The sequence below is a fragment of the Salminus brasiliensis genome, chromosome 1, assembly GCF_030463535.1.
Source record: "Salminus brasiliensis chromosome 1, fSalBra1.hap2, whole genome shotgun sequence".
In the NCBI taxonomy this organism is placed as follows: Eukaryota; Metazoa; Chordata; class Actinopteri; order Characiformes; family Bryconidae; genus Salminus; species Salminus brasiliensis.
Window position 1 is genome coordinate 53,376,344 of NC_132878.1, and position 72,089 is coordinate 53,448,432.

At 41.1% G+C, this 72,089-nt stretch overlaps 3 protein-coding genes across 3 annotated transcripts; all 3 read right to left on the reverse strand.

The window, feature by feature from the left end:
• Positions 1–8,036: 8,036 nt before the first annotated feature.
• On the reverse strand, positions 8,037–32,826 carry pdgfra (platelet-derived growth factor receptor, alpha polypeptide). Its single transcript, XM_072682660.1, has 29 exons — positions 32,574–32,826; positions 30,154–30,232; positions 29,193–29,468; positions 28,486–28,743; positions 28,248–28,375; positions 27,005–27,167; positions 26,699–26,885; positions 26,332–26,447; positions 25,902–26,192; positions 25,227–25,493; positions 24,916–25,046; positions 24,421–24,589; positions 24,065–24,254; positions 23,759–23,874; positions 23,285–23,411; positions 22,544–22,740; positions 21,096–21,190; positions 20,325–20,457; positions 19,684–19,788; positions 19,255–19,365; positions 18,360–18,513; positions 16,973–17,133; positions 16,306–16,418; positions 14,814–14,936; positions 13,767–13,878; positions 13,537–13,636; positions 13,329–13,434; positions 11,815–12,053; positions 8,037–11,391 (listed from the first exon to the last, which is right to left on the reverse strand). The coding sequence occupies exons 2-29, from the start codon at positions 30,209–30,211 to the stop codon at positions 11,244–11,246; spliced, it is 4,374 nt and encodes a 1,457-aa protein (XP_072538761.1). The 5' UTR covers positions 30,212–30,232; positions 32,574–32,826; the 3' UTR covers positions 8,037–11,243.
• Positions 32,827–38,686: 5,860 nt separating this feature from the next.
• Positions 38,687–42,656, reverse strand: LOC140576669 (pancreas/duodenum homeobox protein 1-like). The gene is made up of 2 exons (XM_072696201.1): positions 42,281–42,656; positions 38,687–38,964 (listed from the first exon to the last, which is right to left on the reverse strand). Exons 1-2 carry the CDS (start codon positions 42,654–42,656, stop codon positions 38,687–38,689), a joined length of 654 nt encoding a protein of 217 aa, XP_072552302.1.
• A 5,917-nt stretch (positions 42,657–48,573) lies between these two features.
• Positions 48,574–50,206, reverse strand: gsx2 (GS homeobox 2). The gene is made up of 2 exons (XM_072696213.1): positions 49,637–50,206; positions 48,574–49,357 (listed from the first exon to the last, which is right to left on the reverse strand). Exons 1-2 carry the CDS (start codon positions 50,055–50,057, stop codon positions 48,996–48,998), a joined length of 783 nt encoding a protein of 260 aa, XP_072552314.1. The 5' UTR covers positions 50,058–50,206; the 3' UTR covers positions 48,574–48,995.
• Positions 50,207–72,089: the final 21,883 nt, after the last annotated feature.

Here is a 72,089-nt window from a genome sequence, read left to right on the forward strand (position 1 = left end):
CTGGGGGCTATCAACTATGAATTACATTTAGGATATCAACTATTTTTTTTAGGAAAGCGCCGGGTGCCCAGCTCTACTGCACCAGGTAACAGATTACTATGCTGGCCACCATCACTTAGGCCAATAGTGCTCTCTTTGACTCCGGCTGCTAATAGCAAAGAAGCATGGCTCGGATGAAACCCGGCCGTCCCCCAGTCCATAGTTGTAGCACATTAGCCCAGTTCTATTTGTTTATTGTCACAGTTGAATACAGGCCTTTTACATTTGGTATGCATATTTCAACAAGTAATGGAAGTTCATCATTTTAACTTTTTATTATGAGTGTAAATTCAGAATGTATTCTGATCTATGTTTAAATGAATGCTCCAACTCTTAAGTTGGGAAAGTGTGTTATGACACATTCATAAACTATGATTTATTACTGTTGATATCAGCGTGGCTATCTATCACTTTTATCAATGTTTTTATTGTGTTGGATGCTTTTATCTTTAGTTTTGGGAAAGTTACTTCAGATGTTACGGTATTGTTTTTGAAGTTTTAGTTGAACTGGGAAGGTTGCGTAAGAAATATTCAAATAACTTTGTTATGCAAACCATCATTACGTCACACACATTTTCCTGTAACATTACGGACTAAACCTTCCAGGAACCTTTTAAAACATTGCTGAACATTCTTATAATGTTCTCTGCTAGCTGGGTTTAACCCTTGTGTATTCTTAACACCCTGTATACTCCTCCTGTCCTAAGGGTCAAAAATAACCTAAAGACTATCTGTGCACCCTGGTGGAGTACAGCTTTCATGAAAGTATGAACAAAGGCAGTGTGTTACTTTCTCTAATATTGGGCTGATCTTAGGAAAAGCTACAAAAAAGATTATTTAGGGGGTTTTCTCTGCCATTAAACATGGGGGCAGGTCCTTTTTTGACCCTTAAGGCAACACAAGAGTTAATCTTTTAGACAAACAGTGCATTTGTTCATGTGTTTGTGTTAGAAGCTATGCTTTCTCAAAAGCATTGCTTTCAATAAGAATGTTACATGTTCAAGGGGAAGCAGAGATATACAGTGTGTGTATGTGTGTTATTATTGTTAGTCAGTCAGCCAGTGGGACACCTGCATGGCCAGATGGCAGAGCTACAGTGTCTTTGAACATTTGTTTGTTTTTATTGTGAAGCAAGCAACAAATAGGACAAAATAACAGAAAACTTCAGTGTGCATAACAATTCACCCCCCTGAAGTCAGTACTTTGTAGAGCCACCTTTTGCGGCAATTACAGCTGCAAGTCACTTTGGATAAGTCTCTATGAGCTTGCATCATCTTGCCACTGGGATTTTTGCCCATTCCTCAAGGCAAAACTGCTCCAGCTTCTTCAAGTTAGATGGTTTTGGCTGGTGAACAGCAATCTTTAAGTCTGACCACAGTTTCTTAATTAGAATAAGGTCTGGGCTTTTATTAAACCATTCCAATACATTTACATGTTCCCCTAAAACCTCTCGAAACCTCGCTTTGGATTATTGTCCTGTTGGAAGGTGAACCTCTGCCTCAGTCTGAAATCACTGACACTCCTTCATAAAGCCCAGCTCTACTGAGTCTACAGCTACTCCAGTCTCTGCTTGGGAACTCTGCAGCTCCTTCAGTGTTACCTTTGGTCTCTGTGCTGCCTCTCTGATTTATGCCCTCCTTGCCCGGTCTGAGAGTTTTGGTGGGCGGCTCTCTCTTGGCAGGTTTGTTGTGGTACATGTTCCATTTGATGTTAATGGATTTGATGGTGCTCCGGGGGATCATTAGAGATTCTAATATTTTTTATAACCCAACCCTGACTTGTACTTCTCTACAACTTTAACCCTGACTTGTTTGGAGATATCCTTGGTCTTCTTGGTGTTGTTTGGTTAGTGGTGCCTCTTGCTCAATGGTGTTGCAGCCTCTGGGGCCTTTCAGAGAAGGTGTGTGTATACTGTGTATATACTAACAGATCATGTGACACAGTTTTTATTTCCACAATTTTTTCTAATTTCACCAACTTAGGCTATTTTGTGCAGATGCATCACACACACACATTTTATACAATTCAAACCATTTAAATAGTTGGTTGTAATGGAACAAAACTGGCATTAGCACCAACTTTCATATTTATGCTAGAGGCCAGCCACTGTTTACTACAGGCCTGCTGATTTGAAGGGGCCCTGATAACAATATCTGTTGGACTGAATTAATTTTCATTCAATCAACCATAACATATTTTTATAACAATACAGTACACACAATATACAACATGGCAGCACACGCGTTACGCATGGTGTAGGGATGTTGAGCTGAAAACACCCTGCAGAGGTGGGCCTTTGTACGTGTGGAGCTTTGGTGCTAGGTTGGTATAAAGGTTATGTGAGTAAAGGATTGGGTGAGCACAAATGATGATTTGAGATGATTCTGTTCTCCTATAGAAATAGGTTAATGGCACACTGCCATTCAAAAGTTTGATGCCACTTATATTATGTGTACAATAATAAAATTACCTGCTTTCCAATCAATATTTCATGAAAGTTTTGTTAATATATTATTAAATTTCTTAATTGATAGGATCTTGAACACGTCCTGTATTATTTCATTTCAAACAGCTAGATGTTACTTATCGAATCATAAATGGTCACAGCAAAATAGAAGAATCAGAGGGATGTTGTTAGGTTCAGGGTTTTATCATCTTCTTGTATTATTTCACTTTTGTTATTATTTTATTATTTTATAATATTTAATCTTTTATCTTTTACAGTTTCAAAATGACAAAAATGGAAAAGGGCTCTGTGGACATGTTTTCATATTCACAGTGCTAGGTGGCTGCTTAGTGAATCCCATGGCTGCTGATTGTTGGGAAATTTGCAATAACTTGCCTTTTCATAATTGTTGTCAACAAGCCATAGCCCTAACAAGATCTGTGAGTTATAGCTACTTAAAAAGCTCCAATCTTGAGGGGTGCCCATAATTTTTGCTTTTCGTTTTTCACTCTGAAATCATACAAAACAACAACAATGTCCTTGATTTACTTTTAAAAATAAAATCATGTTTCTACTCTGAACATTGTACTGAAAGACCCTTTCCTAGACGTGACCTGATCTGGTAGCCATGTGGATCCATAAGCTAGTCAGCTCTGCCAGTTTATTTACTGAGATCATGGGATAGAGATCAGGCAAAATCACAGAACGCAGAGCAGAAAGGAAGTTTCAGCAATCCATTCAAATATAGTCACAGATGCATGCAAACAGGTTTCTAGAGAAGATTAGTTCTGGTTTGGCTACATCTCTAGTTGACAGCTTTATAACATTGTCATTTGTTTGGCCTAAATGAAAGTAGCAGCAATAAAAGTCTAACCTCAGAAGATCATTTTTGATGGACAGAGTTATATCCCCTAAAATCTCTCTCTCTCTCTCTCTCTCTCTCTCTCTCTCTCTCTCTCTGTCTGTCTCTCTGTCTCTCTGTCCCTCTTTTTTTGGGCTAGATGACTGGTTAGTTGGACCTCAGGGCTCTGAATAATAGTTTCTTGGCTCTCTGCCAAATCATGTGACAGTTCTGACAGTATCGAGAAAAACTCCTGCAACAAAGTTCTTATTGACAACGTCAGATGCAGTGCCAACTGTAGAAAATATACACACATATACTCCCCTCGAAACACACACGACATGACATCAGCGTGCATTTAGTACATGTACATTTGCATGTAATGAGTCAGCAAACGCTGTTATAAAAAGCACATTATAAAACTCATGAACTCATTCAAATGACTTATTTAATATTTAAATGATTTAAATGGGTATAGAATTTCCACATGAAAGGAACGCCTGTGCTGTACTGATGTGACATGCCCTGTATATTTATTATGCTTAAAACTACCATTGTTAAAATGCAGTAGTATGTGAAACTAATTGAATGACCGCTGTCCCTTACTTATGTCCAGCTTATTTTCAGAAGTTGCTCTGGACAAGTACATTCTATGCTTTCTTTCTGTAACAGTAAAAGGCAAAGTGATATTCATAGCCCTTAAAGAGTCTCACCCTAGCCTTACAGATCAACAGATTACAGTTTTCCTCCAGAATCCCCCTGCAAAAAAGCCTGTAACACTGGCTGCACATGAATTCGTGCAATTCACACCTCTGTGTCGGCCTGCTCTGTCTGTCTTCGGCACTCACCTGTAAGCCACTCTTCAGGAGTTGCACTTTAACTGCTTCTCATTTGCATGGAGGTGGTGAAAGATTCCACGGGGCCTCTTGACTGCAGCTTGACACTTTGCATACACCAACACACACAAACACACTCACGCATTCTAACTCACACTCATATTACCGGCATATATCCAATATTATCGAGACTGCCTTCCAATTCCCTGGAAGGCAATGCCTAGAGCCTTCTTTTCATATTGGCCTAGATAAAGAGAAAACTGGTCTCTCTCCTAACGGAAAAGCTCATGCAGCATCAGTCTCTCAGCCCCACTGCACACCAAAGAAAACCAAGGGTTAAACTTGCTTAACAAGCCTGTCTGTGGAACCAAAACCATGGCTTTCCAGGCCTCACAAGATTCACATGGCTCAATAGTCTACACTGAAAAATGTGATGCGCCAGTTTTACTTTACTAATGTGTATATAATTTCCCACGTAAATGCAACACATTACTCATGTCTATAAGTTTTCAGACACCGTTTCCCATTGGTGAGTTCAGCTGCAATAAGGAGAACTCAGTGCTGATACAGGTGTTCAGTTTCACACGAGCTTGTGTAATCTCCGTAGTGAAGCATTGCACATGGAAAAGGACACTCTGGAGCAGCTGCACATGAACCTAAAGTCACCATGTGCAATGCTAAGCGTCAGGTAGAGAGGTGTAAAGCCCCCAGAATGATGGAGCTCCATTCGCTATCTCTGGGATGAGCTGGAGTGGCGTTTGTGGTCTAGACCTGATCATCTTACACCACTGACTGATTCCTGTCACATTTACTCCAATGGCAAGTACATGTCCATATGTTTTAATGTGTCGACATATAAGTGGAAATTTGGCGTGCATTCCTATTTTCTAAATATGTCACATGCAAATATTTAAAACATGACATATATTTTACATAGATTTTAATATGAGCACAGGCACTTCGTTAAAACCACCCTTTTCACTGTCCATCTTATTCCGCTGCACTTACCATATAAAAGCACTATTTTACACAAAGTTCTTCAATACTCATGACCTCACAGGACTGACCACCACAGAGCAGTGAGTATTTGGGTGGAGTTTCTAAAACTTACTCCACTCACTGTGCACTCTATTCGACCCTCCTACCTACTTGGTCCAACTTATAGATGTAAAGTCAGAGACAGAAGCTCATCTGCTGATCCACAGTTTGTGTTGATCATTCTCTAGTCCTTCATCAGTGGTAACAGGACACTGTTGGTGGATATTTCCGGTTGGTGGACTATTTTCAGTCCAGCAGTGACGCTGAGAGTGACCCACCACCCAAATAACACCTGCTCTTTGGTGGTCAGTCCTGTAGGGACCTGAGCATTGAAGAACAGGGTGATAGTAGGCTAACACAGTATGCAGGGAAACAGATGGACTCCAGTCGGTAATTATACACAGTGCTCCTATGTGGAGAGTGGAGTGGAGTGGAGTGGAGCTGACATGTGACGGTGAGAGTAGAAACAAGGGGCTGATTCGGTGGTCGGTGTATTTATCTACATATTTCTACACATTTAAATCCAGTCAATTCTACTTAGACATTTGCTACAACCCCTTATGCACACACTAGAGACACACAAACACACCCACACCCTCAGTCCTTGGCCAGCCTCTTACAGACACTAGCGTGTTTAATTTGAGTGATAAGGCTGCTTATAGAGTTTGTTTGACATCCTACAAACACCCAGAACGGTGTGTTAGGAATGAGTCACAGATGCTGTTGCTTCTGTATGTTTATTCTATGTATTTACACATATTCATTTTATTTCATTTTTTATTTATATTTTCCATGATTCACACATTCACACACAATGTTATCATGTTTATCTTACCATTTAATAAACCTTCTACTCATTAACAATTAAAAAATATTGATTTCATTCTCTCATAAACAATATGATCAAAATGGGTGGGATTAAGAAATATGCCGCTTAGGGCCCCAAATGTTCAGAAACAGCCCTGGTGATACAGTAGGTTGTAGGCTGCTGAACCTGCACACTAACAAAACCATTACAACCAACAAAACCCAAAGAAAACAAAGCTCTGAACAAACACACAGAGCACTGCAGAAACAAGAGGTAGTGAGCGCCAGCCACCAGAAGGGTCATCGCTGCAGATTTGCTGGTGTATTGCGCCCTCGTGTGGTAGAAGGTTTGTATTACAATCTCAACTGATAGGTGTCAAGTCAAGTCAGGTGAAGTGGCTTTTATTGTCAGTTCAGCTCTGTACAAGTACACAGTGGAATGCAATTGCATTTTATTCCAGAACAAAAGGTGCAACATGGAACAAAACGTGAACAAAAACTATACACTACAGGGGAGACTGCAGACAGTGCAACGTGCAGACGTAAGTGACTGCAATTAAACTAAAAAGACAATAATATAAATGCAACAAATACAGGTCATTACTGAGTAGAGATGGAATATATAAATAAGATAAATAGGATGCAGACAGGTTAAAATGCTATGGGCAGTGGGGGGCAGGGGGGTTAATTCAGTCTCTGTTAATTTTGTAAAAGTCTGACTGCTTGTGGGACAACGCTATTAGGCTTATATGCTCCTGTAGCAGTGAAAAAGTCCATGTGAGTGATGAGTGGGGTCCTTTACAATGCTGATGGCCCTGGGGTGGATGGGGTGTGCATGCAGCGTGTGGTGTGAATGTGGTCTCTTAGTTTTCCACCAACTGTACTGTGATTCAGCTGAACTTTATTATCATTATACAAATACAAGGTTGTACAATACAACCAAATACTGGTAGGCTAGATCTCCAGTGTAGAATAGGTAGGACATGATACAATAAATACTTACTTACTTACTTACTTACGTGTCCCACTGTAATGGCATGGTCTTAATAAAGATTTGACAGTATTTACTATACTATACTATAGCAATATACTAGGCTATGCTGTGCTATGCAATGTTATACTACGCTGTTATATTATACTATGCTATGCTATGCTACACTATACAATATTATATATGCTATGCTACATTTAAATGTAAATGCAAAAGCAAATGCTATGCTATGCTGTAATATAAGATGTTACTGTAAAGTGCAGCTATTTCTAAGACACTCTCAGAGATGCTGAACACGCTGGGTACACACTTTTAAGAAACATTTAGCTTTTATCTACCCTGCTGAAAAATCCAGCTCAAGACCAACTTCTGCCTATGGCCCAAGCTGGCCTTTAATGGTAAAGGTGGTTGAAAAGCTGGACATCCAGGTAAAATATAGCCTACGCTGGTAAGCAAGCTGATTAAGCTGTTGACCAGCATAGCGATTGTCATGATTCAAGCTTATTGGACTAGCTGTCCTACACCAAGCAGGTCATCAAGCTGAAAATACTGGTTGACAAGATCAGTCAAGCTGGTTGACCAATTTGGACAGGCTGGTCATACTGGTGGACCAGCTTGGTCATGATTGTCATGCTGGCAGACCAGCTTAATAATGCTGGTCAGGCTGGTCATGCTGGCTGACTTGCCTGGTCAGGTTGGTCATGTTGGTAAACCAGTTAAACCATCAAATTTAAACAAAAACTCGTTTGTTGGTGAAGAGCTAAACTTCTCAACCCAACTTAACCAGGGTGAGCAGCTTGGGCTGGCCAGCCTGGGGTATTTTTTCAGCAGAAATACTTTAATGTATACTAATGTTTTCTTTATATACTCTCATTTAATTCATTTTACTGCCGTACCTTTTAAAGTCACTTTACATGGTACATGCAGTAACAGTGTTCAATAGATAAAGCTGCAATTAAATTAAATACATACATTTTACACCCAAATACACAGACAAGTACGCACAGTGCTGCTGAAAAACAAAGTCCACAAATCACATTATTAAATCTCATTTATTGAAATATAAATCATCTGAATGTACATAATGCATAATAAAACAGGAGGATAACATCTGGTAATGGGAGTAACTACCTATTTTTACATAAACTTGCTGTACCATGGAGCATAACTTTGTCCTGTTTTCTCTCCTTCACTTCCTATAAAACATTTGGTCTACTGTCTTCAGAAACCGGACGCATTTTAAAGCCAAATATAAAACTCTTAAAACAATTCCTCTTGCGGCACAAGGCCTTGAAACAAACACATGATGACAGAGATAAATGCAACCAAAGAAATAACGTAAAAAAGAATTAAAAGTGCAACAGTTTTTTTTTTTTTTTTTTCTCATCGTGCCCACAGAGTACATCACAGTAGAGGATACAGACTCAGAGGGAGGCAGTGAAGTCGCTGGATGATAAGCTATACAATGATAACCCATTTACTATGCACAGTGATGTATAACATCAAACTAACTACATAGAGTCTCTCTACAATGCATCAAGACTACTGTATAGGACATTAGGTGAGATTTATATAGGCTTGGCTTTAGAACGTGTGTACCTATGACTTTTTATAGTGTTTGTATGTGGTATCCATATAAATTCATGCATTTAAAGCGTCTGAATCCAGGTTAAGGGGCAATTCCACCAGTTTTCCGCATAATGAAACCACTGAGATATAAACAAGAGTGAGTCAGAATTGTTCACTGCGGCGATGATAGGATCCAGACATCTGAAGTGTTTAGTGCCTCGGAAAGCAACATCACCAAGCATAATTACAGAAAATGCTCATGAACATGCTGTCGGAATGGTTTCGGAAGAAGATCTTGGACTAAACCATATTTTGAAAACAAATGCAGGGTGTTGAAAAGCTTATTTTCTGGATGAATCACCATTTCATCATCAACATTACCTGTGTAACGATTTAAATGTAAGTCTCTTCGGATAAGCGCATCAGCCAAATGCCATAAATGTAAAGAATGTAAACGAATTGAGTGCATGGAAGCATTTCGACAGACATAAAATTTGCCCTGTAGTGGAAATTTCAGCCTAACGTCCACATGAAGTCACACTCAAGAAGGAAGGCCATCAAATAAATGCAACAAAGACATATACAGATGTGTACAGATGCAGATAAAGATGGAGACAATAAGCAAATGAAATAGTAATGTCTTAAATCGAATCTGCTACAAAATGGCCTTTCCTAGTACCCATGGCAAACATTTAAAAATAAGGGTCTTTGTTTGGTCCACAACTAGTCTACAGCACATTCCCCAACCACACCTCAAGGAACCTCAGCCAGACCACCAGAGATGCAGAGGAACTGGAACAGAAACCAAACATGGTCTGGCTCTTGTTCTCTGATGAGTGTGTCAGGAAGTGCTGCTTTTTACCTTCATAAGGAGAACATGAAGCTGGGTTCAGAGGCTCAAACTGAGAAAGAATGCACGTGTCATATGAAAATTTTTAACTTTGCAGATACCTAATATAAGGTACTACTAAGAAAATCTTTAATGGTTTGCTTTGCAGAACTTCTTTTGGTCAGGAAATATGAAGAGCAGCTAGCATTTTTAAAAGAGCTCTGAGGTTTTCTATTGACAGTGGCAAAAGAATAGCCATCACTGCAGGCTCTGTCACAGTTTGATAAGTATCATCTAAACCTCAGCTGATCTTTTGCATACTGGTAAAGCCATCTGAATACCACAAACCCACAGGGCTTCTCTAGGCAACAGTATCACTACTGTTACTGTGGTAAAGGTTCAAAGCTTTAGGAGAAATGCTAAAAAAACAACTTTGCATACAACATCTATACCAGCCAATATAATAGTTCATTTGGTTGAAATTATTTTTAAAAAGTGAATAGATGCATAGGCCTATAGTACATTATGTTACATACAGCATCAAAACATTCCAGCTTATTGTCAACATATGATTGTAAAAGGTAACGTTCATGCTTTGTAACAAGTTACAACAAGATTGTCCCCTCGCTAGAGCACCACAGGGCAAAACGTCCTGTGTACAACTGTGTACTCAAAAACTGGCATAAATTTTGGAATCTTGATATTGCCTCTGACTGACATTTCTTTGAAGAACAGAAAATCTTCACTTCCACACCATTCATCCAATTTCACCAAAGCTATGATTAGACTTAGCTATGTGTCAGAACTGGAAGCATAGTATTCAGATTTTTGGCATCATGGTGTTTTCAATGGTTAAAGTCACAAAGGTGCATGCGACCTACTAGTCAAAGCACTATTGCTTTTTCTTCATTTCGGACCATAAAATTCTCCCTTCCCCCAATATTCACAAATAATACATATTTATATATCACTAAAATGGTAAAAAAATAAAATTCCAATTGCTCCACTCATTATGTCATCCACAATATACGGTCAGGAACTGTACAGTACATGTATCCAAGGATTGTGCTTTTAAATGGATGAGCTGCATCTTGCAAAAGCAAAACAATTGAATCCTTTCAGGGAATGAAGGCGAACTGAGACATGGCACCACCTTAGTCAGGTTGCTCAATCTTACACAGTCTTGTTTAGTCCAGTTCCTCAAACATGCACAGTTTTTGTTGGTTAAAAGTTTTGTAGTGGTTCTTGGAAGCTCAGGACCTAAATGGAAGGTAGCCAGTTGTGGAGTTTTAAAAAAGTCTTTGTCTTTGATATTATTAGATGTTTGGTATGTTCCTGCTTATTTTGCTAGTCAGAATGCCCATCATGGTACAGTCCAACACAACATGAAAATACTGATAGACTTTAGTATGGACACTGAAACCTTGTCCAATGTGTTTTTTCTTCCTCTGTCTCAGTTGCCAAGAGTCCAGGCCTCCTGATTTCCTGAGTCCCACTGAGTCCACAGTTTAAGTGTCGGCACGCTAAACAAACTTTTCACCAGCTCGTCCTCCAACCCAGTAGAGGGCACTGTGTCTGACTCAAGATGACTGACAAGAACTTCACAGGACGTCCAGGCAGTGAAGTGGTTTTTCTCTGGGGTTTTTCTACAGGCAGGTAAGCGGGGCAGGTTGAGAAAGAGTCTGAAAAAAGTTTAGGATGAAGAGAGAGGTCATTTGGAGAAGCTGCTGTGAAGATTGGTGGGTTCTTCTCCATGTTATCATGCTCCTGTTGGTGAATTTTCTTGAGAACAAAATGTCTCTCTCTTGATCCCTCACTCTCTGTCTCTATGTCCCACATCCTCTCTCTCACAGGAAGCTGTCCTCCACCAGGTCCCCCGAATCCAGGCACATATCGTCCAGCAGCGTGACGTCCTCCAGAGTCTCACCCTCCCGCTTCGGTAGAGTGGAGCTGCTCGAGCCAGTCTCTATAGCACTCTCCTCAGATGTCTGGGAGCTGAAAACACATACATCTCAACTGATTAATTTTGTGCTAATAAAGGCAGTAAGTAATTATATTCAGTAATTTAATAGTTAATTAACAGTTATTTCCTTTTCAAATATTACAAAATTGGATATAGAGGATTTTACAGTACTAATTTAACCCGGCCAGTAACAGGATCAGTTAGATAAGGGGGCAAAATTAATTACTGAGGCGGGTCAACTATTTTTACCCACTGATCATTTAAGGATATATTGATATTGTTATTAATAACACCTTTCAGCTATGTCAGATAGGAATTAGATAGGAACATAATTCTTAGGGTGGCACCATATTTGAGAGGATGCTACACTTCTTAAAGGTTCAAAGTTTTCAGACAGGACAATGTACTCTTACAACAGTACATCCATGACTGGTTGCTAAATCTGGAATGCATACCTGTGGCGGTTCCTCTTTATGTAGTCCTCGTCGGAGAGTGGGTCGAGGTCAGGCAGGGGGATGATGTAGCCACTGTCTGAGCTCAGCCTCTGCTCGTCAAAACCACTCTCGCGCTCCCGCAGCTTGCCCTGGTTTTTATAGGCCACGCCCAAGTAGGCTTCATCACTCTGCACACACTGCATGCGTGTCACCGCTGGGTGGTCGCTCTTCAGGAAGTTACTGTTCACACGCTCGTAGCTCTACACACAAACAAACACAACAGAACAATTACTATTAGATATGTCCAGTTCATTGAGAAACTTATAGGATCGGCTCAAGAGGGAGAATTTGGTACGATTTAGGCAACTCTCATTTTGTTTTTCTAAGTTGAAAGGATACAACTGTATCCTAATGTAAAGCAAAAGACTAATAAACCTGGCTTAAAGGCGTTTCTCGACATCTAGACCACAGCTGCTGTTCTGAGGTCTAATGAAAGGTTCTCTAAATGCTGTTCTTAGGGGGGGAAATTACATCTGTCATTATGACAGTGCAACATTAAAAGTACTCCCGTTTTTCAAACTGGATGAAGAAAAAGAGGGAAAAATAAAGAAAATTCGATCATCTCTAGCCGTTTCAAAAAGCACTTATATTGTCTTTATATTCCCTTCAACACTGCCATAAACACGGTTCACTCTAACGTTCTGCTCCATTTCTGCAGCCGTCCTGTGGTTCCGCGAGGGCTTGGAAAACTCATAAAGAACCACATTTCCCACCACACCCCTGCCCAAGGTGCTATTATACTAGCTATTACAGGACCTAGTTAGGCCCAAGGCCTTGTGCCTCTTTGGGAAACTTGAGTTTTGAAGTTCCATGTGTGGTGTCTGTTAATAATGTCATTATGGCTAGCAGGCGGATGCTAACTGTTAGCTTTGGGAGATTAGTGCGGCCAGGTTGGATCCAGCTGTGACACTAGTGTGATAATCTATGTTAGTGGTTTGGTAGTGTTGGCATGAGAGACGCACATGTAGCCTGTGAGCTCAGCCCGATTGATACACTGCATTAAAACCACAGGAAGCAGGATGTTAGCTTAAATGTGAGTATAGGGACTCTACAGTTTTGGTGCAAACAAACCCAGGGCTTGGAAATTGCATAGAGACTTGTAAAGGGGTTGGTAAGAGAAAATTCTCAAATCCTCACAGCAACTTTCTAACATCTAGTGGAAGGGTCTGAAGCTCCGCTACTGGATAGCTGGCTTCCTGCACAGTTTGGCGATTGCCCTGCTCATCAGTTAACTGCCAGGTTTACCAGGTGTAGAATAGAAAGTCAGCAAACTGTGTTGGACTCCATCCCTCAGTTCCCCACCCCTGACCTAGTGTAAGCCTTTTCAGAAAAGTGGAGGCTGTTTCTCCAACATAGGTGGAGATTAGATACAAATTTCCATGTAATAACCTTGATTAGCCAGTGTCTATAAACGTTTTCTGAGACGTTCGGGACAGAATGCCAGTGTAAAGGTGTGAGGCTTCATTAGCTCTTACCCTCTTGTATCCAGAAGGCAGCAGGTTGGCCATACTTTCACTCAGGCTGTGGAAGGAGGGTCTCTTCTCAGGCTCATTGTTCCAGCACTTCGCCATCAGCTCATATCTACACAGGCAAAACAACACTTCTACATTAGCTACTTTGAAAACACAAGCTACACCACAAAATATGAGATGAGCCATGTGTTTACTGTAATGCGGGACATACATATCACTGGAGGCGTGCTCAGGCTTGGCCATCCTGTATCCACTCTTGATCTTGTTATAGAAGCTGGAGTCCACAACCATACCAGGATATGGAGTACCTCCTGCAGGAAAGCAAAGACCAAACACTCCATATGTAATGAAATGCCGAAACACTTTTTAACATTTCTCAAGCTTTTCAAACAAGTTCTTTGTTTTTCAGGACAAACTCTGATGACAAAAGAGCTGACGTACCCAGAGAGAAGATCTCCCATAGTAATATGCCATAAGACCACACATCACTCAGGGTGGTGTAGAGGTTATCAAAGATGCTCTCAGGGGCCATCCATTTCACTGGCAGGAAGGTCTTTAAACAGAAATATAGAGGATGTCATTTAAAACACTGTTTAAAGTTCAAAATATGACAACTCTCTAACATCCCAAACACAATCGATCAGCCAAGACATGTTTGGTGTCCAACTTCCTTCTTCATTTAGAAGACATGAAGTAAATATAACAGAAGTCCCAGTTATCCAAATCATTTTTGGGTTTTATTGGGGGTTTTAGCATCAGTAGCCTCACGGCTTCAGTGCAATTCTAAAGCAGCAAACCTTTGGGCACTAAACAGGTCTTGGCACATTGATTGTGGACACAGAGACTTTGGCTTTGTCCCTTTTAACTTATTTGGATCTGCTGCCAAGGCTTTGGTTATAGTGTTTTAAATGACTACTTAAATATACTATAAGCTTCCTTTGTTGGATGAACTATGTTTTTTAATTCAGTACCAATTCAGATTGGTTAGCATATACTTTTTACATTGCTTAAGTAGAGTACCATAAAAATGTACTTGTGTGACTTTCAATAAATGATGTTTGGCCATGGTTATGTTGAGTTGTTTAGATATTAAATACAGCAAATGTGACATTGGTATTAGCCATCCTCAACAGAATAAATTAAAAGGCAGAAATAGGCACTTTTTAAATGTTTAATAATGCGATTTGATCTAATCCCTCTTTTATACAGACCTAGGAAACACAGTACCACACAGTCAACTTACATGCTGTTAAATTTGACTGTGGCCAGTATGGGCGTGCATGTACTGTAACTACTCTAAGGCAAATTTGAGCAACAAAGAGGACAAAGGTCCTGTATGTACTGCAGACAACACATTCGTTAAGATTACCATAAGGGTTAATAAGCCTACCAATTGCTAAATACTAGATTACATGCTTGCTTAGCCAGTGTATTGTTATGTCTATAGACACAGATACACAAAGCAGACTCTGGAATAGAGACACTCACACTTCCTTTGGACACGTAGTTGTTGTCGTGCATGATGTCTCTGGCCAGCCCAAAGTCGCAGATCTTCACTATCTTTCCCTGAGACAGCAGGACATTCCGTGCTGCCAAATCTCTGTGCACACACTGCAGAGATAAAGAGAGAGAGAAAGAGAAGGGTGGGGGGAGGAGAGAGTGGGTGGAAAAAAACACATCCATTAAGTTCAACTGCATCCATCTTTGTTTAATTAACAGATGGTAATCTGTAATAATCTTTAAATTCTTCAGTTCTTCAATCATTATTTTACGTGCTGCTCTACTACCTCATCAAACACACCCGACATTCTAATATCTCCTCATCTATCCTTATTCTCTTTCAGGGTGGTCTGAAAATGACTTTAGACCCCATCCCCAGCATTTAAAAGTTGCTAAAGCTTAATTAATACCTGTTCTGTGCCCCTGTAATAACAGATTTTAATAACATGCAATGATACACAGTAACTGCCTCTCTCCTGCTCTATTATGAGCATTTGGGCTTTTCTTGGAGTGATTCAAGCCTACGCAAACCAGGCCAGTGCTCAAGCCACTTGAAACCCCTCAATTTAGACTGGCCAGCCGGGAGACCTGGCGGCCGTGTGTCTTAAACACAGAGAAATCTGGAACATTGAAGCAGCAGACTCAGATACAGTATATATCAGGGGCATCCAGTGTGTAGTACATACAGAAATGTACATTTCTCTGTTTAGATGTTGTGTAAATGTTGTGGTTCAGTACGCAACTAGCTGATTCACAGGCATCACTGATATCAGCTGGACACAACTGGTTTTGATGTGTTTGTCCTGTTTGTTCACAGCAGTAAAACCACAGCAAATGACAGATAGTCCACAAAGACAATGCAAGATGCCACACAGTTCATTAAATGAAACTAAGGCATGATTTAAAACCCACTGCATTGTTGTGGGACTTAGTTGAGAAATGTGTGGAGAAGAACATTTGAACCATGCATGTGGAAAGCAGTGACGAATATGAAACAAAAAAAACGTTGAGATTGGCTTTGAAACTTGAAGACCTAAAATGTTGATAAACATCAAAACTGTATGTCTTCTATGTCCCTTCACTTTTGTGTACAATCACTGTTAAATCTACACATTATAAAGCTTAGAAAAATACACTGTTGAATAAAGATTTGTTTTAAAGGAGCTTAATGAGAGAATTGATATTTTTAGCTCCTGGGCTCCCCCTACAGTTGAGCAGTGTATTTTACTTTTCCTTCCTGCAGTAAATACAAATCACACTGTGAGCTGCCCCTTATGGACAGCTGTTCCACCAATATTAGTGTAGTGTTCCTGGAACCATCAGCAAGCTTTCTGCTCTTTCAAGTGTGGGTAAATGTATCATGTTAATGATCGTCTGCATTAATAGAGCGTATGCAGATGTGGCACACAGAGATTAGTAGTATTCCATAAAAGGAACACTTCAGCCTAAATGCAAACATGGATACTCAGGTCAGACTCACATTTTTGCATGCCAGAAACTCCATCCCTCTGGCCACTTGAAAGGAGAAGCTAAGAAGGTCCATCGTGGTCAGTCCCTCTGAGTCGTCGGACAGAAGCTTCTCCACCTCACTCTCTGTTGGTCACACACACACAGGCAAAATTAGCACTGCCGGCTTCCAAAAAGCACATCTAAGTGTGTGTGTGTGTGCATAACACGTGTTGCTCTGTTTACGTACAGAAGCCAGGAGTGTATTTTTAAAGGGCTGCGCTTCCATGTCTCAGTGATGGCAGGGGGGAAGCATGCATTAAGCCCCACGGGCTACAATTACCTTCAGTAAGTGCAGGGTGCACAGAGTGCAATGCCCCACTTAGCCAGAGACAAGGGTGGACCCTTCCACTATCGCTGGCAAAACATTAGGGTGTGTGTGTGTGTGTGTGTATGTGTGTTTGCTCTCAAGAACCTCCTGCCCGGCCAAACCAGAGAGAAGCAGGCCAAACTGACCAGGCTAAGCACATAGAATGAAGTAGAGGAAAAACAGTGTGGTGAAAAAGAGACAGAGAAAGAAAGAGAGAGAAAGAGAGAGAGAGAGAGAGAGAGAGAGAGAGAGATTTCAAAACAATTAAATAATGGAAATCATGTTGTCACACTTTTAATATGTCTGTGACTGTAATGTGTGTGTTTCTTACCATTGGTGTGTGTGTGTGAGGGAGGGTGATCATAGTCGTCTCTCTGAAGGCTAGAGTATTTGGAGGCATCGCTCCTCTCCAGCATGGGAACATACTGCATGGTGTCTGCCTGCTTCATGTCCATATAGTCTCCTTTCTCCTCAAATGACAGGATCACGTAACTGCACAAACACACACACACACACATTACTTTATTGTCTCATTCCACTGTTTATGTGGTTCATAAAAAATCAACTGCATTAATATCGCTGCATTAATATTACTGAAAGCTACACATACACACTTATTTGAAAGGGCCTGTTTCATAGGAATTTCCATGCTTTTTTGAATAAAAAAGTTTTATCCACTGTTTTATTCACTGATAAAACTAATCCATGTTCTACAGCCTATAGCCATTTGGTCCATGCATTCATGTTGAAGTAATAATGGGAAAATATTTCAGCCTTTGGTACATGGTACAGAGCAGCCAATCAGAAAAGATGTGTCATTTGCATGTGACTCATAAAGGCACAGTAAGAAAACCAGTGTCCTCAAGTCTAGGGGATAAGGAGAGGTGAATAATAGTTATGTAAAATTAATAATGAGTGTTGTAGTGGATGTCTGAGGGAATCCAATACAAGAAGAAATGTAGAATATGGACTCTTTAAGCTCCCAAGTGAGATTCCACGGAAGGCGAATATCACTGAATGAGTAACTGGTGCGTTAAGTGTGAGTGAGATCACTGTCCTCAGAAATGATCAGCCTATTCATTTATAATTTACACTTGCCTCCAGCAGGAGGTCTGAGATGCTGGAAATGACGACTTGAGGTTACATCAGCATGATTTCACTGCAAAGCATGATTTCATACACTTTCTATAGTTCTTACCTCTCTGAAGGGGACTGCACCATTACTCTCTCTTTCTCTAAACCTTCTCCTTCGACCACTTTACATCTTTTTTTTTTTGCTTACTTCTTATTATCGCTCTCTCTTTACACCGTTCTCTCCGGTCACTCTATTTTACCATACACAGATAAAGCCCTACACTTATGCAATTAGAAGGAAACCCAATACCCTCAAGCATCTCTCTCTCTTAACTAAGGTGGGATTCGATTGACAGAAGAAGCCAGGTCACAAAACTGTTTTTTGACTTCCTGTTCACAGTACAGCTTTCAACAATAATGCACACCCTTAAAAAGAGCATAATTAAAGAGAAATGATTTAAAATGATTCAATAACACCAATAAAAGGCTTTCACGTCTTTTCTGGACAATATTTAGAACCATTTATGAAATTACATCTGTAAGTTCTATCTGTGCAGTGCTGGAAACAGCTGTATGTGTACTCTGACTAGTTTAGCTGTAGCTGTACATGCAGTGTACGTGTGTGTGTGTGTGTGTGTGCTGACCTCCGGCTGCTTTCATCAGCTGGGTTGATGCCGAAGATGTCCAGGTCCTTCTTGGCCTTTTCAGGGTGCCGGCTTAAAAAGCCATCTCTGTTTTTATGCAGGTAGTTCACCAGGTCTCCGTAGAAACAGTACTCAGTGATTATGTAAATGGGACCTGAAAGAGAGGGCGAGAGACAGAGATAGAGAGAAAGAGGGAGAGATTGGTGAGTAGGGTGTTAGGCTACAGTCTAATCTTATCAGAGGCTTGTAAAGTAGGCAGAGAGAGGAGAGCCATAAACTCAGCCTGTTAAAACACCACAACCACAGCAGCTAGAGGTGACACCGCCCTGCACACACTACCAGCTCTATATCAGTTCGTCTACTTGGTTACATACACATTGGGGTCCTCAGAGTGTCTGCAGGGGAGCAGAAATGCATCAGTGCACTGTGATGAATCAGTTTGAACTTAGTGATTTGACTGCATTGATATTGGAGTGTTAGAACTCAGTAAAACTGATAAAATGTAGTAAATATTACATGTGACTCATGCGAATGCAGTCAAATGGAATAACTGTATAAATGCAGTCAGGAATGCGTATTGAAAAGCCTGTTTCTCTTCTGTTTGAGAGCTTCAACATCTTTCAGAGAAATTATATATATATATGGAGATCTTTTGTAGGCCACTGCCTTATATGATGCAATACTTGGGAACACTGCCTTGTAACAGTATTACAAATAGAACAAACGTCCACCAACCCTGAAGTTAATCCATACGTCCATCCTTAGGTAGTTTACTTTACAAATCCTCTTATATCAACTGGCAAATACTAATAATTTATTTAATAATTACACATGGGTTATGAAGTCCCTGTGCAGGTAGCCTTTAAATAAAGTGGCACCAGGACTTTGTGTGTACCTGATTTGGTGCATGCTCCCAGCAGATTGACAATGTTGAGGTGAGGCCCCAGGTGAGTCATGATCTTCAGCTCTGACATCAGTGCTTGCTTCTCACTGGAGCGGGCTGTCGCTGAGGGGCCGATCAAAACAAGCAACCACACAAACAATTAACTAAGCATGCATCACACCTGTCAGATCATTTATCATCATTCTGTATAGCCACTTGTCCTATCTAAGCACTCTGCTGGTGTACAGCTTTCATGGAAGTATTTCAGTTTCTCTAATGAAGGGGTCACTCTAGTAAAAGTCGTTAAATTTTAAGCTGAAAAAAAAAAAAACATTCATTCTGTTATTTAAAAAACATTTAAATAACAGTTTTTAGTATGGGTAAAAGTGTGTGCTTTTCTGCTACATAAAAATGTTAGGTGCAGATGATCTGCTGACTCACGTTTAAGCATCTTCACTGCCACCTTCATGACTGGCTGTGAGCGACTAAGTCCATATGCAGTGCCCTCCACCACTTTCCCAAAGGCTCCAGAACCCAGGATACGACCTGTAAACCACATGCACACACCATTCTTAATCATACAGTGTACATACATAACAGAATGGAAGTCTTGCACATGAGCATACCACTGCTGTCATATCGGGACCTTTTACAGCAACAGTGATTAGTCTGAAATTGAAATTTAATGATGTAGATCTCCTTCCTGCTGTATAGACCGCTCTGGTGTGGTCAGACCTCACTCAATGGGGCTACTATATGGCTAGCCAAGAGAGCCGTCTGTGGTCTTTCAACTTTACTGCCATGACTGTATGTTACACTCTTTGATCACTGAGTCACGACCACTCTTAATCCTCTCAGGGACCGCTACATACACACACACACCACATCTTGGTGACGCTGGTATGACAAGACACTGCCCACATCTGATTGGGATAAGCCAAGTACAAGACCACAGTCCAAGTGATCACATGACCACAGGCAGGCAGTAACATAACATAACATAAACATTGCTGAACTGAAGACCCAGAGAGCCGTAGGAGATGTGTTGGCCATGAATGTGTGTGTGTGAGTGAGTGACTTACCCAGGACCAGGCCGTCACGTGGGAACTCCCAGCGAGAGTCATAGGGCAGCTGCATAGGGTCCACATAGATGTACTCATGTCCATCTGGACTGACAGACTCAATGACCCGCCATCTGATCTCATAGCGTGGCTTCTGCAACACACACATACACACACAGAGAGAAAGGCAGATGTTAAGCTGATACAAGAGCAGAGGTAGTTATTACACTACAGTACAGAGATTTGAGCACTGCTCAACTGTACTGCGATAAACACAGAATTTTAGTTAGCGATTTGCCTTTCCTGCCATTATGCAGTGTATTATATAATAAATGATTCTCTATGCATGACCCAGCTTGGAAAGACAGGGTAAGAGTGCAAGGTCAGTCATGCTATGGCACCCCTGGAGCAGAGAGGTTTAGGGTCCTTGTTTAAGGACCCAACAGTGGCAGCTCAGCTGACCCAGATATCAAACCCACAATCCTGTGATCAATAACCAAGTGCTCTGCCCAAACATATAATTTGTTTTTTGCACACAATTTATTATGGTTTACTTCCATAAAATAAATATTTGGCTTATGTAACAAACAAAACCTCATATCTCCAAATCTGACAGTTTGCAAGAAAATAAGAAAATTAAGAAAATAAACATCACATTTTAATATACCTTTTTAGATAAAATAAAGAAAGTAGACGCATGAATCCGTAAATGACATAGATGAGGTTGATGTCATGAGTGAGTGCATGTAGAAAGAGATGAATGAATGAAAGAATGAATGTGTGAGTGAGTACCTGTTTCCAGACAATGACCAGCACAATGAGTGAGATGATGACAACGACCAACAGCACCAGAACAGCAGCCGCCACAGTGAGCTTCGAGTGCGGGCCTGAACACATCATTACCATCATCATCATCATCATCATCATCATTAACGTGATCATCATAGCCTTATCTACCATCAACTGTACTGCCAGCAATATAGATATAGAAAATGGGAGAATCTCATTATGTGTCTGCAGTTCAGCTACAGTAAATCGTCAATTTAGTATAGAGGTATTAGCAAGATAAAGGATAGATGAGTGAGGACATTTGAAATGATTTGAATTTGAAATAAAAACTATTATTTAAAAAATATTGTAAATATGATTAACAAAAAATTTTATTAATTACTTTTCTTATCTAATACGAGTTAAATGCTATTAAAGGCTTTTGTTGATATAATAATAATATAGTATGTTTGGCTATTGACTGAGACCGAATCAAAGCCAACCCAGTTTAATACACCATTTTACAGCTTATCCCAATATTCGGTTTTGACCCTCATACCAAACTGGGAAAAATGATTTATCTTATAACTCAGCTATTTGTAAAATGGCCAACCGAGGCCGCACGGATAAACAAGCAGAGCATATGGCGTTTGAATTTCCTTTTGCGAAGTGCAGCGTCAGGCCACATGAGAAATCTATCAGCAGTTCACTACATGAAGAGCCTGACAGGACAGAAGGAGCCTGACAGAATTTAGCTAACAGCTGTGAGGACTATCAGTGAAGAGTAGCTTTCCTTATTGACACACTCACACACACACACACAGGACCAGGACCAAAAGGTATGTGATAGATACTGGTGGAAGATGTGACAAATGGAGCAACTGTTTATGTTAAAGAGTGAAGAAGAGTGAAGAAAGTGTCGAATGCTAGTGGCTGAGCTAGTGCCATTACTCATTAGGTAAAGGCCTGCTGATATCAACACACCAACCAAACTATACAGTAGGGCTGAATGACACAAAAAAAGTTATGTTCTGCAATGTTAGTATGGAACCTCTGATGACAAGCTTGCATTGATGTTTTTTACATTGATTGTATTTACATTTATAAAATTATGGGAATGGCGTGATTCATTAAAGCACCCACAGAAACACGCATTTGAAATGTCTTTGGTTTGAGGTTGGTGCTCATAGCAGTACACAATAAAATAAACTGTTTAGATGCATATTGCAACCTTCTGCAATATTAGGGCGGCAAAGCTCAATTTCACAGTGATGATAAACAGTCAGTATATTCTGCAGCACTTCTTTCTGGACCTATTTTCTCTTTGGCATTTAATCCAGTCAGTTATTTTTAAGGAACGGATAGGACTTATTGAAGGAGCACTCCATCACTCCAAATCACAAGTCTTTGTCCAGGTCTGTAGAGAGAGAGACAGAATCAGGCAAGAGGATGATACACTTTGCTATTCTCACCATTGGACACCAGTTTGACCTCCCTGGAGACTACGGCCATGTCATTGTGGGCCACGCAGCGGACAGCCAGAGTGTTCTCCAGATGACCGAAGATCACCTGACTCTCCAGCTGGTTGTCCTGGTCGATGTGCGAATCCACTGTGATCCCTGTGGTGTTGCTCTGTAGAGGTGACCACTGGCTCGAGTCATTGGCACAGCTGGGAAAACAAAAAGATACATGGAGATGATGTTCATCGCTGTATCGCTGTTGTGGCTGCAGTTTAGTTCCTTATTCAGTTTACTGAGCTTCACTTTTGACCCTCCAAGCTTGCCGTAACTGTTGGAAAAATAACAAAAGAAAACTTTTACTTAAAGCTAACTGAAAGTAGTAATTTTATGAAAGTATATAAGTATAATCATCATAACTATAAATGTTTGCTGTTACGCATAAAGGGAGTTTATGTAATGTAGTTGTAATTCTAAAACCATTCCTATGCCTGTTTTTGTCATTTCATTACATTAAAGTAACTGTAAAAAGTTGGAAAATCTGCAGAAAGGAAGTAAATTCAATGTGGTTAAAGTTACATTGTGTAAAATGAATGAATTAATACAGTAAAATGACAAATATCTAAGGGTAAGGGGAAAAAAATGGGTGAGTGAAAGTGCATGCATGAAACAAACGACAAAAGGCAACAAATGAAATGAAGGAGAAAGAAAGAGAACTCGGCAGATGTATGTGGGGGGAGGAGACAGTCTTCTTACTGTTTGATGTTTTTACAGATGTACCAGTCCACCTCAGGGACGGGAGACCCTCCGGCGATACACACCGCTGACTGACCTGCAGCTGAGCCATGGTGGAGGTCCATCAAGTCCACAATCGCTGCAGGGACTGTAGGATACGCATTCACATACAGAAATGTCAGCATCAGCACAGACACACTGCAACATATATTAATAGACATAGGCTAATTAGCTAAATGAGACAATGGCACACAGAGCAGAAACAGGCTAGTAGAGATTACATGTTTAATACTGTTACATAGTAATACATATGGAAATGCAAGCAAACAAGCAATGCGTTGAAGAACAAATAGGTAATCATAAGCAAAGAAGAATAGCCTGGAAGAACAAGCTCATGCAAATGCAGGTAAATAAAGCTGTGAGGGAACCACCAGTAAGTTCCACAATAGGAGTAACGACAGAGGGACAGGGGCTCCACACATTGCTGAACCTTACCTTTAACCTGCAGGCTGAAGGAATGGCTGTCACTCAGGTTGGCTATCTCAGCTCTCACAGTGTAGTTGCCACTGTCCTCTGCCTTAGCTCTAATCAGAGTGAGAGTGCTCTGGTACCTACATACACACACACAAACATACAAAGCAGCTGCTTTTAAAAGACAGTTACAATTCGTTACAACTGTAGGAGCATGTGGTTTAATAAGCCTTTCTTTTCAATATGCAAATGCAATCATGTACAACACTAGAAACCCTGAGTGTGGAAGGTAACCAAATACAAGCTGTGTGTGTTTTAGGCATCTCTAACCTGGTCTCACTGATTGTCCGGAGGGAGGTGGCGATCTCTGCGGAAACATCCCCAAGGATGACACCGTCCTTCAGCCACGTGATCTTGGGGACAGGGAGAGCCTCGATGTCCACTCTGAAATCACGAACATCGTCCAGTTTGGCCATCTCCATGGGTGCAAATGCAGGAGACACAGACACAAATTCCTTCTCTGAAGAGACAAAAGAAAAAAATTAAAAGTGGAACGATATTATTTTAATAATTCTAATCATATATATATATATATATATATATATATATATATATATATATATATATATATATATATATATATATATATATTTTTTTTTTTTTTTTTTTTTTTTTTTTTTTTGTACCATAGACAGTAATGGTGAGTTCTTTAGTTTGGCTCTCGCTGCTCATAATGTCTGTGATAGAGCAGGTATAGACTCCACCGTCTTTAGCTGTGGCATCAGACACAGTCAGAGTGTAGTGAATTTCCTGATCTCTCTTATTCTCCTTCACCGTCTTCACTCCACGACCAGCCTAAGAGAGAGCGACAGGCAAAAAAGAGACACAGGGACAACGTTTACTTTAAAGAGGTTTTCCTTCACTAAAAGAACAAAAGCTGAAAAAGGGGCATTTGAATGCAACCTAGCTGTAGTGCTAACTGAGACAACATGTAGGTGAGAAGTCATTAATCATAAGGCCATGTTATTATAGACAAAACACTTTTTAAGTAGCATATAGTTGATTGCCATCAACAACTGGTTAGTTTAATGCTTTTTTTAAACAAACAAACAAAAACAGAAACATAGAACATGTGCTATAGATAGAGATTAAGCTAAAAAACACTGGAGTGTCTGTCTTACTAGCTTGCCAGGATATTTCCAGTGATCCTCCAGCATCTCGCTGCCTTTTGCTACACAGTTCACAGTGAGGGTCTCTCCAACAAGCAAAGCCTTCTTTTCTGCCTTTAGTTCAATACGCAACTCTGGACCTCCTAATATAGAGCAAAACAGAGAAAAAGAGTGAGGGTCACTACTAGTGCATTTCGTCTTTGTGTGTACATGCATGACATGTATTGTGCATTGTGAAAATATCCTTAAGTATCGTGACCTACTATTTTTTTGCCATAACACCAGCCCAACATTACTATATTAAGTGAATTGTGTAAACTCACCTGTCCAGCCGTGGACAATGTATTCCTCACTCTCATGTTCCTCGCCGTTTACAAGGGCCTGGCATACATACGTTCCGGCAGTGAAGAGGCCCAGAAAGCCCCTCTTGCTGTCGTAGCGAGCAGGCACTGGCTGCTGGGTCTCCACATGGACCAGAGTCACATTGGCACTGGGGTCTGACACGCGGCACGGAACCTCCATCTCATCATGACTTGTCAGCACATGATTACCAAAGGGCACCAGGGAGGGCACGAACAGCAAATTTGGATCTGGGGTGAAGAAAAAGGAAGAAAACTGAGCTATATAAGCTTCCCTTGCTTGTTAGCAACATCAGCCTTTTAGCTAAATGGCAAAAAGAAAAAAGCTAACATGTCTATGCTGATTGGCTGCATACGGTGAAGGGTTTGTACATTTGATATTTGAACCATTACTTAAAGGTCATTGAAATGAGACTTTTAAGTGTTCAAATTAATGCCAGCTCTACCATCTTGCTATGACCTTTAGGAAAGTGGGTGACATAAACCTTTGAAAGCATGTACAGCTGTTTTCTAAGGAAGCAATGTAAAATGTATTCCAACGTACCAATATAATAAGCAAATGTAGTAAAATGCAGGTCTGTTCCTCTTTTTTTTAACCTCCCAGCACCCCCCCCCCCCCCCTCCTCTCTTGTTCCATACCTGGTACATAGATGTAGATGCTGGCCTCGTCTGTCTGATTTCCGTTCTCGTAATAGCAGGTGTAGTCCCCTGTATGCATTGCTGTAGCATTTTCTATGCTTATTGTTGAGACATAGAGACCGCTTTTATTTTTAATCGTCGGCTCACTGCTGTAGGTAGGGGTGCTCCAGACCAGCTCATCCTGACCTCGACACGTTAGTCTGAACGTGGAGTGAAGGGACATCACCATGACCTCCTTCCTGGGCCAGATTAATGGAGGCATCCCAGATTGCAGCAACGGTGGCTCAGGCGCTGGAGAGGACACAGAACACACCAACCGTCACTATGTAGTCTAGACTATTGACTACAATCCTAAACTACTAAACAACACCAGTCACTTAACCGTCAATGAGGACCCAGGACATCGGTCATATGACAGACGGTGCATTACCTTTTACATGAAGTTTGAAGGAGAACTCAGCACTCCGTGAGCCAGCTGAAGCTACAATCTTGTATATGCCGCTGTCCTCTTCTACTGGGTGCCGCAGGACCAAAACACTCTCGTACCTTTATAGAAAAGAGATGCTGATCACACAGGCCTGGTTCCAGACTGGAATGTGGCATAGGTCTAATATAATAATATCAACCTGTTACATTTTAGTAAAGTGATTACAGATCACTATGATTATTTATCATTTTGACATGGACAGTGCATGCTGTAGTTAAAGCTAATTAGGCACTAGCACATATTGTAGCAACAGTGAAACGGGTATCAACCTGATACACTGAGAATGTAACGCATTGTGTCTCATTCTTACCTTTTGTCTTCTAGCAGAATAGTATTGGTGGTCACATAGATGCCAGTCAACACCTGGTCATCTTTGAACCAGGTAACCTTTGGATTAGTGTCAGATTTGATGTAGATGGTGAACTCGGTCTCCTCCAAAAGAGGGGCCGTTTCTTCTGTTCCAATACCACTGTGATCCAGAACCACGAATGAAGTCTCTGTGACGCAAAAAAAGGCTGTTTAGTTCAGTCAAAAAAAAATCAGCATCCTTTGGATGATGAATGTAGTTAAGTATGTTGCAATCGACAATGACAGGGACAGGGACAGGGACACTTACCGTGGATGTTGACGGTCACACTTGAGGACCTGGTCAGGGAACTGAACTGATCAGTGACAGAGCACTCATAGAAGCCAGAGTCAGCCACCGAAGCATGTGGGATACTGAGGATGTACACAACCTTATCAGGAAACGTCTGCTTCATCTGAACAGCACCTACAGCCTGGAGTTGAGAGAAAGAAAGAGAGTCACACCCAGTTATGAATTATGTATTAAAAGCACATAATAACAGGTAAACATGTACTACGGTAGGTTATTTCAAACTAACCCAAACTAGCCCCGTCCTCTATCACTCACTCTCTCTTTAACATCTGCTCCAGTCTATAAAACATCCTGCCCAAAAGATCTGCTCTAGTCTTGCTCTTTTTCTCTCTCTGACCAGGTTTGATGCTGGCTTCAGTCTGTGCTGTTTGGAAGAATATTTATCTGTCAGTGGACATGATTTCTTTCTTATGGGAAGCTGGAAAAGAGCTGCAGAAGAGAGCCAAAAGCATCCAGAGGAACCCTGTGCAGGCCCGTCTCAATTCCGCTTTGGATCTCCTAGAGGGAGGTCCTGTTACAGACCACCCGAACATCTACTGATGTTCACTGATGTAAACTTACAAATTCATTAAAATTCATGTTTCCAGTTTCCAGACTGCAGAAGGTTCTAAAAAGGCTTTAAGAAAGTTAAAATCCAGAATGCAATTTTAAAGGGGGGGGGGGACTTTGAAATGGACTTTTTGGTCAACTGATTGGTTTGAACTGGTTTGTGGTCACTCACTAAACTCCATATGCTGGCCAAGCCACTCATAAACACTCTAGACCAAATGGCTCAGCACTAACAGGCCCCCTTTGATCTCTCACTGACAGTCACACACTCATTTGGCACATGTGACACAGAGATCGCTCAGAGAACACACACACATATTTTCTAGGGATTTCTTTTCTATGCAAATATTTCTCTGCATTAACTGTTATTTAGGGAGATTGCGGGTCATGGCACAACTTTTATCAAAGACAGACCAGTTAAAAGTAACTGCTGTAAAGTCCGAGAACAACCACTTTGGGTCACTTAACCTTTTATTAGATAATTCTTTTTAGAACCAAGTTGGTTTTGCCACTTCCACATGGACCTCCCTCTACAATCTAGATTACTCAACATGGAAAGGAACCAGCCACTGAAATGGTGACCAAAAGTGGCTCTTTAAAACCCCTAAAAGCAGGAGTGGCGCCGACAGAACAGAAGGTGAAGTTTGTTTACCTGTTTGCTGGGGTGCAGCCACTGCTGGATGTACTGAGTCCCAGGTGGAGTTTCGCAGGTGAGGTTAAAAGCTTCACCCTTATTCACTTCATGCTGACTGACTCTCAATTCTACACTGAAATCCATATCTGAAAGGAGCACCCACACACCCACATGTAGGTGGCTTTAGTCAAATTAGCACTTTAGAAAAAAAAAAAAAAAACTTTCAGGAGTCACTTATAAATAAAACTAGGCTTACCAGGCTCGTCTCCCACTGAGTACACCACGCTCTGGACTACCTTGCCATTGACGACAGTCTCACACACATAGAGGCCAGGAGTAAATAAGCTAAAGAAGCCATGACTGGGGTCATACAGGGCTGGGACCTCATCTCCATTTGGCAGGGTCCGGAGAAGTACGCTGGACTGTGGGTTTGTAACGCGGCACGGGATGAGGGACTGCCAGGCTATGACCTGATGAACGTTAGGTTCCTCTGACACGAATGGGACTTCAGGATCTGGGGATGACAGAGTTCTTACAGTCAAGTAGGAGTTTGAGCACTAATTTGAGGCTATTTCGAAGGGGACTTCTAAAGAGATGTTGGGGTTGTTTTATAAATTGTGTGCAATTCTAGTACAATTCTACATGACAGAAAGCTACAAAATGACCTCCCATGTGCCTTCACTGGCTTTCAGATTCAGACTTGCCCAGATTTTCTTATTTTTATGCACCAGCAAGCATAAAACATCTGAGTGATCATCTGAAAATCAATGTTTTGTCAGATGATGACAGAGAGCACTTAATCTGGCTGTAGTAGCTAGATTAGGTGTAATGACTTCCTACCCCTCGACAGGCAGGAGAGTGGGAGGTGATGACATTAAAATGAGCGCGGAGCATTAAAATAGGCCCGGGCGAGTGGACTTGGAGTGGGCCTGTTTCTTGAGGGTGTCGTGCTGTAATACTTGCCCGGTACGAAGATGTAGATGCTGGCGGGGTCTGCCTTCTCCGTCTCGTAAACACAGGTGTAATATCCGGTGTGGAAAGCCGCGGCGTCGTCTATGAGCAGCGTGGCGGTGTAATACCCCGGCAGCACGTGCGTGTTCCTCGGTAACGGCTCTTCCCACAGCACCCTCTCCTTCCCCGTGCAGCTGATATTGAAGACAGAGTGCGGCTCCAGCACGAACTGCGTCTCATCAGAAACGATGGTTGGAGGAGGAAGATCACACACGACCTTCCACACATCTGCACACACACACACACACAGAGAGAGAGAGAGAGATTTCAGTAGAACAGGTCGAATAAAAACATCGTCTTTTACCTCAAGTTTTATTTTTCTCTCCTATTTTCTTTCCTTCGTTCTGCCTTTTGATTGTCCTGTTTCTGCTCTTTCTGTTTTTTTCCCCTTATTTTGTGTTTTATTCTTTATTGTTTTCTTTTTATTAGTTTTAGTCATCTTTTATAATTTGCGTTCATTTTATTTCTTCGGTTCGTCTTTTCGTGGATAATTTAGCTTTCTTTTTTCCTTCATTTATTTATTTATTTATTCATGCCTCTCATACTGTCTTTGTCTCCTTTTCTTTTATTTCTGTTTTTTTTTTTTTTTCTTCCTTTCTTTTTTGTCTCTTTTCATGGTTTATTCTACCTCTGTTCCGTTTCTTTATTTAGTTTTAAATTTTCATTTTCTTTACTTCATTTTCTTTTTATTTCAGTTTTTTTCTTTTAGTTCCTTTTTTAATTATTTATGTTTTTATATTTTTTCGTCTAATTTTGTTCCTGACATATTTAATTTACTTAAATTTCCATGTTCTTTCTTCTCTTTATTATTATTATTATTATTATTATTATTATTTTGTTCTCTTTTTTAGTTCATTTTCTTTTTCTTTTCTTTTTTCTTCGTTCTTTCCATTTCTTTCTTTCTTGTCCTTACCTGCCAGGACTCCTAGAAAGACAACCCCCAGAAGGAGATGTGTCTTCACAGTCCCCATGGTCGCTCAGATCGAGTTCAGCTGGAATGAAAAGGGAAAGCTGAGTTATGCTTCTGTAACTTTACACTCGCTGATTATTAATATAAACAGTGCTGCAGACGACGCGTTTTGTGCTGAGGGCAGCTGAGTCTATACGGCGCATTCAGTGCGCTGTGTTTTTATTAGCTGCCCTCTTCACTCAGGATATCTGCAGCTGGTTTTGAGTGAAAAGGGGACTTCCCCCCGGTGTTGGATCAGCTCTAATACAGAACTGCACTGAATCATCGGCTGTAAAGCACGCTTCTGGACAGGACCTATCCTGAGGTATGTCTATAAAAACGTTGGACGGCGTTGAATCAATACAGGGACGCCAATATTTGCCGGAGAGCGGAGCAGATTGTGTGGTCGGGATCACTAGGGGGCGACAACGTACAGGGTTTAGCAGAGCGGCCAGCTCAGCGCAGCCCATTCTGCAGACAGTGGATTAGAGTGTAAATGGCTTGTTTTCTTTTTTTTTTTTTTTACATAAAACCATCAAACAAGTTCACATTTGTGCCAAAAATCTCGTTCCTTAGAAGTCCACAGTTCCACAAATGGGGTTTCTTATAGTTCCACAAAGTTTTCTTTGCCACTCTGCGCCCATGTGTCCCATGAAGTAGTCAACAAGCAATGAAATTCCAGTTTTGCAAAAGCTTTGGCACTTCCAGAAATCCAGAGTTTTCCAGCTCTTTCCAAGCGTTGTTTAGTCTTCCCTGTCTGTCCTTCGTGGCATTGCTCTCCTTATCTAAACAGCTTCTCCAGACAGACTCGTCTGCAGTGTGTGTAACGGGACGCGCGCCCTTTATCTGGCGGTGTCCTGGAGAGAAGGAGCGCAGGGAGCTGATGTAAAGCACAGGAGTCCCCTATACTGGCTTTTAGTCGCGACTACCGTTGTATCCCATATATCGAAATATATGATGTATATATCTTATATCACATATGAAGATGTGCTGCACGCAGTAATAGAAACACTTAGGGCTGTGTTTTGTAGTGAAGTTAACTTCAAAGTTAGCGTTAAGTAGTAAAGAGACATGCAGGGGGGCACGGAGGGGGATGGGGGGTGGGGGGCACCTCCTGTTTTCACTTTACTGCCTCCAGACGCCACTGTGCCTTTTGCTCGAGCTCTCCTGTGTGCGCGCGGACGGGGGGTAATCACCCCTGGCCAATTACCCCCGCAGAGAGGGGCTGTAATTACACGATTAGGCGAGCCCTCTCCACACTGCTGCAGCGTCTCGCGTGGGAATCCGAAGAGTGTGTCCAGCCACCTCACTCTCTCTCTCTCACACACACACACTCCTAACCTGAGTGAGTGCATTCAGCTTAGACAGAGAGAGAGAGAGAGAGCAAGTTTGAGTTAGACCATCTCATCTCTCTGTCTCTCTCTCTTGCTCCCTCCTCCCACACACAGATGCGCTCCAGAGCGCCAAACGCTGCGGATGTGCCACCGTGGGGCAACAGCTGAGCGCGAGCAGGCACTCGCAGCGTCAACGGTCCCGCTCCGGCCCCGTCCCACGCGCGCACAAATGGATTTCCATGGGAATGGTGTAGGGGGTAGGGTGGGCTGGAGTCGCGCAGCAGCTTTTTCTGACCAGCATCCTGAGCCGTCCAACTGCTGCAAAGCCTTTACGCACGTTACGCACGACCAACGCGCGTCTTTTAACGCATAAAGTTGGCTCTGCACCGATGCACGGCCTCATCCATGCAGGTCAAAACGATAAACCCAGTAATCCAGATGCATGGTATTCCTTTTGGTCCTCGGAGCGGGAAAGGCAAGCAAGCTGGAATCCGCTGTGAAATGTGTTTGTCATTAGTTTGGACTGCAGGCCAGATGGTAAAGCTCCGAGCTGGGCTGCGCAAAGTTTTGCGCGCAAATCAGACTAGAAGAGGGGCAAAGATCCTTCCATCCCGCGCGTCCAGGAGACTGAAAGTGATGGATCCACTGCAGAGGAGTTAACGGCGCCAAAAAATCTGGCCTTTTTTTTAATTTAGTGTAATGATGGGCTTTGGTCGAGGAAATGCTCAGTAATCCCGAGGGTCCTGTTTTTCTTAGTAATTAGCCTAATTAAAACGGCACTGTTATGTCTGCTCTGAAAAAACGTAAAAAAAAAAAAAAGTGAACAATAAAAAACCCACTCAGCTTTTTGTTCTGCCTAAAATGAGAATGTTTAAAAAAATAAAATAAATAAATAAACGAAAAAACGCATCAATCTGTTGGTTAACTGAAAAAACTGCGTTTTTCTTTCTTCCTAATTAGCCTAATTAAAATGTTTCTATCCTGTCTGCATCTCCAGTGCCTTCAAAAGAAACCAATTAGTCTCACTAAACCAATTTACTCACACAATACCTTTTCTCAAAATCCTTTTGTCGTCCCCACTTGACCAAAGAAAGAAAAAAGAACGAGTTGAATAGCTCCAGTAAAGTAGTCCAGTGAGGGTCCTCAGCCGTCCTGTTCCACTCGTCTGTATGTATGTGTGTGTGTATGTATGTGTGTGTGTGTTTAGTGTCCTCTCGTAGTCTCCTCCACTCTGCGCTGTTCCTCCGCTGTTCTCCTGACTGCTCCAGCAGCGCAGCGCTCTAACTCTGCCTTACTCTTACAGTCCATCCTTCCCCAACCAATAATCATCTGCGTCTGAGTAAATAGCTCTGAGGAGGAGCCCCCTCCCTCCCCCTGGACCTCTCTCCAAAATAAAAGTCCTGTATTCGCAGCTGGGTGGCGTATGGTTTTTTTTTTTCCTCTTGCAAGTCTGAGTGAGGCCCTCTCTTGTAGAACTGGAGAGGCTCACTAGAAGAGCTTTTCCTTTCTTTTACAGCGAGTTAAAGTTAAAGTGTGGAAACACGCGCACTGCACCAGCATAGACGGGTATTTGGGATATTTTGTCATATTATATATTTTTATTTATAGTTGTTAGTTATTGCACTATGGTTTAAACATTAAATACCCCCCCACCCCTCCCCGCTCCCCCCCTTAAGGTTTGCAAGATGCCTGCCCACCGTCCACCGCTGTCTGCATTAATAGCGGTTATAACACGTCGTGCTTTGCGAGATTTGCCTTTAATGAGCTGCTTTAGCTCGGCAGCTCCATTTGTTGTGTGAACGCCTCCACTCCAGCACACAGACAGAGGGCGCTCTAACACCACAAACAGCCTCACATGCAGCCCCGTTGTGTCTCAGCCTCTCTCTGAATTCACTCTCCCCTCGCTCCTGTCTCACATATTGTCCTTAAAACATTCACATCTCTTTCATTCCCATTCTTCCCAATTCTCTCTCTCTCTCTCTCTCTCTCTCTCTCTCTCTCTCTCTCTCTCTCTCTCTCCAAGTCTGGTCTAATAAGCTGTCCTTAAAGAACTTCCACTCTTCACATAATCTGATTCTTATAAAAACACAGCCGCAGCTCGACTGCCTCTTCTCTCAGCTGGATGACCTTTAAAGTTGTAGAAGGTCCAAAGTCACCCCCCCCACACACACACCCACCCCCCACCACCGCCCGCAACACTCCACTCCGCTGAGCCCACCTTTTTGCCTCATTGCCCAGCTGACTGACCCAGACCCCGGGGCCAGACTCGACAACCCCCCTCCCGCTTACCCCCATGTTATCCCGCTCTGCCCCCTAGCCCCTCGTCTTTGGAGGAATCCGCCCCGCAGCGCCCCCTCGCACGGCCCGCTCGTCCACAATGACTTCCACATGTTGCTTGCAGCACGAGCGCGCAAAAAGAACAGAGTGCCTTGTTCTCCGGCACAAAAGGAACCTAATCTCGGAGCCTCGATCTGCTCCGCCATCCTCTCCACCTTGATCCCGTGGAGCAGCTTGGAGCAATTTGAACAGACTGAAGTGAGCGGCACTGCGGCCAGCAGCGGTTCTGCGTGCTTAACTCGCCTGGCCCTGCTTTTATTTCTCTGAGAATTGTTCATTACATGAGCAGCATATTCACAGCTACAGACTCAGAAATAGGCTTTTATTGCAATGCAGGTCTTGAGCAACCAGCTCAACTCAACCACTTGCAAATAAAGGTCCTGTATAGGGTTCTTCAGAGCGATGCTACAGAAGAACCATGTTTGGTATCCCGAAGAACCCTTCAAATGGTGTCAGTGTAATGGTATCACTTTTGTAAATGAATCTGAATCTGAAGAGCCTTTTTAGACATGCATGAGTCCAAAGAACCGTTTTAGAGAAGATGCTTGACTATGAAGAACCATTTTGAGATGTTCAAAGTCTGAAGAACCTTTTAAGAGATGCATGACTCTGAAGAAGCTTTTTTGAGGTGTATGGGATCAAAGATCCCTTTAGGTATATCTGAGTCTGAAGTTGCTTTTTACAGATGTATCAGTATGAAGAACCTTTTTTAGAGATGAACATTTCTAAGCCGAGAACCTTCAGGAACCTTGATTTAGAAGAGGATTTAGCAGGACCAAAACAGAGACAGTTCACCAACTAGGTCCCAAATTCCAACTGCCCCTGCCCGAATCAACACTGCCTCAGCAAATCTAACAGTAATCTAACAAATCAATGGTCTAATCAGAGTTCTCTCTAAACATGGCTTGGTTTGCCAAAACTATCGTAGCACAAAGAAGACTCTTGAATTGCCAAGCAAACATCCCTCTGAACTTTCTCTCCCACTGACGAAGATCTGAACACCAAGATGCTCTTGGGAAAGAGGGCCTAACAAATCAATTCTTTAACTGCCTTAACTTTGCCCCATGCTTGCAGTCTCTCCTGGTTTGTTTCTCAGCTCTGAACTTTGTTCTTCTTTCTCTCCACCGATAGTTTAGCTGCTGAAATGTAGTGCTCTGTGTATTTAATGTAATTCAGTATGGCTCAGTGGAGGGGCCTGTTCACCTTTAACTAGGGAGGAATGCGGGCTATGGGACGAATGTGCATGCTGGAGGGGCCGAGGGGACTCCAGCTGTGGGATGCCAGCTTTTCTGGGCTACTGACACCAGATTACGCACACATACATACATAGATATACACGTGCACACAAATCACACACAAAGTTTATCTTTGTTGGGAATTTTCTGGCTTTATTACTGTAGTGGAAACACTTTTGGCAACAGCTGTGAGAATAATAAATGCAAAGTAGTATTTTACTTTACCGAACAATCTCTTTATGACGCATGTCAAATGAAACAGAAAAAGCTGAGAGAAAAAAAGAAAGAAAGAAAAAGGAAGAAAAGAAAGGAAGAAAAAAGAATAAATGAAAGAAAGAAAACAGGAAAAAAAAACAATAAAAATGAACAGACAAAAGAAAGAAAGAAAGAAAAACATGAAGAAAATAATAAAAAAAGAAAACGACATAGAACAACAAAATAAATAAAGATAAAAAGAAGAAAAGAAAGAAGGAAAAAGAAGTAAGAAAAAAAGAAAGAAAAATGAAAGAAAAGAAAGAAAAAAACAAGAAAAAGGAAGAAATAAAAAGGAAGAAAAGAAATAGAGAGAAAGAAAAAAAGAAGAAACTGAAAAAAGAAAAAAGAAAGAAAAAAAAAGAAACTGAAAAAAAGAAAAAAGAAAGAAAGATTAAAAGAAGAAAAGAAAGAAAGAAAAAAAGAAGAAACTAAAAAAGGAAAAAAGAAAGGATGAAAAAAGAAGAAACTAAAAAAAAGAAAGAAAGGAAAAAAGAAGAAAAGAAAAAAGAAAGAAAGAAAAAAAATGAAGAAACTAAAAAAAGGAAAAAAGAAAGAATGAAATAATAAAAAAAGAAGAAAAGGAAAAAAACGATAGATAAAAGAAAGACAAAATGAATGAATAAAAATAAAAGAAAGAAAAGACAGAAAGAATAAAAAAAAGAAAAGTAAAACTAGAGGAAGGAGAGGACTGTTAGACAGATAGTAAAGATCCTGTGTTTTTGCTGTATGGCTGAAGTGATGCTTAAACCCCTGTGTGAACGTTAGTGAGCTGAGGGCGCTGCCCTGTCTGAAATTTGATCCTGCATTTTCCAGTTAGCCACCACATGGTGGCGTATTCACTCATTTTTCAATACACACACACACACAGAGAGAGAGAGAGTTAAGGGCTCTTGAAAGTCATTAAACTGGACTCAAGATAATGTTAATACAAAAACAAACCCATTAAACCATATTAAAGTCACCAGAACAACCTCCGACATCACAGCACCTCTACTGTTCTCACTGATTGAGAACTAATCACGGCAGGTCATTATTAATGCAGCAGTCTTCACACAGGCCACAGTGAAACACACACACACACACACACACACACACACACACACACACACAGGCCAGATCTAGAAGGGTCAGACATCTGGACACAGTAACAGTCCACAGATTTCAATGAATGTGATGAAGGTCTGGAAACAGTGGAGAAAATGTGATCTACCCTGAAGTTCTGTTGATTTCCTCTCTGAATAGAAATGATCAGGTACTTAAATGAGCTCATCCTCTACAGAAATTCAGTGCTGCATATTTAAGAGCGCAATTATTGCTTATTTGCTTTATTTAACATACTGGGTTACAAAATGTGCTTATGGCACATTGTATATGATTTATGTTGCTAAATTCAGCAAATAAATAAATGTTATGCTCTGAAATGTGCAGAAAATGTAATGTAATTTAATTAATTTAAAGTTTAATTCGATAATTTTCACATCAACAACACGATTCATAGGAATGGGTGTTTTATTTGTTTATGTCTCATTTATTCTTTCTTTCTTTCTTTCTTTATATCCCCAGTGTGGGCCTTTACATCAGGCAGGAAAATCTGAATTCTCCCTTTGAGAAAGATAAGTTATCAAAATAATAAGGACGATCATATTTAAAGCTAATATCACTTATTGAATTATTACTTACTTGCTATTTTCTGTTTCTGGAAAATCAACCATGATCATGGGCGTTTTGTGAATTTTGGAAGTCTGATCTTATACTGATCTTTACTGGATTAAAACGTCTAGAGTCATTCATCATTCATTCATCTAAAATAAGCAGTACACTGGTGTCTTCTACAAACCGCTAGAATAGCTGTTTCCCTGTTTTTGATATCATCTGGATTGCTGCCTTCTACGTAACTCCTGTCTAATGTTTGCTTCACTCCACACATGTCTGGGAACTTGATTTAATAGAAGCGCCCAGTTGGTTTCAATTGGATCATGCAGGTCTTTTACTGGTCAGTTATGCTGGACCCTCTCTGTCTCTGTCTCTCGGCGTCGCGCTGTCCAGCGTACTGAAACGGCCGTGCTTCGTCTGCTGCACTGAGCTCCAGGAAGGCCAGGCCTTTTTTCACCTGGGCAGTTCCACCTCTTAGACTCACGCGCGCACGTCACGGTTTAAACAAAGGGCTGAGTCAGAGCAGAGACTGAGAGCAGAGCCGCGCGCCCCCCACACTTCCCCTACTGACCTGCCGCTGGGGGTCCCACCTACCAGGCGAAGGTGCCTCATAGCGTGTTTACCCAGACCATTCATTCATTATTATCATATATTATTATTAATATCATAATATTATTATTAATACCATAATATCATTTATTATTATTATTATTATTATTATTATTATTATTATTATTATTGACTCGCGTTGCTTGGTGACATGCATTTTCTCCACCATCAGCCGGGTTTGACGTCACTTGCTTGTTCAAACACAGGGCAGGGCAAAAGTCAGTCTTGATCTGAGGAGTTGCAGGGCAGCGAGGCTCTTTCCCTTTCTCATGATAAAGCCAGAGCCCATGTGGCCTTTCATAAGTTCCTTTGCACTTGACGTGATAAGGTGCAAGGATCTATCAACACCCATTAATTAAACAATCAATCCTCAGGCCTACTGGAAACAGATACTGTAGAATCTGGAGATCAGGCAGGCGCCCAGCAGCCCAAGTCAAAGAAAACCAGCACAAAAAGACAAAAAGAAAAGATTAGATTAGACAAGAACTTGCTTCAAAGAATCAGCCGGGTCATAGCTAAGCCCATATCAGAAGAGGAATTATAACAGGTAAATAACAGGCAGCCCAACACTCTGTGTTTAAAAAAAAATGCAAGATCTCGAGCCGAGAGTCATAGTTGAGTTTTAATTATTATTATTTTAAATAACAATGCATATAATTGCATGTGGGTTTCTTTCCTATAATTGAATCCATCAAAAACATCGTCCATCAAATGTTATTATAAAGCTACAAACAGCAGTGTAAACCTGAAGCACTTAGCATTTACAGGATATAAAATAATTCTGTACAAACATCCAAATAATTTATTTCTAAAACTGTTGCTATTTCTGTATCATTTCAGTCAAACCTCTGATGTTGCTACTTCTGGCCTGTATATCAAACCTGTAGGCCTTTGGAACTGAAGCCATGTAATGTATGTTGCACATAGTCATATTTCATTTAATAATGTTATTTTAATGGAATCTACCATTAAAGTGCTCGAATTCTTGTGAAATGCTCCTCGTCCAGGCCTTTCTAACTGCCACAGTAGGCAGGTGCGATAAAGGCCATCACCTGTCCATTTCAGCCTTTTCCATCATGTTGTGCTGGTGGGGTCCACATGCTGCTCCTTGCTCTCCTTGCTCTCCGTGCTTCCGCGCTTCTTTGCCTCCTCTTTTTTCCACTTCATCCTCCTGTTCTGGAACCAAATCTTGATGTGGCGCTCGGTGAGGTTGAGGCTGGTGGCCAGCTCGTACCTGCGAGGTCTGGAGATGTACCTGTTGAAGAGGAACTCCTTCTCCAGCTCCAGCAGCTGAGCCCGGCTGTACGCTGTCCGGCTGCGCTTATGCTCTTCCGAGTCCTCGCAGAAGTAACCTTTGATACAGTGGGACAAATACCTCATCAGGTTTTACATTTCTACACTTGAAAGTAAAGTAATCTTCTGTTGTCTACCTGGACGCCAGAGCTTTGTGTTGCACAGGTGTGTCTTTCCTGCTAAATCAGATACCTCATTTCATCAACACCATGCAGTGCAGGTGGACTACAGGGCTGCAAGGAATCTGGTTCTACCAAACATCCTGAGCAAATCATTTGGATGCTACACAGCAAACGCTTTGTTGTTGAATTACTAAGTACAGGGTTGTATTAGCCTTTACACCACTGTTTTAGCATGTTGTTGACTCATCTATGTACAGTACTGGAGCAGCTCAGTGTTGAATCAAGTGTTGGATTCTATATAAATCCAGTTAAATAAATGAGTTAATCCAGAACTATTAGAAAGAATGTGACACACCTCAAGAGATAATCCTTCTTTGAGTGCAGGAAATCTATATCAATACATGTGACACTACAATTTAACACTCTAAAAGCACTGCAGGAGTTAATTGAGCACTGTAAAAGTTAATTTAACACTTCAATAGTTCATTCAGTACTATATGAATTCACTTGACACTATAATAGATAAATCAGTACTACAAGAATTTATTTAACACTATAATAGATCATTCAGTACTACAAGAATTCATTTAACGCTATAATAGATCAGTCAGTACTACAAGAATTCACTTGACACTATAAAAGATAATTCAGTACTATAAGAATTCATTTAACACTATAATAGATAATTCAGTACTATAAGAATTCATTTAACACTATAATAGATAATTCAGTACTATAAGAATTCATTTAACCCTATAATAGATCATTCAGTAATACAAGAATTCATTTAACACTATAATAGATCATTCAGTACAACAATAATTCATTTAACACTATAATAGATCATTCAGTACTACAAGAATTCATTTAACACTATAATAGATCATTCAGTAGTATAAGAATTCATTTAACCCTATAATAGATCATTCAGTACTACAATAATTCATTTAACACTATAATAGATCATTCAGTACTACAAGAATTCATTTAACACTATAATAGATCATTCAGTACTATAAGAATTAATTTAACACTATAATAGATCATTCAGTACTATAAGAATTAATTTAACACTATAATAGATCATTCAGTACTATAAGAGTTCATTTAACACTATAATAGATAATTCTGTACTATAAAAAATCATTTAACACTATAATAGATAATTCAGTAGTATAAACATTCATTTAACACTATAATAGATCATTCAGTAATATAAGAATTCATTTCACACTATAATAGATCATTCAGTAGAATAGGAATTCATTTAACACTATAATAGATCATTCAGTAGTATAAGAATTAATTTAACACTATAATAGATCATTCAGTAGTATAAGAATTTATTTAACACTATAATAGATCATTCAGTAGTATAAACATTCATTTAACCCTATAATAGATCATTCAGTAATACAAGAATTCATTTAACACTATAATAGATAATTCAGTACTATAAGAATTCATTTAACCCTATAATAGATCATTCAGTACTACAAGAATTCATTTAACACTATAATAGATCATTCAGTCCTACAAGAATTCATTTAACACTATAATAGATCATTCAGTACTACAGGAATTCATTTAACACTATAATAAATCATTCAGTACTATAAGAATAAATTTAACACTATAATAGATCATTCAGTACTATAAGAGTTCATTTAACACTATAATAGATAATTCTGTACTATAAAAAATCATTTAACACTATAATAGATCATTCAGTACTACAAGAATTCATTTAACACTATAATAGATCATTCAGTAGTATAAGAGTTCATTTAACACTATAATATATAATTTAATACTACAAGAGTTCATTTAACACTATAATAGATCATTCAGTACTATAAAAAATTCATTTAACACTATAATAGATAATTCAGTAGTATAAACATTCATTTAACACTATAATAGATCATTCAGTAGTATAAGAGTTCATTTAACACTATAATAGATCATTCAGTACTACAAGAATTAATTTAACACTATAATAGATCATTCAGTACTACAAGAATTCATTTAACACTATTATAGATCATTCAGTACTATAAGAATTATTTTAACACTATAATAGATCATTCAGTAGTATAAGAATTTATTTAACACTATAATAGATCATTCAGTAGTATAAGAGTTCATTTAACACTACAATAGATCATTCAGTACTATAAGAGTTCATTTAACACTATAATAGATAATTCAGTACTACAAGAATTAATTTAACACTATAATAGATCATTCAGTACTACAAGAATTCATTTAACACTATAATAGATCATTCAGTAGTATAAGAATTCATTTAACCCTATAATTGATAATTCAATACTACAAGAGTTCATTTAACACTATAATAGATCATTCAGTACTATAAGAGTTCATTTAACACTATAATAGATAATTCAGTACTACAAGAATTAATTTAACACTATAATAGATAATTCAGTACTACAAGAATTAATTTAACACTATAATAGATCATTCAGTAGTATAAGAATTCATTTAACCCTATAATTGATCATTCAATACTACAAGAGTTCATTTAACACTATAATAGATAATTCAGTACTATAAGAGTTCATTTAACACTATAATAGATAATTCAGTACTAGTTGATTTTACACAAATAATTAATTATGGACTAAAAGAGCTTATTTAACAGAATGATTGTAGATTCAGTACAATTACTGTACAACTGTAACAGTTAAGCTGACATAGTGAGAGTTGATTCAGAACTGTATAAATCAATTTAACCCTATACTAGTTCATTTAGTTCTATATGAATTAATTTAACCCTATACTAGTTCATTTAGTTCTATATGAATTAATTTAACCCTATACTAGTTCATTTAGTTCTATATGAATTAATTTAACCCTATACTAGTTCATTAAGTACAAAAAGAGCTTATTTTACAGGATAACAGTAGACTCAGTACAATGCAAGGTAATTTAACACTATAAAAACAGTACTGTAACAGTTCTACACATAGGGTGAATTTGACACCATTAGAGGTTCTGTTCTGTTAGAGTTATCATTATAAAAGTTCATTTGGGTCTAGATATACTAGTTATATATGACAATATTTGTAATTTTCTTTTAACTAATTATTACTTTTAACTTTAAATGATGCTTTCTTTTTATTCATTTCATTAAACGTAATTTAACCCTTTAACTCATTTGCCCTTCACTGTAACTGTGGATATTTCTGCGTGGGTTGAATAAACATCCACTTGTTGAAAGCTTCACCTGTAACAGGTGCTTGGCAGGCCTGTGTTCTCAGCGCCCTCATCCATGGAAAGGCTGCGTGCCCTGCTCCCTCCTCGCCGCCCCGGCTCTGCTCGGTTACTGGCGGATACTCATCACTCTCTGGGCCTTTCCCGGGAGACCCCAAGATGGGCTGGTGGTCCTGCTCGCTTCCCGCATGCTGGCAGGCCGGCAGATCGCAGGGCGCGTACTCCGCGAGCTGTGTGTGCTGGAGGTGGAGCGGTGGGTACGTGGGGTCGGAGTAGAGCGCGTGCGGCTCGGCAGTGCGAGAGAAGCGGCACGCGGGCGGCTCGCGCTCGTAAGCGACTGAAGCGTGCGGGTCGTAGTCTCCACTGTAGAACACATCCAGAGAGTCCATCGCGCGCGTGCGGCTCTGAGTGTGGGCATACACACTCGTACGTTCACACACCTAAGGGACCGTGTGTGTACCTGGGCCGGGTCACGTGAGGGATCATAGACTCATTAGTCATTAGGTCAGCCTGGCTAAAGTGCAGTTCATATTTACTCTTCAGAGCCAAGGCGTGGGTTTTCTGCAGGCGTTAAAAGAGAGCAAACCGCGGGCTTGTGAAGCTCCACTTATGGCCTACATTCAGGAGGCAGTGTCTTTGTAGGGTCGCTCGGGTGTACTGTGGCCTTTAATGGGAATTGGCTGAATATGGAGTGTAGGGGTGGGGCGTAATATTTAGATAGTACATATTTGGACAGTTCACTCCTCTCAACCTCAAATATATATATATATACATACACTGACCAGTCATTACATTAGCACCACTGACGAGCAAAAACATTGATTACCTTTATCTACAGTGGCATCTGTCAAGGGCTGGATATATTAGGCAGTAGGTGAACCGTCAGTTCCTGAGGGTGATGTGTGTTAAAAGCAGGAGAAATGGGCGAGCATAAGGATCTGAGCCACTTTGGCAAAAGTGTCTGGAAGACTGAATCAGAGCATCTCCGAAACTTTAAGCAGGTCAAGAAGGCAAAAGTGTGCCAAGAAAGGACCAACGGTGAATTGATGACAGGGTCATGGGCAAATAAGACTCCTTGATATGATCCATGAAGGCCCCACCTCACCTGCTGCTAACGTCACTGTGTCTGATACCAAGGAAAGTCTTTAGAGATCTTATGGAGTCCTTGCTTGGAGCAGTCAGATCTGTTGAGGCAGCCAAGAAAACCTTCTTTTCTTCTCTCCTAATCTCTTCTCTTCTCTCTCCTCTTTTCTTCTTTCTTATCCTCTTTTTTCTTCTTTTCTACTCTTATTTTTTTTTCTCTTCTCTTCTTTCATCTCCTCTCTTCTCTTCTCTTCTCTTCTCTTCTCTCATCTTCTCTTCTCTTCTCTTTTCTCATCTTCTCCTTTCTTCTCTCATCTTCTCTTCTCTTCTCTTTTCTCATCTTCTCCTTTCTTCTCTTCTCTTCTCTTCTCTTCTCTTCTCTTCTCTTCTTTCCTATTCTCTTTTTTCTTCTTTTCTACTCTTCTTTTTTTTTCTTCTCTTCTTTCATCTCCTCTCTTCTCTTCTCTTCTCTTCTCTTCTCTTCTCTTCTCTTCTCTCATCTTCTCTTCTCTTCTCTTTTCTCATCTTCTCCTTTCTTCTCTTCTCTTCTCTTCTCTTCTCTTCTCTCATCTTCTCTTCTCTTCTCTTTTCTCATCTTCTCCTTTCTTCTCTTCTCCTCTCTTCTCCTCTCTTCTCTTCTCCTCTCTTCTCTTCTCTCATCTTCTCCTCTCTTCTCCTCTCTTCTCTTTTCTCATCTTCTCCTCTCTTCTCTTCTCTTCTCTTATCTTCTCCTATCTTCTCTTCTCCTCTCTTCTCTTCTCCTCTTCTCTTCTCTTCTCTCATCTTCTCCTATCTTCTCTTCTCCTCTCTTCTCTTCTCCTCTTCTCGTCTCTTCTCTTCTCCTCTGTTCTCCTCTCTTCTCTTCTCCTCTCTTCTCTTCTCCTCTTCTCGTCTCTTCTCTTCTCCTCTGTTCTCCTCTCTTCTCTTCTCTTCTCTTCTCTTCTCTCATATTCTCCTCTCTTCTCTTCTCTCATCTTCTCTTCTTTTCTCTTCTCTTCTCTTCTCTTCTCTCATCTTCTCCTCTCTTCTCTTCTTTCATCTTCTCCTCTCTTCTCTTCTCTTCTCTTCTCTTCTCTTCTCTTCTCTCATCTTCTCCTCTCTTCTCTTCTTTCATCTTCTCCTCTCTTCTCTTCTCTTCTCTTTTCTTCTCTCGTTCTCCTCTCTTCTCTTCTCTCATCTTCTCCTCTCTTCTCTTCTCTTCTCTTCTCTCATCTTCTCTTCTCTTCTCTTCTTTCATCTTCTCTTCTCTTCTCTTCTCTTCTCTCATGTTCTCCTCTCTTCTCTTCTCTCATCTTCTCCTCTCTTCTCCTCTCTTTTCTTCTCTCATCTTCTCCTCTCTTCTCTTCTCTCATCTTCTCCTCTCTTCTCCTCTCTTCTCATCTCTTCTCATCTCCTCTCTCTCCTCTTTTTTCCTCTCCTCCTTTTTCTTCTTCTCTACTCTTCTCTTGTTCTCCTCTCTTCTCTTTCCTAAGTTATTCTCTTCTTCTCATGTATTTTCCTCTCCATCTCTTCTCTTCTCCTCTCTTCTCCTCTCTTCTCTCCGTTATATAGTTATAAATATTTCATATAAAATATATTGATCCAATTCTGATCGTTCATGGGATGTTGAAATATTGCAATGCCACTTTCTACCACTTGGGTTGGATTCTTTCCAAACCAAGCACCCCCTTCTGCTCAATGATTGGCTATGTCAGAACAGAAGCTGGGATGCAACTAATCAATCCCAGGACAGGACTGGGGCTTACTATATAACTGATGGGAAAAAAAATAATAGTCTAAAAAATTTCCTTTGAGTTATAGTTAATGTCATACTGACCCTGGCTTCATGTTGAATCAAAATTACAGCAGCATGTTGTCTTTAATAACCTACCCAAAGCCTTTCTGCTCTATAATTAATACGGATCAAAGCTTGTGATTCATTAATGATGCTGCTATTTATGTGGGAAATGTAATTGCATCTAAATCATCTAAAATGTGTTTTCATTAAAGCATCTTTATCATTCCCAGAGATGGACTCTAGACCTGATCCTAAAAAAGACAGCAGTGCCAGATTCAAACCAGTGCTGACATACTAGCTTAGCTGGTAGTGAGTAAATTCATCCGCTCAATGTTCTAGACTGATTTCTATAGTTTTAAGACCACTTATAACCAGCCACACTTACTGGAGTGTGTAAAATGAGGAGCTTCAGAAAGTGATGGCTACAATGTATTGCTTTTCAAATGTATTGCGTCCAGCATCCTGTGATCAATGGTGGACAGTGAGTGCAAATATGCCAGTATTAACACAACAGGCATGGCTTGCTCGAATATGGGAAGGAACAATTTATGTAGTATATCCATTAAACAAATACAGTGAAATCTTAGCTTGCACCTGTTGGAACAATGTTCTGGTGGAAAAGAAAATAAAGTGCCATTTATTTAAAATAACAGTTCCAGCAAATAGCCAAAAGAAATGCAGGAAATGTGTTGCTTACTTTTATGGTTGAATCCTAACATTCAGCTACTCAAAGAATCTCAGGATACAGGATCCTTGTTAATCCTGTATTAAGACCAAATGCATATCCCAAAACATTACTACATAAATATTTAAGCCTTTTTATGAAGCTTTATATATATATATATATATATATATATATATATATATATATATATATAGTGGCATAATAAACGTATTGCAAGATGCTACAATTTATTTTTAACATTTAATATATTAATAGAAAAATAAAAATGAATTCATGAATGTATGAAGGCTCCTAAGTGGTGCAGCTGTTTAAGTGTTAAAGAGTGCTAAAGAGACTGAGGTCAGTTATGCTCTCTGGCTCTCCTGGCCAGGAAAGCCAGAGAGCATAACTGACCTCAGTCTCGTTAGGTGGGTATGGCCCTCCCTCTTTCCCATCACTCAGCGCCAGTTTAGCCAAATCAGGTGTCTGTTAGCTGACGCAACATAGCTGGCACTTAGTATTCCCCCCTTAAGCGTGTTCAGCTGTTAAAGAAGACTTGCTTCATGTTACATGGAAAAAGCACACGCTGGCCTCCACCCTGCCTGCACTGGTGGCATCATGGAATTAGTCAACTGGAATTGACTAAATTGGGCAAAACATTTGGGAAAATGTAAAACAAACAAAAAAAAAAAAAAAAAAAAACTCAAATATAAAATAAAAAACTCAAATGTAATATTTGTTATATAACTATTATTTATTTCTTTATTTCTTTATTAAGTTCACTTTTTTGTCAGTCTGTGGGTCAGTCAACGTCCTGTGTGTGAACCGGACAGGCCTCTTGTGGAAGAGCCATCACTCCTCCATTGTCCGTGTGTGTTTCTAAATTCACTCTCGCACCTGCAAGATCCGAAGTCTAATTCGATTAATAAGAAATTCAATATACATTCATTAGGTGGCTTTCCTTGCGTAATGCGCGATCGCCAGCGAGACGTGAAAGGGCTCCATTTATCCCGGCTCTGAAAAGGACCTGCGTGGGACTGAAACTTCACCTGCTTCCCCTCTCAATTAGGAATGGATCCCGAACTCGCACGGAGAACGAGTTAAATTAAGCGTTGGCTAATTCGCCACTGTCCCTCCCGCGTAATCCCTCCATTTTTGCGCCATTGCCCCTTCAATTTAGCCCCGAGCTGAAAGGTTCAAATAGTGCCTAATGAAACAGTGACTAAATGCTTGTGTCGCTGTGGAAGAAGCCCTGTGCGAGCTTGCTGAAAGGCCTCTGTGAGCTCGGCCCTGTCGGGGGTCCGCCGGTTAAAGGCGAGCTCCTGGCAGGACAATCTAACCTGTCAAAGCCTTTGGCCAGCTCTTCATTGCGCCCCCCCCCCTTCTTTATCTGTCCCCCCACCGTGGGTTTTTGGAAGGGAATTGCTACATAAGCAACTGACGTGGGACAGAAAGTGCAATTAAAGTCCTTTTGGATGAACTTAACATGAGGGACGGGCTGCGCGTGAAAGGCGCGCACAAAGCAAGGGCTCCGAGATCAGGGGGCTCCATTATGGAGAGCATCACCTGGGCTGCGGGAGAGAAAACCTCCATGAGCCCTTTGTGGCCTTCAAACACGGGCTGCTGGTGAGGAAAACCAGTGGAGAACCATAAGAGTGAAATGATTACACAGGCTGAGCCCACACACTAACAGAACGAGCCTCCTCGAAAACAGGCAGCTGAACCCCTCAGTGTTCTCAGTTTCGCTCGGTTTTGTACTTTGCTGTTGCTTCTTGATCCAAACTCTGAGGGTGAAATCGTTTCTTGATGCGCATTGATAATAGATATACTCATCAGACCTGTGTTATATATAATGGAAAACAGCAGTAAATGCATTCAACAGCCCTTTCCTGACGTGCACTGATTTGGTGCAAGGGATGAAATGTGTGTAGTGTATTTCATCTGTTTTCTGAAGCCCCTGTAATCCCTTAACAACCTTGTAATCCAATAATTGCGCACTAATAATGCAAAGCAGGTGGTTGCTTTAGTAACTGATAAATACCTCACATTTCATTTAACATTTGAGGTCGTTAAAATTCTGTGAAGAGGCTCAAAAGTGCACCTTAATAAACCCCTTCCTTTGGCAAAAGGAACTGTTACAATGGCCTTCAAATCTGCAGGCTATGCCACAATCGAATTTGCATCTGAAAGTCGTCTGTGGGCTTCCTATGCAGAGTGAGTGGAGGGGACTTATTGCTAAGTAATTGCTCGTGTAGTGTGTAGTGTGCGCTTGCCTGTTATTTGTACTTTCAAGCGTCTTTAAATTGCACCCTCAAATAAAGGAGACGTTCCAGCATATCTTTAACCCTTCTATTATCTCATAATTTGCTTTTTATATTTTAATATAAGCTCGACTGCAGACTTTAAATGATGGCACCTATTAATATGTGCTCCCAAAAGATCTATCAGAGCAAGCAACCAAATTACACAGCGTTTCTAATGTATCGCACAAGGTTATGCCTTTGCTATACTTGCTATGTCTCTTCTCACGTGCATTTTTCTTGCTTGTCAGCTTCTTCTAATATTAATCTAATGAACTGAATTTAATGCACTCATTAGCTTCTGCCAAAGCGCTTGTTTCCCGTTCACTCGGTAATTTGACTGTGTCTGAATGGTATTACCAGTGTGCGCGTGCATGGTCCATAACTTTACTTCCAAGATACAAATGCAATGTGCAGTGTCTAGAACATGACAGGTATCGTGCAACGATATTAAAGGGTTTCAAGACACAGCAAGGCATAACTGCGGGGTTTGTGCGTAATTACGCACGTCTGGAGTTTCCGTTTTATTTAAATAAATATACAAATATACACATTTTGCATACAATGCACATAAAATTCAGGTGAGAAGGAAAAGTAAACAAAAGGTAAATCACAGTTTCTTAGTTAGGTAACACAATTTCTCACCACCCTCCCAAAAAAATTGGGCGTATTTACAAGGCGCAAGGCGTTTTGCGCGCAAACGTTTCAAACACGGATCAGGTAGAAAGAGGGTGCATGAGGAAAACACACAGATTGCAATTGTTTGCATTAGAAACAGTCTTAGGAGACAGAGGAAGCACATCCACTTTTTTTCTCCTGAATCTACCGGGTTTGGACACGCTCAAGGGTCCTTTGAGAGACTAAGTGCTGCTCGGTGTGACCACAGTCCACTCCGTCCAGTCCGTCAAACGGGCGACGCCTCTTTCTCCTCCGTGGTTGACGCGGGTGACATGGAGTCCTCGTCCTCCGAGCGCGGGTAATGCGCGTGCCCATGCACGCCGCCGACGCCTCCTCCCGAGCACTTGCAGGCTCCGTGCGCGCCCCGCTGCGCGCCCTTGCCCTCCTTCTTGTGCTTGACGCGGCGGTTCTGGAACCAGATCTTCACCTGCTTCTCGCTCAGGTTCAGGTACGTGGCGATCTCGATACGGCGCAGGCGCGACAGGTACATGTTGGAGGAGAACTCGCGCTCCAGCTCCAGCAGCTGCGTGCTGGTGAAGGCCGTGCGCATGCGCTTGCCGCCCTGCACGGGACTACCGTCCGAGGCGCCTGCAGGAGAGGATGGGAGAGAGACCCGTTAGTTTATCTCCATAATAAAACTTTCAGTTTAGCACAAGAGTTTAATTTTAAGGGGTTCTAAGGTTCTAAAGGCATCAGAAAAGCAATAAGTACTAACTAAGAGTTTAAAAACAAAGTCGGGCAGCTAGGTGCCATAGCAACCCTATGGAATTGTACTGTAAATGTACAGTTACACTCATGACAGATGACACATGCAGCTCTCAACACGTGACCAAAACTGTTAGGGGTGTTAAGCAGCAGGTGCATTACCGAGGCTCACGCAGTGGTACCGTCGTGGGTCCGTGACGCCGTAGGCTGTGGGTGCGCACACGGGCGCGTGTCCGTGAGGGGCGTGCGCGAGCGCAGGGCCTTGATGCTGATGATGGTGCGCGAGTCTCGGACAGCAAGGCGGCACGTCTGCGCTCCCGAAGCCCGGAGGAGCTTTGAGGAGCGCGAGGGCTCCACCGCCGGAGCGCGGCGGCGGCGCGTGGACGTGCGCGGCGACGCAGAGTGGGCAGACGCACAGCGCGCCACTCTTGCGCGAAGGGCACGCGGGCGCGCCCACACTGATGGCACCCGGCGCGTGCACGCCGACAGGGAGGAGGAAGTCATGCGCAACGCGCTCGCTAAGGGTTGAGGGCCGCGCGGGGTCCTTGATGATGAGAGAGTCCACGTAGAAGGACCTGGACATGATGGATCCAGGAGCGCGCGTGAAGGGATGAGGAGGTGCTGGCAATACGCAGACGGTGTTGCAGTTGGAGATGGAGCTGCTGCTGCTGCTGCTGATGATGATGATGATGTTGGCCAGTGGGGTGTTGCTCGTGGACGGGTTGACGTTGCAGTTGGCGGAGCGCGCTCTAAACCCTCGGGAGCGCAGGGAAGGTGCTTATGTTTGATGCTTCAACAAAAGGGAGCCCGCAAAGGGGCCGGCCCTAACGGGCCCACGTGCGCTCCCGGCGCTGCGCCTTTAGTTGCGCCGGTGACCCTAGACACGTGATGCATGAGCGCGCCACCAATCAGAGCGTTGCCCGTCCGGACTCGGGGCTCCTTCGTCCACCCCACAGACACAACAGCAACCGATGATGATGGTAAAGATTATGATGATGATGATGATGAGCTCCTGACAGCAGCGCCAGTGACATGCCTACAGTGGTCGTTTCACAAATTCATGAGCTTAACGGACCTCCATACGAAAACGCATAGAAGAGCTCTGATCACTGTTTGTTAAAAGTAGACTACAATCTCTCCAGGCAGGTTCTGTATTAGCTTTTAATTATTCAAGCTGTAAACCTTTATTTTTTATTTTAAATATTGTAATTCGTTTTATTATGACATTTTATTAAATGTGCAATTGTCATAAGATCTTCATAAATATGTATATATATAAAATTATAGAATAATATTATAGAAAATATCTTAATTTTTGTCCATTTTTAATTTTTAATTAAGAATGGACCAATAGAAATGCTCCAAATTCTCAGAACTCGCCTTTCAAAGTCACCATTCTGGAGATACATGTTTTTTTATACTGTACAAGGTATGTACAGTATACAGTACAATATATGATGTACAGTAGTTGTGAACTTCTAGTTTAGACAATTGCCTAGCAATATAAACATAAGCCTCATAAACAAAAGTCCCTGTTTGCCAAGTATTGTTTGGGAGACAAATCCCCCTGGAGGGTATTTATAGGGGTTTTTGTGAAAATGCGCTTTAATGCACTAAAACCGTGTGACTGTGCGGCCTACACACACATTCACCGTAATCGTCGCTCAGGTCCGTTTAGACAAACGGCAATTAAAGGTTTATGAAACGCAGTGGAGTCTGGGCGCGCTATTCGATAGCGATTAGGATTCAATTAGGAAGCGTTTATTGTGGAGGGCTTGGGCCGGATAAACACGCAGCTATTCCAGAAATGCGTTAATCCCTCATCTTGTGACAATAATTAGCTGGTTTGATCTCCGGGAGGGTCAGCAGCGGGTTGAGCTTCCACTTTCATCTGCAGCCTCGCGCCTTCAGCTCCAGACACGGAGCGGCGCGCGCCTCCGCACGGGCAAAGGGGGGCTCAGTGTGGGGGCATCAGGTGTAGGGGCATCAGAGAACAACTCACGAAACTTGCATTTCCTACATCCTGCCTCCTGTTTAATGAACACTCAATGAGGGGGATACTGTAAAGAGCCCCATATTTCATTACACACAATGTTTAACACCATACTTTATGATACAGGTCTCAAGATCAAACACACTGTCTTATAATATGGGAAACATTGCTTTATAATACCTGTCCTACAGTGATCTTATGGCAGGACACACTGTGCTACAGTTTCTAACTAACTGCTTCTCACTGACCAATATGATCAAATCTAGTTTTATAAGAACACACGCTATTTATGTTCATCACAGTTGTATGATATCTGACATATCATTATATAATTCATACACACAATGTACCAACATGTCAAACACACTGTCTCAGAATTAGTACCGCATTGCACATAGCACTCGATCCCATTGTATTATAATGTCCTATTATACCAATATTATACAATGTTCCAAAATAGGCATCCTAATACACTGTCCCATATTATTTAACAGACTGCCCCATTAGGTTATATATAAAAGGTCCATCACCTTAGACTACATCACGGCTTGGAAGTTTTCCAAGACCTGCCACTGGAGTGAGCCTACATTGTGGTTTAAATGATTGAAAGGACCATCGCTGTAGTGACTCTAAATCACAGCTCGTGTCTTTCCCAGGCCAATCACCAGAGGCTTAAATGTTTATCAGGTCCACCCCTATAGTGACTTTTTATTGCGGCTAATACATTTTCCAAGAGACGCTAATGAAAAGACTCTACATTGTGGCTTGTATGTATACCAAGACCAGCCACTGGAGTGAAGCTACATCACAGCTTGGATGTTTCCCAGGCCTGCCACTGGCGTGACTGTACATCAGTACTCATACATTTTCCCAGACCTGCCGCTGGAATGACTTTACATTGTGGCTTGAATGTATCCCAAGACCAGCCACTGGAGTGAAGCTACATCAAAGCTTGGATGTTTTCCAGACCTGCCACTGGCGTGACTGTACATCGTGGCTTATACATTTTCCCAGACCTGCCGCTGGAGTGACTTTACATTGTGGCTTGTATGTATCCCAAGACCAGCCACTGGAGTGAAGTTACATCACAGCTTGGACGTTTCCCAGACCTGCCACTGGCGTGACTGTACATCGTGGCTTATACATTTTCCCAGACCTGCCGCTGGAATGACTTTACATTGTGGCTTGTATGTATCCCAAGACCAGCCACTGGAGTGAAGCTACATCACAGCTTGGATGTTTCCCAGGCCTGCCACTGGCGTGACTGTACATCAGTACTCATACATTTTCCCAGACCTGCCGCTGGAATGACTTTACATTGTGGCTTGAATGTATCCCAAGACCAGCCACTGGAGTGAAGCTACATCAAAGCTTGGATGTTTTCCAGACCTGCCACTGGCGTGACTGTACATCGTGGCTTATACATTTTCCCAGACCTGCCGCTGGAGTGACTTTACATTGTGGCTTGTATGTATCCCAAGACCAGCCACTGGAGTGAAGCTACATCACAGCTTGGACGTTTCCCAGACCTGCCACTGGCGTGACTGTACATCGTGGCTTATACATTTTCCCAGACCTGCCGCTGGAATGACTTTACATTGTGGCTTGTATGTATCCCAAGACCAGCCACTGGAGTGAAGCTACATCACAGCTTGGATGTTTCCCAGGCCTGCCACTGGCGTGACTGTACATCAGTACTCATACATTTTCCCAGACCTGCCGCTGGAGTGAAGCTACATCACAGCATTTATACTTTCCCAGTCCTGCCACTGGAGTAAGTCTACATCACGGCTTGGAAGTTTTACAGAATGTCACTGGAGCGACTTCACATCATGGCTCAGATCTTTCCCAGGTTCACCACCAGCGTTACTCTACATTGAGGCTTGAATGTTTCACAGGTTCACCACAGGAATGACTCTACACTGCGGCTTGGACCTTTCCCAGGCCTGTAAGGAGTATTGAACTTTAATTAAACATCTGCTTCACTTTCCTCTGCCTCCCCCTCTTCTTCTTCATATTATTATTAGTAGTATTATTATTTAAACATATGAATGTAATATTGTCCCAAATGACCAAACACAGTCTAATGACTGTGTCTTACATAATGACCCATATGACCTGACACTTTGTCCTATCATACCTAACACACTGTTAAATGTATATCACACTATCTACACTGCCTCACATGGCATCCCAAATATGATATATAATAGCTCTTTAAAATGCATTTTAAAAATTAGGCAATAATATGCAGAACCGTAACGATGTAGGTTATAGGTCTCGGATTGTTATAATAGCAGGCACATGCAAAGCAGTCATGCTCCACAGGGCTCTTGGTGGACACTGAGGTGTGAATAAATGTGCAGAGCCGAGAGGCTTCACATCGGTGTGTTTTGCTAAAGGCAGCCTGCGCTCATACGCGTTTAATTGCTGATATCAGGAGAGGCCCTCGCGCCTAAACGCCATAGAATAGGAGTTTAAAACGGGGCTCAGCTGAAGAGGAAAAAACACAAACACATCTGTCAAGCCGTCTGTAATTGCTGTAATGGAGGGAAGGCGGTGTGTAACACGAGAGGCAAGAGAGAGAGGGAGAGAAAGAGAGAGAGAGAGAGAGAGAGAGAGAGAGAAAGAGAAAGAGAAAGAGAGAAGTGGAGGAGGAGGAGGAAGAAGGTAACCCAGGCGGAAACGATGAGTGGCGCGCGCCCACATCACACCGTCCCAGCTTCAGCATCATTATTTCATCCAACATTTTTTCTTTACCCCCACTGATAAAATTTCATTGTCTATGAAGTAATCCCGCAAACGAGAGCCTTTATGAGGCTGTAATGAGGCCTAATTGCCGAGACTAGCCAGGCCACGTGGAAGGGTTTAAGGGGATTTAAGCTGTCGGGTACTGCGCGCACACTGTTACCTAGACTGCTGCTTTCATAATTCAAGAGGAAAACGACTCCTTTTAAGGGGAGATCTGTGCAGATTCTCTTTTGATTCTGCTTCGAGGGGCAGGACCACAAGCTTTATTCTCACACACAAGCAGCAGCATGAAGCACTGCACCATAGGCTTCCTCCTGACATACAAGCAGAAGCTTGGACCACAGCACCATAGGTTTTCTACTGACACACAAGCAGAAGCTTGGACCACAGCACCATAGGCTTCCTCCCGACACAAGCAGAAGCTTGGACCACAGCTCTAGGCTTTCTTCTTACACACAAGCAGAAGCTTCAACCAAAGCACCTTCTACTCTTCCCAATAAACTCTTAAAGCTGAAAGCTGTATTTGGAGTGATGTCACAGGAGAACCTCTTTTAGTTCACTAAGTGGCTTCAGTTGAGTGAGCTATACACTGAAAGGCTTTTGAAGGAACCACAAGTGGTTCTTCTATGGCATCATCTCAAAGAGCTTTTCATTACACCTTTATTTAGAAGCGTAGAGAAGCTTGGACCATCAGGACCACAGGCGTCCTTCTTGCTTGCAATCAGGAGCTCCCGTTTGGTTCCTCAAAGAGAAATGGTTGAGCCTGGATGACAAGTGTAGAAAAAAAATGTGCTGGCCTTTATCTACAGGTGCCCAAGCTCTATTTAGACACTATTCTCTGGTGGGACAGTGCATCCACAGTCAGGATCAGGGTTATGGTATAGAGCTTCACTGTGAAGAAGTCCATCATGCTTTGTTCTTGTTAACTTGTATCAGCGCCTCCTTACAAAAGTTGTATTGAGTCTGGTTGGGGGCAGCCTGCGGGCCATCCTCCTCCTCCTCCCCTCACCCCAGTAACCAAGCAACACACGGTGAATACCCAAAACCGAAAGGAAACACTCAGGTTCTCAATGTAGTCTTCAACAGGCAGCGGGAGAAATGAACAATGATCCCCCGTCCAGCACAATAGTGTGGAATGACTTTTCATTGCCAGTTATCTCCTCTGTGTGAATAGCAGCTGCAGTGGCCGCACTCCATTTCATCATTTAGGATAGAGGGAAAGGAAGGGGGGGGGGATTCCTCGTGTGTGTCAAAATCTAATTTATGTCTTAATGAATGATTGAATTTTTATGCAAAAATGCCTCAGCCACACACAAGATTTTTTATGTGATGACTGAGTGAAGGCATTGGAGCTCCATTCAATGGAGTGCACAAAAAAAACATAGTGCTGTGTGCTTCACCATAGTGCTGTGCTTGTGCTTCCCGACCACACAGTTCTTTACCAGCCAGAGGAGTCTATTTTCTATTTCTTATTTATTCTGTCACTCTATCAAGAGAGATCATTTACTGTGAAATGCAACTGAACTGCAGGCAATTAACAGACTCAGACTCAGGCAATTAAACCTAAGTCTGTTAGGCTAGTCTGTTAATTCATTTATATGCAAATAAATGAGGAAAAGCCAATAATTACATTTAAGATTGAAGTTAAGTTAATGTCTACGGGACTGAATTAATTCTTGCAGTTTATTGACTAACTGCAATGTTTATACAAGACTAGCTACATATACAAACAACCTTCATGCTATATTCTAAGACTTGATTAAACATCGTTAACATGAATTCTGCACTTGAAGGATTCATTAATTAGAATTAATTCTGTACCACAAGAATTAGTTCAGCACTACAACCATTCATTCTGTAATTCAAGAGATATTTCAGCATTATGAAAATTAATTCTGTACTGTACGACTTATTTCAGCACCAGTCGAATGAAATATGTACTGTAAGAGTTAATTCAGCACTACTAAAATAAATGATGTACTGCTAAAAACCAGATCAGCACTATTTGAATTTTGTACTGTAAGAGTTAATTCACCAATTTACCAGTACTGGAATGCATAATTTACTGTAATTTAAAATTTAATTTAATTTAAAATATTTAGCACTACTAGAATAAATGTATGTGTGTACTGTAAAAGTTTTTTTATCACTACTAAAATTAATTTAGTACCAATAGAGTTAATTCAGCTCCACTAAAATGAATTACTCACTACTAGAACTAATTCAGCACTACTACTACATTGCTAGAATTAATTCAGCATTACTAAAATTAATTCAGCACTACTACAGTAAATTCAGTACTACTGAAATTAATTCAGTACTGCTATAATATATTCAGCATTACTAGAATTAATTCAGTGCTAATTCAGTACTACTGAAATTAATTCAGTACTGCTAGGATTAATTCAGCATTAATATAATTAATTCAGGGCTACTACAATAAATTCAGTACTATTGAAATGAATTCAGTAATGCTTGAATTTATTCAGCATTACTAGAATTAATTCAGCGCTAATTCAGTACTACTGAAATTAATTCAGCATTACTAGAATTAATTCAGGGCTACTACAATAAATTCAGTACTATTGAAATGAATTCTGTTCTGCCAGAATTTATTCAGCATTACTAAAATTCATGCAGGGCTTCTGCAGCAAATTCCGTACTACTGAAATGAATTCAGTACTGCTAGGATTAATTCAGCATTACTAGAATCAATACACGGCTACTACAGTAAATTCAGTACTACTGAAATGAATTCAGGACTGCTAGGATTTCTTCAGCATTACTACAATTAATTCAGTACTACTATAATTAATTGGGTATGGTGAGAGACAATTCAGTGCTACTACAATAAATTCAGCACAACTAGACCGAAGTACATACTCAATTCTGTCAATTCTGAACACTACTACATTTCAGTCAATATTTCAGAAACTTAATCAACACGGTAACTGTTAATTTTACCCCGGAGCTTTTGCTGTGATGGCCTGCCTGCCATATGTGTGAGGAAACAGATTTTGTTGTTTGTGAGGAAGTGGAGGCATCGTGTCTAAACTCTAAACTGCAATTAAGAGAGTTAACGAGACAAGCACAGACAGATTCGGCCATGCTGAACACAATGCTGCTGTGCTGTTGTCCCCTATTATTTCCTTCCTCTTGGTATCTCCTCCTCTACATCATTAAGGGGTCTGCCCTTCTCTCTCATCACCTTATTAGAGCGCCTGCATCTCCACTAGCCCTACATGACTTTCCAGATGACTTGGGTGAGGAAGAGAACGATCCAGCCCTTACACCAATTGCACTGCGCTTCACTGAATGAAAGAAGGTCCAGTGGATGTATAGGGTTTTAATCTGAGGGTCATGGAGGAAGTTTTGAGTGGGGACTGTATGCTGATTCGGCTTCCAGTGCATGGCATTTGCTTCAAAAGGTTAAATTCTTAATTGCTCTAGAAGGCTTCACTTTTTCCCTTCTACTGTTAAATTATTGGCTTGTTAAAAGAACAAACAAAGCGTGCCATATTATTGAGGCATTGTCGCTGATGCAGTCCCTTAATCCTCTTATGTGCGTTAATTCTATAAATATATGAAAATATACAATACAATTATACAATGTATACAATTAAAAGGAGGCAGTTAACTTAAACCTGTTCATTCTTTTATTTGTAAATACAAACTGTTGAGAAAACTGTGGAAATATTCAGTAAGTCCTTTGCACAAAAGTGGTTCTTCTTTGCTCTGAGGAACCCTTCTCAACACCCTAATTATTAAGAGTGCACTATTCAACTATACAGCATCTTCAGTTAGTGACGAGTTTATCAAATGAACATTTTCATTGGATTGCTCTATGGATAGATACATCTGTGATAGGAAAAGACAACAAATAAAGCTCAGAAAGAGTACTTAAGTGTAATGCTATAGACCCAGTCTTGGTTACTCATAGCAGTGATCCCAACATTGGTCCTGGAGGCATTTTCGTGTTTCCTCTACTTTAACATTCACTCAGGAAGGACTTGGTCTGGTGTGCAAGAAGCAGCAAAAGCACTACAATGTGCTGGATAGTGGGCCTCCAGGAACATCAGGGAACACCTATATATAAGATCCTCGAGGAACTTTTGGAGGTTCTTCAGTTTCAAACTGTGGAGGAACCTCGTAAGGTGCTTTAAGGAACCTTTTACTTCGAAAAACCCTAAACCTTAAGATGCTCCTACACAGTTTCAAATTGAAGAACCTCCAAAAGTTCTTCAAGGATCTTATATGTTTAACAGCAGGCTTTATTTGAGCCTCTATTCCTTCCAGAACTTTTAAAAGAAATAGACAGGTGGGGTTCTCCACTTCTTTACAGTTCAGACTTAGAGGCTGGAGCATTTTCTGCTTCTCACCAACCAAGTATTCTCACATAACACACAACACATTCAGTGATGTTGAGATCTGGACTGTGAGTTCAGGGGATTGTTCTAAAAATAGCAGCAGATTCAGCATTTAGAATAGATCAAATTTGGTTTTCTCAGAAAGAGCTTCTTTATCAGCTCCATGTCCTTTCAGACCCATAGTGTTGAGTCTTCTCACAGAGGAGTCCAATTTTCTCTGTAACTTTTTTTTTCATTTTTTGTTGTTTTTTTCCTTATATAAAATATTTTCCTTATATTTTTTTCCTTATATAAGTCATGTTTCTAAATGTGAGATGAGATTCAGGTGATGAGAACATCAGCAGAAAAATTAATAACTTGAACTTTTGAATTATTTTCATTGGAAATGGAATAAGTGAAGGGTTGGCCTCTGACTTTACTGTTGACACAGTACTTTATGTCCAAGTCCAAAAGGTCTTCCTTGTTCATATAGTGGACAGTATCTTTGACCATCATGTGGAAGACTGGGCTTCAATTCCCTGGAAGGGAGAGTGATCTCAGGCACTGTGTCCAAGATGCGGTATCACAATCACACAACTCCCAAAACTTGGGAAAGTGGTGGCTTGGTTAGAGCATTGGATTATTGATCACAGGGTTGTGGGTTTAAAACCTGCTACAATTGGGTCTTGACCAAGGCACTCTCTGCTCCAGAGGCCCAAGTATAATTACAACAAAGACACTTATAATATTAACAATAATAATAATAACTTAAAAGAAGCATTTAAAAGAGAAAAAAATAGAAAAGCTGTGTAAATCATGTTGATTGTAGAAGTGATTACGTTTTGGGTGGATTTGTAATTAACCAAAAGCAGAGATCCTCCAAAAAAAGCACACAGTGTATTTTGCTCTTGCTATTCTCTCCTTTGTGTCCTATGATGCTCTTTGGGCTCTTGTAGGGCCACAGAGGCCAGTGCAGCTTCCCTAATGACAGAAAGTGTCCTGACAAGACGAAGCATCGAAAGTTTTACAAACACTGACTCAGCAGACTTTGATGTGCAATGGCTTTTCATTGTTCTGATGAATTCTTTCTCTCAGCACTCTCATGTGTGCAGATGAACTATTGATTGGGTAAATCATGACCCTGTGTGAGAGAAATGTTTCTGTCAATTACGCTGATGTTCATCATAGTCTCTCTCTCTCTCTCTCTCTCTCTCTCTTCTTATCTTACACACATACACACACACATACAACAGAATGGCATCTCACTTAGGAGGCACCGGTAGAAGCAAATTGGTAGTTTAATGGCAACCCCCACACAGTCTTCACCGTATTATTTCTGGGTGAGCAAAGTCGCACTTGGTAATTGAGTTTGTGTCGGCATTTTCGGACATTCTCTGACGCGCCCTCACTAATGTTTCCACTTACAGCTATACTGAGTGAAGTACTATGTGGTGAGATGTGTGGGGTGAGTGTGAATGTGGGTGGGTAGGGGGGGTGGCAGCTGTCAAGGCTTTGGAGTAAATTGGGGCCCAGCCATCCAGAGCCCATTTGGTTGATGATGAAGGCATCGGTTGGGCTTTCTTTCCCTACATCTTTCCATGGTTCTTCACGCTCCTCCGCAGCACTAGACGTTTGCTGTCATGATTGAGTGTAACCCCAACTTCTTCTGTATTCTGTCTGTGTAAGCATTAGCTCTGTTTCATCGTTTAGAAAGGCCCGTCACACACAACACCACAACCACATACACAGGTCCAGTTTTACAGAGCTGTGTGTGTGTGTGTAGTGTGATTGTACATACTGCAGGCCTACAGCATCTCCATATCACTGTTCTCAAACACTATAGGTTGGTGTATAAAAGTCTATATACTTCCTTCAGACTAGAGTTAACCACTCAATGATGACTCAAAGTGTGGAACAGAGCTGGGAAAGCCAAATCCAGAGATGCAAGGCGGATGCTGCGCTACCCATGCTACCATCTCTTCAGCTTAAGGAGCCAAGAAAGGACAGCAACACTATCTGGTAAAAAATAATCAGACCTTGTTTCGCTGCTGAAAACAAAGCTTTGCTAAGCTGTGCCACATGGCTCCCTTGTGCCATAAACCAACCAATAAAAGCATAGCTTGTCTAGCAGAGCCATCCATTAAAGAAAAAATGCCCAGTTTCATTCAGAGACAAAATAACAGTGTGGTAAATAAGCTTGTAAAACCACATTTGGTCACATACTTACTATACTTACTAAATGTACATCAAAAAACAATTTATATTCTGAATAACCGCATTCTAGGGAACCTTTAAACATTTCATACAATTTTTTAAATGCTAATGAAAACCGAACAGCTAAAAAAGTGTGTTTTTGCACTGTTGAAGGTAATCAGTACTGTGCACCCAACAGATTTACAGCAAAAAGGTTCTGTGAATTGTCCTCAAAAATGTTGGTATAAGTGGTGTAAGGACTAAGTAATGGAACACTTGCCAATGACACAAACAAATCAAATCAAAGATTACGTTTGTCACATTCATAGTCATACATGGTAGAAATAGCAGTGAAATACTTTGACAAATGATTGCTTACATGAAAAAAAGACAGAACATATCAAATCTAAGGATAAAAATAGTTCAACAATCTAATATATATATATATATATATATATATATATATATATATATATATATATATCAAATGTGTTTTTTTGTTACACTTCTGTGGAAATATTTAGAAATATATTTAGAAATATTTGCATCCTACACGCTTGGAAAAAAAAGGTACCTCAGGGCCTTCTTTAGTGGCCTTATTTGTCGAACCAAGTGAATTCATACTCCAGATGAACTTGGCATTTTCTACAGTTTGTAAATAACATATATATATATATATATATATATATATATATATATATATTTATTTATATATTTTTTTTATTTATTTTTTTAATTATTATTATTATTTATTAATTTTTTTTTTTTTGGGGGGGGGGAAACAGAGTACATGTTTCTCCTGCTTTAAAAGAACTGCACTGGCTATCTGTGTGTTTGTTACACTTCTGTGGAACTTAACTTTTTAATTTGGTAGTCAAGTTTGGCACATGCAAACATTTAGAAAATATTTGGAAAAATATGATGTTACGCATATTAGAAGAAATGACTATTTCTTATTGTCTAAATATTGTTATTATTATGTATATATCTTATTTATTATTGTACACATTTATGGTTTGTGTGTATTATTTTGAATCTATTAGTGGTCTATATAGTCTGATAGGCTGATTTGTTCCGGCCGCGCGCGCTGATTGGAGGAGACGCGTCCTCCTCGTGCTGTTTGTTTCGCAGCACGTTTTCTTTACCAACACTGTATCACTCCGCTGAGCGCCGGTAAAACCCAGCAGCAGCGTAGCTAGCTAAAAGCTGTGAGCAAAAGAAAACAGCAAGCCTAAAACGAAGCTAAAAGAAGTAAGTCAAGAAAACACAATCACAAGAAACAAACAGAGGGGAAAAACTGTGGGTGTCAAACGGAGAGTTTAATGTGTGTGTAAGGAGCTGGAGGGGAGTTCGTTAAGGGACTATAATGTGGCGGAAGGAAATGCTGACGTCAAAACATATTAAATGGTTGCTTCTCGACACTGTTATTGTTATTATTATTATTATTATTATTATTATATATTGTTATCTTATTTATTTATTTGATGCATAAAACCAGTTGAACACTGAAGGTCAGGTGTTATCGTGAAAGATCTGCACGGCTGTGAGGTGATACGACACTCGCCCTCCTCCTCCTCCTCCTCCATCATATTCCACTGTGTTTCATTTTCATTTGCTAAGGTAACGAAGTGGCCTGTAAAAGTGCATTGCAACACACTGTACTGTACTGTACGGATATCATTGCATTACATCACGCTGTACTTAACCTCATTACACCAGAGGAATTGCTGGCAGTGTATCGCACAGAGCATCGTAATACTTTGCGTGTTTATCAACGCCACTCCGTCTTATGTACTGCGCAGGTCACTGAGATTTGTGCAGCGCCTTATCAGAGGCCATTTAAGGCCTTCCATGTTTACACAGACATTAGGCTTAATGGGCGTCATGTGTGTTTGTCGGCCTCTGCTTTGAAGCTCGCCTAGGTTCGGCTAAGCAGTTCAGGAATGAGCCGAGCAGCACTGACTAATGAGCCGAATCGGGACAAAGTCAGTGGGGGAACTTAACAAGAACATAATATGTTTTTGGCATGAAATGATGACATGTGCTGTAGTGCCATATAATGCCCTCCAGATTAGATTGATCCTCAGAGGTCTCTTATTTGTTCTCGGTCATGGCATGGCCACAGCATAATGCTCTTAGCGGGGCAGCTTCACTTCGCCCTGTTTATCGGTGTTTAGAGAACATCACAGGTTTTAATGTGTTAAAAGCTCAGTGGAGCTCATTCATGAACAGAGGACTGGTTGTGCAATGAGAGACTGTGTCACATGGTGTTCTCTCTCTCTCTCTCTCTCTCTCTCTCTCTCTCTCTCTTGCCCAGCAAGACCTGGGGTCCTGTATATGTGTAGCCCATTGCCAGTAACAAGATGTCACTGTGTGTCAGCATTTGTCTTTCAGTGATGGGTGACTGAGTGCTTCAGTTATCTCATTCTCACATAAATACACACACATAAATCATGACAGGTAAATAATGAATGGGTGAATCAATCTGTAGTTAAGTAGTTGAACAGAACATGGAGCCTTGCATAACTGAAGCACTTCTCTATCAGTCCTCAAATTGTCACCCATCTACTGAACACTGAGCACTAATATCTGCATATTATTTAATATTTTATTTATATATATTGTTTATCTTGTATATATTACGTTCTATATAGTCATTCTTACAAAATCATATGATCGGCATGGGTGTTACCAGTTCAGAAATGGTACAGGCCACTGGAAGTTGTATTTACTGTGTCTCTCTTACACAGCTGGAGATAATGTGCTTGGGTGTTCAATATTTCTGTGTGTCATTTTTGAGAACATCCCTATCTCTAAAGCATTTTTGTGAATCTAAAAATAAAATATATTCACAAAAATGCTTATGATAGGGATGTTCTCAAAAATGACACACAGAAATATTGAACACCCAAGCACATTGTCCTCGGCTGTTTTCCAAAAATAAGAGAGAGCATAAATGAACACATTGAGGCACCACAATGAGGTTGAGAAAAAAAAACTAAATTAATAAATAAATGAAAATAAATAAACAATGGTAAAGAAATAAGTGGGAGGGGTAAATTACAAATGCAATGGTGCATTAAAAATAAGCTATAATTAGCATAAAAATAATATAGTATAGTAGATAAAGTAGTGTTGGAACATCCCTAACATTTTGTCTTGACATCTAGGGGGTTAAAAGTCTTAATTAGGGGGCCAGATCCCCTAATTAATTTGTAATTTGCATCCTACACCACTAGAAAAAAAAAGGTTCCTAAGGTTCCTGACATTATTTCCTTATTTTCCAAGTGAATTCATACTCCAGATGAACTTAAATATGGCATTTGCTAACTAAATAAGAAATATTTTTTTCAATATGTAAAATTCATTTAAACAATTAAATCAATTAAAGAGAATTAATAGAGTTAAACTAATAAAAAACAATTAAGCAGTAGTTTGTCCAGGAGACCACATACTTTTACTACTTTAAGTAGTACTTAAGGACTGAATGAATCTGCTGTTAAAGCCAAAGACTGTATTGCACCAATCTCAGGCCCCCTAATGTATGAGTATCACCCCCTTACACACACATACAGTACTATATATAAGTAGTATATGAGCAAAAACATTTGGAGTTAAACTTGGAGCTTAAATTGCAACATCCACTGTGTCCTAATGCACATACACACACATACACACACTACACTCTTAAATTCTTAGTATCACGGCAACCACACTCTACAATAATTAGCCTTTTATAGAGGACTAGCGCCATTAAAACGGCTAAACTAATTTAATCAGCCTTTTTACCACAGTGGGCCCGGAGTCTGAGCTCAGGCTTTCCTCACTGCTAGAAAAGCAGGCCTGTTAGGGTTGTTGTGCTTAGCCAATTAATTTGCGGGGAAGAAAAAAACCACTTTGTGGTTCGAGGTGCTCTTCACATAGTTGCATGAAAAAGGACTAATTAAATTATCAAAGACGAGCCCTCTGCTCCTCCAACAGGGCCTCGAGCGGGCCTTTTTAGCGTCGTCTGAGGAGCCTCATAGATACCTTTGCCTAAGGTGTTTTTTTCCTGTTGTTTTTGTTGATAGTGCTGGATGTGTTCTCTGCTTGTGTCCTAAATAGGCCCGAGGGCCTTAATGGCGGTTCTGTACAGAAAGAGAGAAGAGGGCCGGCATAAAGGCGCTAGACTGCGCCTCTCTCTGCCTTGTATGAGCAGCGCTAAAGAGAAGTTCAAGTGTGTCTATTCCTTTGTGACGCCTTAGACCATTGGTGTCTATGTATGGGTGTTGTGTGTGGGTGTGTGCAGGGGGTTGGGGAGGGACATTTGTATGCAAGCGGCAGTGTGGCAGCGTTCCCCACTCCCTCTTTCCAGAATTTGTATCCCCTCACCTGCCTGCCGCAGTGAATTATGGGAACTTCAAGTCGAGCGTGTTAATGTGGACGCACGTGCGAGGGGCAGTCTCACCACCTGCCCTGGGCTTCTATCTGACTGCTTCTTTCGGTCTCACTCCGGCTATATTATTCATTCTTTAATTCTCAGTAGTATGTATCCCATGTTCACACAGTGGAGGTTGTTGTCCTATTGGAAGATCTTTCTAGTTCTACAAAGTAGATCAGATTAGATCAGTTCATTTGTTTTCACTTTCACAATTACTGCGTAATCCGTGTGTTCCTTTAAGAGAGTGATCCGGATTTCCAAATATTTGTACACAGCCAATAACACACTCGCCCAGTGTTATCCATTGCAGATCAGGCGGCTGTGCTGTCTTGACCTTTAACCTCTTTTGACCCATGATCTTCAAGCCAGTGTTAAGTACACCGATAACATAAATGTCTGAATGGAAAGTGGAGGTTTAACTGCATTTAAGATTTCGTGCAAGAGAGAGAGAGAGGGAGAGAGAGAAAGACAGACCGAAAGAGAGAGAGAGAGAGCGAGCATGCCAAAGAGATAGGAAAAAAGTAAAACAGGGTTTAAAAAAATCAGGTGAAAATGGCCCAAGCATTCTCAATAGTATGAGGTAACAGAACCAAGGCCTTAGACACAGCAGCCCACCCTTTGATATGGTCCTTGTTCAGCATCAGTGAGCTTGGTCAAAGCTTTCCTGTCTTTCCGTGGCCCGACGCACATGCGGTGGCAGGGGTCAATCTCATTCAGGCTTCCGAAGGCTGCCATGGAGATCAGCCCTCTTCCAGACGCTCTGACCACCCCCGGAATTTTATGCACTCTCCTCTCCTCTCCTCTCCTCCCCTCTCCTCCAAGCCCTCCTCAAATCTCTCCAGCCCAGCATTCACAAAGTCATTAATGAGACATTCAGGGCCTTTTGAGCCGGCCAGCTACATTGTGCTTTTAAAGGAGAGGAAGATAGAGAAAGAGCACGAGAGAGAGAGAGAGAGAGAGAGAGAGAAAGAGGGGAAAGAAAGGAAGACGAGTGCAAATAGAGAAGAGGGCCAAAAATGCACCCCCAGCTGAAAGCAGTTAGATCATGTTCTTTTCATGGTCCGATTAGAATCAAATCGATCCCACCCACCCCCAAAACCCCCCTTGCTCTGCGAGGCCTTTTTGGATGGGAGACCAAACAGAGAGTCCTCCAAAACGGCCCAGCCGGAGCAGCCGGCCGCTCCACCTGAATGATAATCACCCTCGCCCTCTGGCCTGACAAGACACAAGTGACTAAATGTGTTTGGAATGGAAGGAGTTTCTCTGTCTGTGAGTGTGGGTTTTTGTGTGTGTTTGAGCAGAGGTGGGTAGAGTAGCCTAAACTCGTACTTAAGTAAAAAATATTGTGGGTGAAGTAAAAGGAAAAGCTCCAGTTCAAGATAAACTGTACTTTAGTATGAGTAATTAGTTAAAATCTGATGCAAAAATATACTTAAGAGATTTAAGTAAGAAAGTTATTATGTTCAAACATAACTATTTAGAAGTCAAACAAACAGATAAAATTAACAGTCAAAATATATGTGACAAAATTCTTAAATTGAAATATTTGCACAGCTGTGGGCATTTTCATTTGACGTTGATTAGAATTTAACTGGGAGAAATGAAATTGCATAGGAATCCAGATTAATGGCAGTAACTTTAATTAAGTTTTGTCACTTGTAAATGTAATTGAGTGAGTAAGAGTGTAGTATTTAGCTTCTAGTTCTAGTTGCTACCCACCACCACACAGTGTGTGTATATGTGTGTGTGTGTGTGTGTGTGTGTGTGTGAGAGAGAGAGAGAGAGAGAGAGAGAGAGAGAGAGAGAGAGAGAGAGAGAGAGAGAGAAAATTTAAAAGTGTCAAACAGGTGGAATTAAAATTAAAAAAATGAATTGGTGTTCCTTAAGGCTAAGTTCTGGGATACTTCTCAGTGTCCTTACACAATTTACACCTGTACAAATACCAGAAACTAAGCCAGTTTAAATTCATTGATAGAAATCTCTGAAGTAAAAGTATTTAATAGACAAAAATCTACCTTCAGATTTTTAATTATAAGCATTTCTCAATGAATATTAATATCTTAATTAAGTATTAAATTCAGTCAATATTTAAAAAAGGAGCTGAGGGCAGTTTCAGACTTCCATGCCTTTCACTTTCATTCCCTGACTTAATAACAGTAATTTTGCATCATTTTCCATGTAGTGACTGAATAATATGTCTAGGGATCTGGACATTTAAGGAGCATAAGAGGTTAAAAGCTGACAACGTTTATGCTTAATCATGCTTGCGTTAACCTAATGAAAAGCTGCGCTTTGCCCATATGCATGATATGCATATAAAACGGATAATGAGATATTTAATACATAAGTACTATGGTATTTTCTGTATTTAACATGTGAAACACTATCACAGGGCAGCATTTAGTGAGCTGAGCAATTTAGCTAAGTGGGTATTTAAAGGGTACAGCATGAAATGCAATGAGGATTTTGTGCATAAGTACTTTTGTATAGGTGATATCTTGTGTGCAGAGTGGTATTGGGTGCGAGGCGTTTAGCGTGGCTGCAGTGTGTCTAGGGTCTATTTAATGAATAAAGCAGACCTGTGTAGGGGATATTTAGTGTCATAGTACCAAGTGCTATTAAACGCCCTTGAAGAATAGATGATACCAGCAGTCCCCTGGCAGCTGCACCCACTTGAGAGAGAGGGAGAAAGAGAGAGAAAAAGAGAGAGAGAGATGGGGGTGATGAGGGGGGTTCAATTACTGAGAGTGCTATATGGGATGTTGATGTATTTAACAGAGGGAAGGCCTGAGGAGTGTGTATTGAGAGGGTGGCACTGATGGACTCTCTCTGTAACCCTTAGTCTTACAGCTGGGCTAACACCTGCCTCCCCTCCAACCACCAGCACAGTGCTCATTCACATTTTAATCCAAGCGCAACTCTTTATGCTCTCCAGACAACTTTGACGCAACTTGCCAAATCAAATGCATGTTACGATTTATATAGCGTGTTACGGCCCTGTATGTGGAGAGACTGGCTTTTTTAAGAGTACGACCATTGTAGTTTGGAAGCTTATGCCATTATGCCATATATATATATATATATATATATATATATATATATATATATATATATATATAATACTGTAAGTGTTCAGGAACACCAAAATGTTAATAATTTAAGTTATATGCTGTAATGGTGTATTTACAGCGACTTTCTGACAATTACTAAATACAGCGTTTCCAAACTTTGGAACGATAGTGAATATGCTTTTCACTTCAAAGCACTTTTCACAGCAATATATGTAGCAGATAATTCATAGTGGGTGACACAACAATCTGTGGACATTAAAACCCCTAGGTGAAGTGGATAACAGTTAATTTCTGGTAACAGGGGTGAGATCTATAAGGCAGCCATTGAACAGTCCGTTTTTAAAGGCAATGTGTTAAAGGCGAACAAAATGGGCAAGCATAAGAATCTGAGACACTTTGACAGTGGCCAGATTGTGATGACTAGACAACTGGGTCAAAGCATCTCCAGAATGGCAGGTCTTGTGGGGTATTCCCGGTGTTCAGTGGTTAGTACCCACCAACAGTGCTCCAAGGAAGGAGTCATGGGTGCCCAAAGCTCACTAATGTGTGTGTGGAGTGAAGGCTAACCTGTATGATTAGCATTTTTAGCGGCACGAGCGGGGTAACGAGCCTGTACAACATTAGGCAGGTGGGTTCTTAATTTAATTAATTAATATCATAATTAACAAGTACTTGCCCAATTTTCTCACCAATTTTGTCATTGCCATTTCCCACCCACTTTGCTAAGATGATGTGATAATCAGTGCTGAGAGGATGAAGGCTAAAATGTGCTACCTCTGAGCCTGCAAGCCACATCTTTGCAACTTCATTAGACAGCTGAACATGCTCGGATTAGAAAGCTTACTGCTTAGTTCTGGCTAGCATTGTGTTGAGTGTTGGAGGGAGAGTGAGAGCCATCATACCCACCCAATTATGGTGTCTGAGATTCCTTGCCATGCGTGGCTGTGAATTAGGCCAGCCAGCGATCTAATGATGAAAGGTCCAAAACCTAGACAGCTGGGCCTCTCGGGAGCTCTTATTTATTTATTTATTTATACTGATATGTTCATTATTTTTTAATATATCAATGTTTTAAAAACTTGCTGCTTAGTTCTACTGTCTAACTATATTTTTTATAGCAGATCTGATTCAATTTTCAATGCATTTGGAAGGTCTGTGTAAACACAATTCTGCATTTCTTTGTTTTAGAATCCTACCCACCCAGAAAGGGCCAGGCCAAGTATGCTGACTTGACCTCCCTGCTAAGGCTGAGGCATCACCTTGGATCAAACTCACAATCTCCCGTTGATAGAGGCATTGCTTCGACAGTTAGACCCGTATGTGGGCTCACACTTTCTCACTACACATCTTTTATGCTAGTTTTATTGAAGATAGCGAAATGATAATAAGCTGGTTAAACTCCACTTCAGTTGGTCTCTTTCTCTTTCTCAATCTTTATCTCTCTCCCACCTCTCTGTCTCTCTGTTCTTTGCCTTCTTTCTCACCGGTTACTGTTTAACTGAAAGGCAGCTGCTCCATAAGTATGGGGGTGGGGCCACCCTGTTGCCTGTCATGCTGACATCCCTCATTCCTCCTCCCCTCTCTCTCTCTCTCTCTCTCTCTCTCTCTCTCTCTCTCTCTCTCTTTCTATCTCTCTCTCTCTCTCTATGTCTATCTCTTTCTCTCTCTCTCTCTATTCCCATCTCTCCTCTCACTCTCTCACCTTACTCTCGTCTCTATTCATCCCGCAGCTGCATCTCTCTGCCTCTCCCAGCCTCTCTCGCCCTCTCTCTTCCTCTTTCTCTCTCTGTCTCTCTCTCTCACCCAGTCCAGAAGATGGATGTCAGTGCCCCTGAAACAGGCCCAACAAAAGCCTTCCACCACAAGGTGAGCTCCCGCAGCTGTGGCAGTGGCTTTCTCGGGGCCGCTAACTGGCTAGCTTGAACGGCCCAGTATGGCAACAGTATGCTTTTGTTCTGGCTCTCAGCCTGAAAAGGGGCCGAGGGGGGGCTCCAAGGCTTGAGCGCAGCAGTCTTACAGCAAGTCATTTTTCTCCCTCGCCGTGCCCTCTTTACCCTTCTCCCCCTGTGTCTCTCCCAGCCCAGTTCAACTTAACTCAACTCCACTCAAAGAAGCTTTATTGGCATGACCATACTATGTTACTGCGTTGCCAAAGCATTAGTTAGATTGGTTTAGCATACTTGGTCTATTATAATTATGTATAAATAACCTCTTTTACGTTATATGTATTACTCAGTACATACATTATATAAACTACTACTAAAGTAATGTGAAACTACTAAGTTATGAGAAAGAGAGATTAATATGAGCCCACATACAGACACAGACATATAGTTTTTGGGCGTAAAATTAAGCTGTTTATATTAAGCCTAATTATCTAGTAACTAATGTAAACCATATAGTTAAAAGAGACTGTGAAGGGTGGCTGCAAATGCAGAACCATAGAGATTTAACCATTATACATTATATTTAGAAACTGGTGCTATTATGAGTACAATATTACCAGTGCACCAACCCATTTCCCATTAATTATCATTCTAGTAGCATTATTGTATGTGTCTGCCAGCCAAAGGAGCATTTTGCTTTTTCACCTTTCCCTCTCTCCCCTGCCACAGCTGTGTGTATGTGTGTGTGCACTGGCGTTGGGAGGGAGGAAGTGTGAGGGCATGGGGATGATGGAATACGGGCGTGCGGCGGGCGGTTGGGGCCTGTTTTGGGCGCGTTTTCCCCGCCGCCCCATTAGAGGGTCGTTTATGGACCTTGTGACGCTTTTGTCCAGCGTGTTCGGGGGCGGCCGCGCTCCGTAATTGGCCGATTGGCCACGCTCTGCAGCGGCGCCGGTGATTTATAACGCCTGCTGAATGGGGCTGACTTCATATAACGGCGCAAGGCCGAATGCGCTGAATGCGCGCCAAGCGCAGAAAAACCGCCCGTGAAAGGATGAAACATCCACCGAGGCCTTTGTGTCGGTGTGAAATCGGCCACCGGGGACAAAGAGAGTTGCCCGGAGTCCCCCTCTTTCTTTCCCCATTTCTATTTTTCTCTACTTCTCTCACTCTTTATTAATCTCTCTTTCGCCCCTCTGCCTCCCTGTTTATCTACATCAACCCCGCTTTTTGCAGGCCACCCTCTCTCTTTTTTTCTTCTGTCCTGCCGGCCCTCGTTTTCTCTAGCCGTCGAGACATCTCTCTCTGTCTTAACCCAGCCTCGTCCCTCTATTCTCTCTTTCTTTCTGTCCGTTTGCTTTTGTACTGTCTTTGTTAATGGCTTTGTCATCGGAGTTGTCTGCTCATATTCTTCCCGGCCTGGCTATTGCAGGCTGCCTCGTTTCATCTTAATCTCACACTCTTTACAAAGTCGTCTCCCAGCACAAGGGGGACAGTTTGATGAGGTCAGACGCAGCTGCAGTCCCACTGGTGTCCTCGTCAACACCCAAATCACCCTTATTCTCCTCAAAGTTTATTTCTTTTAGATGTTTTTCACAAACATTTTTGGGACCGTTCAAACATTGCTCCATGTATTTACAAAAAAAGGATCTCCATTGCTTTGAAAGAGTTACTGTTGCAGAAGATCAACATATCCTCATTTGATGTTGCTCCAATTTGGCCAGGAAAACCTTAACGTTGAAATTAATATGAGCAGAAGCCTTGAGCCTCAGAATCACAGGATTTAACCCGATAATCTTTTCCCCTCTCAAAACAGACTGCCACTTCCGCTGCCCCATTTCTGTCCTGGAAGAAAAACATCCCTCTAGAAAGTTTATATGGGAAGCCAGTGTAAAGACAGTGGTTCTAATGGATCTTAGATTTCATACAGTCTAAGCAACAGTGGTTCTGTGTAT

Bases quoted from the DNA above. Each gene is read 5' to 3' on its own strand.
- pdgfra (XM_072682660.1), bottom strand. From the start codon at position 30,211: ATGGGGACTGTGAAGACACATCTCCTTCTGGGGGTTGTCTTTCTAGGA. The intron at 24,590-24,915 runs GTAAGACAGACA...GCTCTCTCTTAG, and splicing joins GGAAATATCCTGGCAAGCTA to GCTGGTCGTGGAGTGAAGAC. The intron at 23,412-23,758 runs GTAAGGTTCAGC...CGTATCCTACAG, and splicing joins CTTCAGCCTGCAGGTTAAAG to TCCCTGCAGCGATTGTGGAC.
- LOC140576669 (XM_072696201.1), bottom strand. From the start codon at position 42,656: ATGGACTCTCTGGATGTGTTCTACAGTGGAGACTACGACCCGCACGCT. The intron at 38,965-42,280 runs GTGAAGCTTTCA...ACTGTATCAAAG, and splicing joins CTGCCAAGCACCTGTTACAG to GTTACTTCTGCGAGGACTCG.
- gsx2 (XM_072696213.1), bottom strand. From the start codon at position 50,057: ATGTCCAGGTCCTTCTACGTGGACTCTCTCATCATCAAGGACCCCGCG. The intron at 49,358-49,636 runs GTAATGCACCTG...CCTCTCCTGCAG, and splicing joins GTACCACTGCGTGAGCCTCG to GCGCCTCGGACGGTAGTCCC.